The sequence below is a fragment of the Adiantum capillus-veneris genome, chromosome 6 (assembly GCF_014529385.1).
Source record: "Adiantum capillus-veneris isolate H3 chromosome 6, ASM1452938v2, whole genome shotgun sequence".
NCBI classification, from domain to species: Eukaryota; Viridiplantae; Streptophyta; class Polypodiopsida; order Polypodiales; family Pteridaceae; genus Adiantum; species Adiantum capillus-veneris.
This window is the reverse complement of record NC_140936.1, coordinates 148,322,273-148,394,361: the sequence shown is the minus strand read 5'-3', so window position 1 is coordinate 148,394,361 and position 72,089 is coordinate 148,322,273. Positions and strand designations below refer to the sequence as shown.

The window sequence follows — 72,089 nt, the reverse complement described above, 5'->3', positions numbered from 1 at the left end:
CAGTGGAGCGAGAGTTGCTATTGCCACCAAGGAAATCTTGAAAAAATGGGGAAAACCAGCTTTGAGGGCTACCAAAATGAAACTGCAATTGGCAGATGGGTTCATGGAGAAGCCTCTAGGACTCTTAGAGAAAGTGATTGTCACTTCGTGCGGAATCGAGTATGAGCATACATTTGCAATAGTCGATTTCGACAAAAAGAACAATTATGAGATCATCTTGGGATGACCATTCATGCGACAATTGAAGGGTCCAAGATCGGCGTTATGACCACATATACCTCCGACATGGCGAGACAACAACTAAAATATACCTAAAAGACCATAGTTACAAAGATGTGAACCAAACACCTGTGGAAGAGTTTGATTCAGCTATAGTAGCAGGATCAAAACTCCCAGCATGGTTAGGGCAACCAAAAGAGCTATGGATGTGCAGAGCTTCACATTGTGGAAGCTTAAGAAGAGAGGAACGCGTCTTAGAAAGAGAAATTGAGGACAAAGAGTATATTCCTGAACCTTTCCCTGAAGATGCCTTGGAACCTCTCAAATGGGAACACATACTAGCAACATTGGATGTCTGTACCATTACAGATAGTCCAACAACAATTTTTTTTGATAAGGATGGCTATGATGTGCTACCCTATTACATGGTAAGCGTTATACCAGGAGAAAAAGAGACGGTAGAACCACCAAAACAAGAACAGTTTTACAACTCCTCTGAACATTTGGAAGTAAATGATGATGCAGATAATGAGTGTTCAGACACCTCAAGTGAGCGTGGAAATGAAACCGATAATATCAAGTTTTATGATTTTGCTAATCAACACTCTAGACGCCAAGAACACTATAGGAGGAGACGGGCAGGAAACAAAGCGAGAGAGAACCTGATGCCCAAGATAAAAGGTAAAACTCACTATTTGATGCTTGTAAAAGCAGAGGATTGTGTAAAAGATCAAATATCAGGAAGATTCTCAAAAGATCGAAAAGAAAGAACGTGAGAGGAAATAAAATAGGTACGAAAAGCTAAAACCAAAACAAAATCACAAAATTCTCAAAAATAAAAAAAAGAAACAACAAAAGACCAAGAGTGGACCAAACTGGAGCGTAAACAGAAATACCAAGAACTGAAACGATCTTTGAGAGATATATGGACTACTGAAGAAGATAGTGATGGTAAAGGGGAGTCTGAAAAGGAAAATATGAATGTACCATCACACTATCAAAAATTTACTATCCAAGACAAAAAAATCATCATGACACCACCAGTCAGGGAAAGAACCAACCAAGAATCTTACGATGGGCCAGAAAATGCAAAAAGGATGGACCTTGCAGAACAAGGTGAAAAGCCTCAGCCGGTCTATATAGCTAACGATTTAGAGCCTGAAGAGGAAGAACGGCTAACACAACTTCTCAAGAAGTATAAAGATGTATTTGCTTGGTCCTAAAAAGACCTCAAAGGAATTGATCCATCGATATGCCAACATACAATTCTTTTGAAATCGGATGCAAAACCTAGCAAACAACGTCCTTATACATATAATGACACATTTGCTAAACGAATCAAAGAGGAGATTGATAAAATGATAGAAGTTGAATTCATCTATGAAATTGAACATACAGATTGGGTGTCACCCATTGTGGTAGTTCCCAAAAATAACGGAAAACTACGAGTGTGTGTAAACCTTAAAAAGGTAAATGCAGCCACCATAAGGGATAATTATCCCTTACCAATCACAGAACATGTGCTTGAGCGAGTGGCCGAGAAACGGGCTTATTCCTTTCTAGATGGGTTTTCAGGATACAACCAACTGGCAATAGCAAGGGAGGATCAACACAAAACAACGTTTGCCACAGAATGGGGGATTTATGCGTATCAAGTTATGCCATTTGGCTTAACTAACGCCCCAGCCACTTTCCAGAGGTTAATGACTCAAGCATTCAAGGAATATTCTTAGAAATTTACATGGATGATCTTTGTGTACACTCTCTTCTACGAGAGGAGCATATCGACCATTTGCAAAAGGTCTTTGAAAAATGCAGGACATATTGAATCTGTCTTAACCTGGAAAAGTGTGTATTCATGGTTAAGCAAGGCCGCATCTTAGGACACATTGTCTCAAGAAATGGCATAACCACAAACCTAGACAAAGTCAAAGTCATTGTAGACCTACCCAGGCCTAGTAATGCGAAACAAGTGCAATCCTTCATGGGACACTGCGGATATTATCGAAGATTCATATACATGTATGCGGTTATCGCACAACCTCTATATCGTTTGCTACTCAATTTCGAGTGGACCAAGGAGTGTGAAACTTCATTCCAAAAGCTGAAGGAAAACCTTATATCAACACCTGTACTGAAGGCACCAGATTGGGAAAAGATATTCCATGTTCACATTGATGCTTCTGTATATGCCATTCGAAGTATTTTGGCTCAACCTGGAGACGGAACAATGAATTTTCCGGTTTGCTATGCGAGCCGACAGTTAAACAGTGTAGAAAAAAACTACACAACCACCGAGCGGAAAGGGTTAGGAATGATTTATGCTGTAAAGAAATTTGGGCATTGTTTGCTCCCAAATAAATTTGTGTTTTTCACAGATCATCAAGCTCTTTTGTATCTGGTAAATAAACCGTGCAATACAGGGAGAATTGTACGCTGGTTTATTATATTGCTAGAATTTGACTTCACAGTGGTGGTCAAAAAGGGTAAAACCCATCTACGAGCGGATCATCTTTCAAGGATACACAATGGGGAAGCTCCAGAAGGAGTAGATGATCACATACCAGATGCTTATCTTTTCAATATTGAAATCGTACCCGAATGGTCTCAGGAAATTGTTAGCATTCTTTCCTTTGGATGTGAGTTTGATAATACGGAATACAGATCCAAACAACAAACAATTCGACGAACAAAAAAATTTCAGTTGATAATAGGACGGCTATATCATCTTGGATCAGACCTAATCCTATGATTATGTATAGATCCGAAAGAATTCGAGTGCTACCTTGAAGAGGCACATGTCCAGGATTGTGCATTTCATTGTTCAACAGTGAAAACACACCAGAGACTGAAACAGTTAGGGGTTTATTGGCCAAATATGTATGCGGACACACATTCTCATGTTACCAATTGTACTATATGTAGTGTCAAACGACCAGTGGATCACGCAACTTTGTTTCAGGTAAACATAGCACCTGCATGGAGTCAATATATCATTGACTTCTTAACCACCAGGATTTTCCCCGAGAACACCACAAGAGCAAGGAAAAAAGCTATAGAGCTGGAGCTTGTGACTTTCAGTTAATTGGGAACTACCTCTGCTGATTCTAGAACACACACATAGCGAAATAAGTGGAGGCCATTTTTCGGGCTATAAGATGACAAAAATTGTCTTAACCGTAGGAATTTGGTGGCCTACATTGCACATGGATGCTGAAGAGTTTGTAAAGCGTTGTGACGCATGTCAACGCACCAAGGTGCCAATAAAAAGAGATGAGATTCCGTTAAGGCCAATGATGGGAGCAAGAGCATTTGCAAAATGGGGCATTGATTTTGTGGGACCTATATCACCCCCTGCATATCACACCCATACCCAATATATCATAGTGGCTACAGACTATCTCACAAAATGGGCCGAAGCCAAGGCAACACAAAAAGCTGATGCACGCACCACTGCACAATTTTTGTATGAGAATGTTTTTGTACGTTACGGGTTACCAATAGAAATTTTCAGTGATCGTGGGACAAATTTTCTCAATGAAGTCATTGAATATCTGCTAGAGGAATTCATGGTCATACATAGGAAATCTGCACCATACCATCCACCGGCCAATGGGCAAGCTGAGGCCACAAATAAAACACTATGCACGGTTCTCACTAAAATAGTGTTTTAATCAAGACCAGATTGGGATCAGCAGCTACACTCAACACTATGGGCATACAGGGTAGCTTACAAAACATCAATCGGAACAACACCATACAATATGGTGTTTGGCCTAAATGCTATACTACCCATAGAGTTTTTAATTCCAACTCTACGAGTAGCAAAAAGCTTAGAATGGACAGGGCATGAGCTCTCTTCAAGAATAGATGATCTTGAAAAGCTAGATGAACTCCGCTTATGAGCTGTGGCTTCAATCTATGCTAAAAAGAGAAGACAAAAAGAAAATTTTGACAAACATGTGCGCTCTAAAGAGTTCAAAACAGGTGATTACGTACTTGTTTATACCTTGAAGCAACATGCCAAGAAACTTAAAAAGCGAGGGATGGGACCATTTGTGATCAGTGATCTATCACAAAGTGGAGCTGTCCGGCTTGCTACATTAGCAGGTGAAGAAATGCCAAACTGGATTAGTGGATGTCGACTGAGGAGGTATCATCTACCACTCACATGGGAGACGCTTCAACAAATTCATCAAGGAAAACAAAGAATGAAGGAAAAACAGAGAGTACGAGAGGAAGCTCAAGCAGAAGCACAAGAACGCATTGCAAAAAAAAAGACTTCTGCGACAACAACAACAAAGTGGACCACCATTGCGAATAAATGCCATTCGACTAACAAAGTTGGATGAAGAAATAGTGGAGCCAATAATTGCGGTCAAATTGGGCAGCAATCAAGTTGAATCGACAGCATTGCTTGATTCGGGAGCTCAAGCAAATTTGATCTCTTACGGATTATACCAACAACTCAAATTCACAGGTCAACTTCATCCTACTCCTCAAGTGCTAGAAAGTAGCACATCACACCCGTTGAAAACATTGGGATGGACTATATTGCATGTACAGATACATCAATATATTTACCCACACAAATTCTATGTGGTGGAGAATGAAAGCACACAACACCCAATGATGTTGGGGCAACCTTGGCAAAAAGAGTACAATGTGCAGATAGATTGGAATGCAAAGGCAGTCAAAATTCAGCATGAACATGAAAAACAGGTGATAACCTTTGCTCAGCAATACCAGAATGATCAGCTGCAAGCCATGCAATCACTGGAAACAAAGCCAAAAGCACAAATTCCATCAAAGAACAACATGATACCTGAGACCAACAATCAGGTAAAAGCCAACCATGCTAATTACAGACATATGAAGTCACCGGACGCAATTCAAAGTTCTAGGTTACCAACACAAGGGAAACAAGTATGGATGCGAAAGGATAGAAATGCCATGGCAGACAAACAACAATGCAACAACAGAATTCCAACAAAGCAGATGGTTCAACCACAAACCAAGGGCATACAACAGATATGGATCCCAAATAAAATGCTTTTCCATAACCCAAATGTCACTCGCATTTGGATACCAAAGCAAAAGCAAAAGGAACTCCCTTCAGTATAAGCAACAACGGAAGGCAGACAGCTGCATTTCAAAAAGGAAAACCGACTTATGTGGATGCCAATCAACAACAAACCAGTGGCAAACAAGAAAGTGCCAAACCATCTACAAAAACCGGCAGCAACAAAATACCAATGGAAAGCAAAGGCAATGCGTCCCATAGCCATTCCGGCCCAGCCAATTCTCTCCTTAGAAACAGCTACAGCTCTAGCAACAGTTTCAGCAAAGCAATTGCCTTTTGCAAAAAAGACAATTAAACAAAGAGCAGTAGAGTTACAATTGTTACTTGCAAAGAAAACAAGAAACCTCGTCGACGAAGGCCAATAAGCATCTTGCTTATTCCCTTCTCTTGCACAGCATTAATTTTTCCATCCATTAACCGAGTATGCATAAAATAGGGCCACATCAATCGGCCAAGCATTAGCATAATTTTCTCAACCTATGCACGGCACATACTCCAAGGCGATACCTTGTCGTCTGCGAGGACTCCGGCTAGGAGGAGGGGAGGCATTCTCAAATGCGGAACAGCAAAAAAGGGCATGAGTTTTGACTATTTTAAGGGTTGTTGTTTGATTGCGAAATTTTCTAGAGTAACCCAAGTATAGATGCCCTTATACATCATGTATCTATAGGTATATGGGGCCAAACGCCAAATCAAGCCCCTAGGTGTGTGTATATAAGTAGAAATAGCCATTTTTCGGAAAAAATATTGGTAAAACGGAGAAATTCAGCCATAAAAATTGCAGGTGAGTGTATATAATGTTTTGCGGTGATGTTTGTGATTTATTATGATTTTTGAGAATTTTCTGGTTTGATTTGCTATTTTTCTTTTAATTTTGCTAATTTTTGGCCGAAAAACTTCAAAAATACAAAAAGCAGGTGAAAAACAATCGTAATGAAAAATAAAAATATGGGGATGACCAGTGACTATAGGGCAACCTATGGTACAGTGGGGGTGCAATTATGAGACTGGAGTGAAAAGCGTGTTTTGGCCAGGTTTTGACCGAAATGCCAAATTTCTGGTAAACAGAGCAAATGGAGTCCAAATCAAGAATTTTTTGAGCCTAAACCGCATCTCGCAAGAAGATAGGAGTACATGTCAAATTTCGTGAAAAGTGTTCCGGGGACCTCCATTATAAGAATTTTTCACCTCATTTTTAGCTCATTCTCACTATTGACTTTGTGGAGAGAGCTTCTGCCACCTAGAGCAGACCGACTTTCCAGCAGCTTCTACGACGCGCACGACTACGCGACGAGATCCAAACATGAGAGGTAGGCTCACCACCTTGAGCTTTTCGCGCATGTTTGTCATTATGTCGTGAAAACTAGCGTAGGGGTCACACACAAAGCGGGCGGTAGAGACCTAAAGTAGAGACGGTGACCTAACGGCTAACCCGAAAGCAAGAAGACTTCATTGGCAGCTTACCCTAGCTTAGGAGACCAGTCCTAGATGTCCAAAGGCAGTAGGAAACCATCGAAAAAAACCCTAATTCCCAGAAACCCGCAAGAAGCCACCAAATGGGAAATCGGCGAAAAGGCGACCAAATGCTACCAAAATTCATGGGTAGGAGCATCTCGACATGCTCGACAAGTCTATATGACCCTCATGACCAAAAAGTGACCCGAAGCGGCACTAAACTTCAGAAACGGCATCAGACACACAAAGCTTCAAATTGCTCTTGCGACCAAACCGCAAGCCCGTTTGCCACCAAACTTCACGAGCGGCTTTCCTAGACCATCAACAACCAAGTCCTATGGTGGTAGACCACCACAAATCATCGAGGGTATGTAAACGCAACCACGGGTGCTTCTAAAGCGACAAATTGCCAAATGAAGCTTCGGTGAAGCCAAAGATGACAAAAACCATACGGCAAGGATCCCCAAGGGATCGGGAAGCTATGGAGACCAACATCAAGAAATTTCATCGCCAAAAAGCACTCCAAAAGTCAGAAAACGGCTCGGAGGCTCTGAAGTCCACACAGCGAGTTATTCTCTATCCATTTGACTTTTTTGTTGAAATTAGGCTCAAAACGGACTTAGGGGGGCCAAGGGCAAGCACTGGGAGCACCATCCATGAAAAAATCACCAGTAGACATCCTACACATAGGATGTCTCAAGGGCAATTTTGGGCACAGACTCCAACAGTTTTCATCATGCACATTCTCTGAATGAAATTTACAAGCTATCCACCAAGTCTCATCACATTTGGACCAAAATTGACCTCATATGCATAAAAAATGCAAAGTTAGGGCATAGAGGTAGTAATGGACCATAGACCTACCAAATCTTGTCCAAATCCAATGAAACTTGCACAACACATTCACCAACACATCAACAACCAATCTGTGTGATCAGAAGCAAAAAATGATGAAATAGACCTCCTACGCGTAGGATGTCTATTTGAATTTTTTGACATGCAAGGGATGTTTGATCATTCCAGATCTAATCACCTCATCATCAGGAGCTCATATATCAAGTTTAAAGCAGTTCTAATCATTTTTGACCCCCAACACCTTCTAGATACACTTTTTGAGCCCAAAAACACCACGCAGGCCCTTACAAGCATCAAATCTTGTCCAAATCCAAATCCAAGAACATGGCCAAGTTCCATAGGCCAAGGATAACCCAGAAGACAAGTTTCATGTCATTTTGATGAAAAAGACGTCCTGCGCGTAGGATGTCTCCAGCATAAATTTAGCCTTCTGTGGAGAGATTGTCATCATGGGAGCCAATACCATGGTGCAATAAGCCCATATACCAATTTTCAACCCATTTGGACATCAATTGCTACCTATGATAGACTTTCTACCCAAATTGTGACCTAAATCCTGGATCAGCCCAAAAATCCACTTTTTGATATCCCAAATTCAAATCCAAGAATAGAGCCATGTTCCATGAACCATACACTACTAGCATGGCAAGTATGAACCAATTCTGATGAAAAAGACATCCTACGCGTAGGATGTCTAGATGAAAATTTTTGGCCAGATTTGCACTATGAGAACATGCACAACTTCACAAGTTCCTTTTAAGATATATTTTCAATTTTCAAGTCATTTGGATAGTTAAAACTCAGTTTCGCAGCTAATGTGGAAAAAACGCTAACTTCGGACTACTGAGTGCAACAGGATCTATGGCAGCCTCGAATTCACCGGCAAAGAAGAAAAGAATGACCATCAAGGATTATCTGGAAGCAGTGGAATCCTTCGTCATTCCAGAAGGAACACTAAAGCCCACCAGCACATGGATACAAGAGGATCTGTTAGAGTCCTATGACCTAAAGATCTACCAAGGAGTGTTCAAAGACACTGAAGGCAATGTTATAGAGCTACCAATGGTGCCGCAAGAACTCAATGAGTTCTTATGAAGCAAGATGGCCGGATACTTGGAGAAGATTGATCTCCATAATTACTTTGAAGCAATATCGGCAAGGGTGGACATCAAAAGAGTCTGGGAGTTTGTGACAACCATCAAAGAGGATGGAATGGACAAAGTAACAGATTTACAAGGCAGGCCAGAAACGGAGATAAAAATCACTGAGCAGGTTGTAGCAGATGCACTAGACCTCTCCAATGAGGGGGATAGTGTAACAAAAAGAAGGGATGAGGTAAAGGTGTACCATGAGAAAAAGGGGAATTACACCTTTGAAGACATTGCCAACCCAAGAGTGCAATCATGATCCAGTTATACAACCAGTACTTCCACATGTGCACGAAGAGGCCACAGAAGTACAGGATGTCGCCAGATGCAATTTCCACTACATTCACTTGGGCAATGAAGAAAGGCACCCCAAAGATAATCAACTATGCGGCATATATACATGACAGCCTAATAAAGATGGGTAACAACAAGCCCACCTATATAGTGTCAGGGGAACTAATTACCAAGGTGATTTATGGGGCACTAGACGCAAAAGGAAGGTGGCCTGACCCCCCGTCTCAGAATGATTGGCTGAGGCTAAAAGAAGACAAGGAAGATGAGCTGCAAAGAGCACCAAGGGTGGCAACAAGATTGAAAGACGGCTAGAGCCAATTCAAGAGGAGCAACGCGAGCAAAAGAAAGGGAAGAAGGAATTTGCTCAAGTGCCGGCCAAAGAAACAAGGTCACAGAAAGCGGCAAGACTAGAGAGGCTGATGGAGAGCTTCCGAGCAGAGAGAGCCCTCAAGGGTGATTTAAGTGAACTCTGGAAGCCTTCTCTAGAATCTATGTCAGGATCGTCCAGAAGAGTGCAAAGGGACCGATTTGAAGACTATATCAAGAATTTTGAGATTCTTGATGCTGCATCAGAGAACATTCCACATGTCCCTTTCACAGAGGAGGAAGTACAGCAAATACGGCAAAAACTCCTCAATGATCAAGAGAGCCGAGATAGAGAAAGAAAAACTAAAGCAGACAGGGATTTAAAGGGCAAGCCAACATCTCTACCGGCCAGCCCTAAACCTAGCCCACAGCCATCACCACCGTCCTCCCCACCTCCTAGCAGCCCTCCAGCAGAAGATAAGGAGGCTGAGGACAAACAAGAAGAATAGCAAGCAGGTGAGCAAGAGCAGAGACAAGAGCCAGAGCCAAAAGAAGAGGCTAAGCCTCAAAGTGAGAAAAAAGAATTAGAAGATTCTTATTATGCATTTTTGGACCTGCTAGCTGCAGGATATATGAAGGAAGAATCCTCCACATTCGCATTCGACTTGGCGAGGACAGGGCCTAAAGAATAGATGCAAGGCATCAGGCTAGTAGAGTTGAAGGAAATCGCTACATTTACAGTGGACCTGCACCCGCCCTCCAACGATTGGGACATGGTGATGACAAAGCTAACAGGGTTGAGAGCACAATCCATGGCTTCAGAGAAAGAGATGACAGCTCTCAAGGCCACTGAAGTAAAGATTAAAATGGAAGTAGATGCTCTGCAAGGACAAAGCCAAAGGCAAAAGGAGAGGGAAGCAGAGCTACCGGCCAGCCTAGCAAGGGCACTACAAAACTACCAGGCAATGGAAGAAGCAAATCAGGCAGCCGCAAAAAGAATGCAAGCAATTGAAGAAGAGTGTCAGCAGCTCAGCAAGTCACTGCTAGATGCCGAGAAGGAAAGAGATAACTTGACACTACAGCTGGAAGAAGAATCTAAAGAAGTAGAAGCCATGAGAAACGCCAAGGAAAGAGAAGAGATAGATCAAGAAGCAAGCCAGGATGAGGTCCTTGAGCTCAAAGACCAACTCAAAGTCAAAGATCAGACCATCCAAAGGCTGCGAGCATCACCTGCTAGAGTCAGAGCTACTAGCTCGACTCAAATCACAACTGAGAGTCAACTCTATGAAGAGAAAATGCAAGAACTTCAGAAAGAGCTGACTCTAGAGAAAAAGCAGAGATTGATGATGGCAGAAGGATCTATAGTCATGCAAAAGAGAATGGAAGAGGGCCAAAAAACCTTGCAAGAGGAAGTGGAAAGCATGAAGAGAAAGCTCGAGGAGGCAGAAAGAATAAACGCCTCACTTAATGACCTCCTCGTGAATATGGGTGAAGAAGCTGAAACGAAAAAGTAAAAACTCCTCAGGAAAATTGAGGAGTTGAAAGGATAGCAAGGAGGAGAGCTAGAGAGCACGGGACCAGCAGCCAATGAGGGCATTGACCTAGAAAATGTGGTAGATCCTGTGGACACGACTATGCAAGAGGAAATCCTAGAAGGATCCTCTCAAGAGCCACAGGATCTAACACAAGAAGAGGAAGAAAAATTGCGTAAAGCAATAGAGGTGGAGCTCAGAGAAACCACAAGGGAAGCCTTGGAGTGGGAGAAGAGGTTCTTCAAGTCTATGACTATTCAGAAGATCGACGCCAGCAACCTTAGGCGCGAGTGGCTTCAACCCTCTCTCCCATATCCATTGCCGAAATATGAAGCAGCTACCATAAACAAGCGGATCAGAGAAGAGCCATCCGTACCCCTTTACAATGCAGATACCTCAAAATCAGAAGGGGTCAAGCTCATTGTGGATTCTCAGCCAAAGTGGAGGAAAACCTGGCTTACAAAGTACCCACAATACCTAATCCACTTGGTAGAGGCACCGAAAAATATCAGAGACAACCTCAGCTTTTGTCCTCTACCAAGGATTAGGACATGGAAGGCGCAGGAAATATTGCAAAGAAGCCAACCCACTTGGCTGAACTACCCTAAGCTGCCAGGCTTGAAGGCAGGTGAGAGAATAAGTGTCCAATATATGGTGCAAACCCTAACGGGCACCATAAAGTTGTTCACTGGCTCACTTGACCTTACATGCATTATGATGAGGAAAATCTGCAGAACCCTCTTAGCAGTGTTCGAGACTTTCAAGCCAAGCCAGGTGACCGACACCATCTTCTTCTTCCAGGATACATACATATGCGCTTATGATCTGTCTGTTCAGCCTTCCAAGGAGGTGATACATGCGTTGAATCAAAGGATAATGTTTCTACCATCCTATCACCTCCAGGCTTTTGAAGAAGCGTTCAACACAGGCTTCTTTACCATAAACACTGACATTTCTGGCCTGACAATGATAAACCTCCATGCTAGATACAAATCTCTGCTAAAGATGCGAGAAACGATACGATAAAGAAGCAGATCAACGGCCATGTTGGGGACGACATGAGCAAGGAGGGAGGGAGTGTTAGAAGCTGGACACACCCCACGGCATCTAACTATTCGGAAGACTATTATTTTTTGTAATTATTCATTCATTAAGGAAAACCTGATTTTTCACCTTGTAAATATTGGGACTTACAGCAGTTTCCAGATTATATCCCAGTTTGATAGTTAGATTGAGTAGATGGTTGACTTTGGAACTTTAGGGTTTGAGAAATTGTAAGGTATATATACCACTTTTTGACCTTAATGAAAAACCTTTTGTCATTTTAAAAACAAGTTTTGAAGTTTGTGAGTGAGCGTACTGTGTACGAGAGAGAGACTGTGAGCTTCATCTTGACGCTACGTGTGCTTCGGTGGTTGGAATCGAGTGTGGAGAAGTGCAGCGTGTTTCCCCCGACGAGAGCTACGCGCCGATACCTACATTGTACGCGTACGGTCTGGTTTTGCGAGCTCCTTCTACGAGCTTCATCGGGTGTTTGGGTGAGCATACGTTGTCCGATTTTGCATTGCAACATATCCACGCGTTCACATTGAGTAGAAGTACACATTAGGCACTTTAGATTTCAAAAATGAAGACCTGCAAATTTCGGCCAGACATCCTACGTGTTTCTGCACCGGGTGTTTTGGGTTGGGATTTTGGTTCATAGACCTTAGGGAGAGCGACCTAGTGGTATTAGTAGGGTCTCCTTCAAGTTCTATGGTGTTTCGAGATTGTTTGATGGGTGTTCGGCTCTAGAAAGTATTGTAGGAAGTTTCCTCTTATGCACTCTTGAAGGCTGTGACTTAGAAAATTGGTAAAGACCTCTGTTGGAATTAGTTAGGAGACAGTCGAGTGTAGGTTGACACCTTATGCTTGCTTCCACACGCCTGCGGGTCGAGCTCCGTCCTTAGCTGACATTATATGTTAGGTGAGTTCTCGCTGTGCTGATGTCCGTCGCGGCGTATCCGTCCAACATTGTATATAGATACTAAGGAAATGGGTAACACTATCCCCATTGTACATACACCATCTTTCAACAAGTCAATAAAGAGCTCTATTTCCGTGTACATGATTTTTGTTAAAGATTCTCAAAATGAACCTAATGATTTAACAAAAGAAAATAAAAGCAACCAAAAGGAATTAGAGTTATCCAATTTTTTTAAGGGGTTTCAAGATGTCTTTATTGACGACATCCCTTGTGAGCTACCTCCTAAACGAGGTAATGATGACCATGCAATTGAAATTCTTCCAGTAAGTTCAGCGCCTAACAAACCTCCTTATAGATTTTGTCAAGCTCAACAAGAGGAGATTATGTGCAAGAGCATGAGTTAGTTGAGAAGGGCATGGTTAGGCCTAGCTTATCTCCATTTTGCTCACCTGTGCTATTAGTGCAAAAGAAAGACGGTACATATCATATGTGTGTCGACTATAGATCACTAAATAGGATCACTATCAAGAATAGGTCTCCCGTTCCATGGGTAGAAGACCTATTTGATAAGCTACAAGGATCGACCTACTTCAGTAGGATTAACCTAAAAAGTTTCTATCACCAAATAAGGATAGCTGATCAAGACATTGTAAAGACCGTATTTCATTCCACATTTGGTCTTTACGAATACATTGTCATGCCTTTTGGCTTGACCAATGAACCAGCAACATTTCAACCGCTTGATGGAGAAGCTGTTCAGGCCTCATCGAACCTTCACTGGAGTGTTCTTTGATGATATTATCATCTACTCTAATTCATTAGATGAACACAAACAACACCTCCAAGTAATATTTCAAGTTTTAAGAGAGAATGAACTTTATGTTAATAAAAAGAAAAGTGATTTTTTCTCGCAAGAGATTTAGTATTTAGCTCCCATTATCTCTCAAGATGGCATCCAAATGGATCCATCAAAGTTGGAGGTAACAAAAGGATGGCCTAAACCAAAGAGTCTTTATGAACTAAGAAGCTTTATAGGTATGTGTGCATACTATAGACGCTTCATAGAAAAGTTCTCACAAATTGCGGGACCATTACATGACCTAACAAAGAAAAGCGTTAGGTATACATGGACTGCTAAGGAGAACAATGCTTTTGAAAAGCTTAAAGAAAAGCTTATCTTTTAACCTGTGCTTATACTACTGAATCTCTCAAAACCATTTGAGGTCCAATGTGATGCTTGTGGGGATTGCCTTGGAGCTGTTTGGCTTCGAGAAGGGCACGCCATAGGCTATGAAAGTCGAAGGCTCGACCCTGTTGAGCAAGCTCTATGCATATATGAAAAGGAGCTCCTGTAGGAAATCTGCATGCCTTAGACTCATGTAAGCACTATTTATTGGGGACTCCTTTCATTCTGCGAATGGATCACCAAAGTCTTAAGTACTTCATGACGCAGACCAAACTCTCCGACAAACAAATGAGGTGGGAAAATTTCCTTTCGCAATTTCATTTTCATATTGCTCACATTGCTGGCAAGAATAATCAAGTAGCTGATCCACTCTCAAGACGGCCGAGAGTGAATGCAGTTTCCATAGCAACTCACAATGATCTATCTTCAATGATAGATGAGTATGCTATTGATCCCGATTTTAGAGATGTGATTTCATCCCTTGAATCAGGGAAGAAAGAAGAACCATTTACTTTACAAGATGTTTATCTTCTCTATGGCAATAGACTATGCGTTACTAACTCACTACGTGAGAAAGTAATGTATGAATCTCATGATCCTCCTTATGCGGGGCATAGAGGGATTCAGTCTACCTTAAAGGGAATTGAAACATATTTCTATTGGCCTACCATGAAAGTGAACATACAAGAGTATGTTTCTAAATGTGTGGTATGCCAAAAGACAAAATTTGATAGAGGGAAGCAACCTGGATTGCTTCAACCCTTGCCAATCCCTAATTCACCATGGGAGAGCATATCCATGGATTTTATCTTTGGATTGCCCAAGTCTATCCATGGGAATATGGGAATATGGACGATAGTTGACAGGTTCAGTAAACAAGCTCATTTTATACCTCTCAAAAAGACTATAAAAGCCCATCAAATGGCAACCCTTGTCATTTCACAAATTTTCAAGTACCATGGCTTGCCAATGTCCATAGTGTCGAATAGAGATCCTAGAATGACCAGTAAGTTTTGGAAGGATCTCTTTGAGAATTTAGGGACAAGGCTAAACTTCTCTTCGGCCTATCATCCACAAACGAATGGCCAAAGTGAAATAGCTAACCTAGCAATTCTCGATCTACTAAAAGCCTATGTAACGGAAGTAGATCAAAGATCTCAATGGGAGAAGTACTTACCCTTAGTGGAGTATGCTTACAATAACACTGTACATACTTCCACGGGAAAAGCACCTTTCGAAGTAATTGAGGGAAGATCAAAAAGTCCCTTGCTACTCAAGGTACATGGGAAGATCTTTGTTGCAGATGAGTATAGCCGAGACCTACAAGAATCTTTTCAAAAGATTAAGGATGCTATCTTTATCTCACAACAAAGGAAAAAGGTTGTTGTTGACAAGCACAAAAGAGCCCAAGCCTTTAAAGAAAATGATTGGGTCTTATTAAAATTTCCCAAGACTCGATTAAGGCACACGACGGGCAAGAATCCTACGGGACACCAAAAGTACTATGCTAAACTAGCAAAAAGGTACTATGGTCCCTTCCAGATTCTTAGGCCAATCAATGAGATGGCCTATCAACTCAAGTTGCCCAATCATTGGCTCATACACAATGCTTTCCATGTGAGCCTATTAAAACCTTACAAAGGAGATCCACCTCAAGAACCAACTACTGAAGACCCACCGGAGATCGAGGACCAAGAAGAGGTGCTATAGCCCGAGTCCATTCTCTGACATGAAGACAAGGTACGAAGAGGCGGTAAGACTATCCGATGATATCTTATTAAGTTTAAGAATTATCTTTTTGAAGATGCTAGATGGATGCAAGGCATACAATTAAAGGATAAACTAAACCTTGTCAATGCTTACAATGCTTCCCAAGAGTAAGCAAATGTACAAAATGTTAAAAATGAACAAAATTTTTGTCTTATAAGACTCTCTTTTTCTTTATTGTGCACAAAAATGAACTAGTATGCATGCTTAGATCAAGTTTGTGGAGACGACGTCTCCCAAACACCAAGTAGAGCTTGTCACTCTACTATGGAAGATTGATAGGACTAATGTGCAGACATGCTTTCGGCAGTCTCAGGCTCTCAAGTTCCAAATGGACTAGTCATCCATTGTGGAATGATGTCGTAGGGTAACATAGGGATCCTCTACCCGCTAAGCAAAGGACTAATGATTATGCTTTATCTTCTCTACCCCATACTCGAGGTTTCTAGTCCGCGCCAGTGCGGACTGGTTCTAGCAGGTTTCACAAGGCATGCTAAAACAGCAATGAAGTCCAGCATACCAAAACAACGATGAGTCGGGAGCATAGCGAGCAGGAGAAACATAACGATGACCATGAAGATGATTATCATGATGACGACGCTCTTGAACTAGAGGAGGCCCGTGAGATGGCTAAAGGAAACCCTACATATGGCAAGTCAAATCAAAGTCGAGCAGAAAAGTAATTCAAAAGCTAGGACACCGAAGGTGCCGCGGGGAGAGAGAGATCACGTGGGTGATGACAGAAGCAGGGGAGAAATCCGGGGAGAGATGGCCTCTGCAAGGGTGGAGAGAGAGATAGAGAGAGAGAGAGAGAGAGAGAGAGAGATTCCCAGACACCTAGCCTACTAACATGAAATGATGGATAGAGCTACACAACGTACGCTGCCTCTTCAAACTATAGTCAACTCTCCTCTCCCTCGCTTCCGTGCTCGATCGAACTTGTACTAGCAGGTAGGAGGTGGCGATTTATTTTATTACCTCCATGAAGAATGAATGGGTGTATAGAGTGCACGTGTGTGTGTGCGTGTGTCAGACACACACACACACAGAAAGATTCCCCTCCCTCCAACATGTGCTGGCTGCCCACATAACTGCATATGTGTATTTAAGTTTGGGGTCTTCTTCTTCTTTGCAGGATGCACTGGCTACTGCCTAAGAAACCCCGCAGGATTCAACATAAGCTTGAGTTTCGCAAGTACGATCCTATTGTGAAGAAGCAGGTTCTCTTCACTGAACAGAAGATGAAATAAGGGCAATGAGCCCTTCAAAATACGCTTGATTGGAGAACCATAGAAGAATGTTTGATTGGAGAGCCTAAGGGCTTCTTAGTAACGGACTACATGGTCACAAGCTAGAGATCTTGCATGCATTTGTAGTCGAGTTTCATGGTCAAATGGAGATATTTAATGATTTTGCCATTTATAGTTTCTTTCTGCTGAGAGTTCCCAGATTCTTGACTCTATAAAGGGTGTTATGTTCAACTTGATGAATTCTGCATGTTGAAGTTACGGATTTGGATTCCATTGGTCTTCTGCTATAAAATTTAGAGAGAGAGAGAGAGTGAGAGAGAGAGACTTCCTCGGAACGATGTGAGTCCAGGTTGTGTCAATAGCTGAGAGAGAGAGAGAGAGACATGATCTGCAGTTTAGGGGAGCATTTTTGACATACATCCCTCTGTCCTTTCTCGTGGATCTTGCTAATCCACCCTCGCATCCTCTTCCATCTAACAAAACCACACAGACTTGTAAGTTTTGTTTACCCTTAAGAGAACAAGTAATTGATCACTTATCACAGTTATCACACTTATGTCTGTATTCCCTTATCACAATTGAAAATCTCTCTAATTAACAAATAACTTTATTGAGGGACTCGCTCGTTTTTTTGGTCGCTAGAGAAAACTCACTCGCCATCTTGTAAAACCCCATTTTTTTAAGTAGCTCCAAAAATTGATGGTTTTTTTAGTTTTTTGACAACTTTTGGCCAAATTAAAGGTGAGATGTAGTTTTTGCGATGACCAAGTGTTAGAGCATGGCAGCTTTTGTGAGAAGTGTGAATGCACGAATGCGGTGCGCATGCGGAGAGTGATAAGAAGAGAGAAAGAGAGAGTGAGAACATAGGATGTTGGTGGAGAAACCTCTGGAAGAGACCTAGTGTATGAGTGAGGTGCTCCTTATTCTTATGTATTAAAAGAATAAGAAAGTGTGTATACACAGTGGGCGGATGACGGACATTGGACATCCCGCCCGAGCAAAGGCACAACGCCTTTACCCCAACAAAATCCCACTTAAAGGTGATGTGCCAATAAGTGAGGCCTACTAGCTAAACTACTAATATGTACAAGAAACTAGGTGAGAGACTCTCTCAATATATGCCCACTGCTTCACTCTGTCGATCTACATGCAGTCGTATCGGCTCTGGTGGTAGGCGAGTGTGCGTACCCACACTAGAGTCTGCATGTAAATCCTGCAGATAACTTTATATGGTATGCATCATATGCTAATGAAATTTTCACAAACCTGGCTACTCGCATCCCGTGTGCTATCTGCAAACATTACATCATCAGGACTACCCATCACATTTGGATGTGTCACTGCCGACACTAGGAAACCTACATCCCTGTCACCCTTAGGCAAAACTCTGTGTCCTAGAACCAACTCATCGGCTTCTAACATGATCATATCAAAGAAATCCTTGTTTGTCATCTATGTCTGTTTCTCTAGGGAGAAGACCTGCTCTACCTTTGCCTGTACAAGGTCTAACAACACCTATTGTGTCTCACTAGAGCATTGTTGCTCTATCTCTATCTCTACAGAGTCCACTGGTATGTCCTGCACAACTAAATTCTATGTCTCATGAGCATGGTGGAGCTCACCTACGAAAGAGACACGTCTCATCTCTCGCTCAAGCATGCCAGCAACAAAATCAAGACTATGCCATCTTGAACCTCAGACACATGCATAGGATATATCAGGTCATGAGGAATCCCAATCCTCGAGCGAGTACTCCCAAGTGGACAAGAAATTGAGCGAGCATAAGCAATGAAAAATATTACATCAACATCTCAATAGTTACTCTATAGAGTATAGTGTAGCAAAATAATCTTGTTGCATCTCAAATAGTCTCAAAAAAAAAGAGCCATACTCTTCCTTTGATGTGTTCACACACATTAAAATAGTATCAAACAAAAGATCCATACTCTTTCTTTAATGTGTTCACACACATTGATACACAGTCATATCCTTGCTTCTGAGCCATCTTGTTGAGCATATTCCAAAAATCTATTTGTGCAAACTTATTCTCCATGATAAGTTCACATGTTGCAATTGTCATAAGTTCATGCACAAATAGATCAAAAGATGGTAACTCAAATGCCACATGTCCATCATAATGTGTAGGTAGCTCTTGAACTTGAATGATATCCTAATTTCCTTGCTTGAGTGCCATGTGTAGGCTGATTTGTGAAGGCATTGCAAGTAGTACACCAACTACTCTGGAGGGACCATCGGACTATTACTAGTGTATCCTTCATTCCAATGCCTTGTATGTTTCAATAGCAATGCGAATCTTCTAGAGTTGACATTGGCTATGGTTGAGAAGGAAGATTTGTTCACCCTAGCAAGTTCAATAGCTTTTATCTTCACCTTCTCTCCCATTAGAGTTAATGGATGCAAATTGAATGTATTAGTTATTTCATAACGTCGTATCACAAAAGAGATAGAAAGAGCATAGACTCTATCGTCAAACATAAGAACAATCTTGTGGCCACATTGTCGTCCATAAATGGTCATGTGCCCTAGCAAGATGAGGAATTTTAAACTCCAAGCAGACCTTTCTGAGCAATCATTAAAAAGAACAAAACCCACAAGATACAAGAACTTAAATCATAATGGAAATATTTAGCATCAAATTACATACTACAATCTATCTATCATTGTCTCTAAATGTCTAGAGGATTCCTTATGGAGACTTTAACCATCCACCCTTATATTAACTCCTTGATTATCTAAGGTTATGCTCCCTCATGTGAATCACGGCTTTTGGTCATCAATATTCAAGCCATGGTAGATGCTTGGACAAGTAAGAGAGAGTGTGTGTGTGTGTGTGTGTGCGCACGTGCAATTGCAAGATGTCTCAACGTGTAATCATGACACTTGAGAAACAAAGAGGAAGAGGAAAATATCCTTCACATCACATACTTGAAAATAAAAGTTTTCATGGACTACGGACTCTTTTAGAGTTTTCATGGTGAGTTGCAAAAGAGGAGGCCCCAGTCACGAGAAATTTTGTGGCCAAGGGCAGGAGAGGTGATGAAGATCACAAGGTATCCTCGACATGAACGATAATCACCACTTGCATGCAACAACTTGGCAATAAACTCTATGCAATGCCTTCGCAATCACCTCAAACCCATCTTTTGGTGAGAACAAAGATGAAGAGTTTGTGTGTGTGTGTGTGTGTGAGAGAGAGAGACAGAGAGAGAGGTTTGTCTTCCACAATTGCCGGATCACACTCGAGGAATATTTTCTTAAAAACCAACCTTTCTGGTCGTGCGTCAAAAATAACTTTGATGCACGGATTCCCTTGTTCAGCAATCCCTACCTCCACCTTCTTCTAGAGTTCCACAAAAGTGGGCTTGACTCCGCCACTAGGCAGCGAGCTCTGCATGGAAGGGGTGTGGCCTCTTCCGTGCTTGTTATGTCCACCATTGTGGCGCTTGACCGTCATGAATGCTTATGCCGCAATTGCTTCTGCTCTCTCTCTCTCTCTCTCTCTCTCTCTCTCTCCTCTCTCTCTCTCTCTATTTTTGAAACATAGCTCTTTGAAAGCACAATAGTTACAAAAGGAAGCAATTTCAAACAACTCCTATCACCACAAAATCTTGAGGTTAGTCAGGAGATTTCTTGCCGACAAGGTCTGCAAGATGGTCAAGTAGATTCTTGAAGGGATCCTTACAAGTGACCAAAGCTTGAATAAAGTAGCCTAGGATAGCAAGCATTGCAAGCCTGCCATTCTTGATCTCTTTCACCTTCAACTCTTTCATCGACTTCTCATCCTTCCCAAAGCAAGACCCTTCTTGAAACCTAAGAAATACTGCTTCCCATCGATCCAGGCTTATAATAATCATGTTCTCTAAAGTGCACCTCAGTAAAGCCATGAGGGCCATCTCAAGGACAAATAGCGTTTAGGGATCTGCCCCGTAGTTGTAGGTTCCTAAAGGTGGGATCACTCTAGTCCTTAACCATACAACAATGGTTTCTTGAGGGATGAGACCAGCCTTGCCCAGGATCTCTGGCACGAGAGCTCCAACGGCACCCAACATTGCATATCTTCCATTGATGATTTCTCCATAAATCAGGTTCAATGAAGCCTCCAGGCCCCTCTAGGTCCATCGAATGCAAACCATAACTGCCTGTCAGACTTCAAGGGCTTGTCGGTGGTTGCGCAAACGGTGAAGGAGGATGCACGCTTGGAGGAAGCAGAGGGGCCCGCAGCCCTGAGAGCCCTCCCGCCTAAGAATTGCTGGCGGGAACAGTCGAGTGAGGTAGTCGTTGGCATGGTAGCTGTTGAGAGAGACGACGACAAAAGAGCTTTTGATGCCATGGCAACCATGGTGACCTTCCGTTCACGGCAGATTGTTCCTTGCTTCACAAAATGTTACACAGAGGAGGAATCTCTCTCTTAGACTCTCTCTCAAAAAACTCAACTCTCTCAAAGGCCCGTGCTCTTTGTGAGTGTTGAGTTTTTTGAGAGAGAGTTTGAGAGAGAGATATATCTTGCACACATGCACCTAGGCAACCAATTGTAAGGGGGATGGTATCTTGGCCTCCATCATCCGTAGGAAGACACACATGCATAGCTTGAACCTCCGACAGGCTTCGATTGAAGATGGCGGGACTGCACGCCCAAAATTACGAACATTCTATGGCTAAGATGCAAGCTCCCATTGCAAATGGTAGGCTACCGGTGTCAAATGGTTAGTATGGTGTTGTGACGTTCCGATAGCAACGGTGGGGAAAACGGTGGAGTACAGGGTGTGCAAATGTGTTGGTGGGCCTGCAACATTTTTTGATCGGGAGTAGACCTTAATGTTGTGCATGTGTGCACCCTGAGAGAGAGAGAGAGAGAGAGAGAGAGGGAGGGAGAGAGAGAGAGAGAGAGAGAGAGAGAGAGAGTGAGGGAAACGCAGGGTTACAAGAGCAAAAGTAGAAACAGCAGAAAGAAAGAAGAGGAAACCAGCAGAGATTCCGCGCAAATTGGATCTCTCGCAGATAGTGAAAGCGATGACAACGACCTTGGCTTCACGATTTTGGATAGTGATCTTGACGATAATGCATAGGCCCTTTACCTTCTTGGGTGATAGACCCAGAGGCCCGATCTTGATGAAGAGGCAGCTCGAACCTCCCCTCCTGTTAAACGAACAAAAAACACCTCCTCCATATTCTGGCCGCCCTTTCTTTATCAACATTGCATCTTTATTGTGGGTTCAAAACATACATCACTCAGCTTCATATATGTCTACCGTCTACTGGAGTTTACGAGTGGCTCCCTCAATGGTGACGCTAAACTGGAGCAGGACTAGAAGTAGGGGAGCAATTACCACAGCTACCCTTGTGATCAAATCCCTCAATGAGCCCGAGCGCAATAGGAAGAAGATGAATGCATTGCTACAGCTGCAGCTTCTCCTTACAGGACTAAAATAGTAGCTAAACACGCTATAAACCTTGCTCAAGAACGAGTACTGATGTGGTTGGCGCCTGTGCTCTGGTGTGAACACGGCCTCTGAAGACAGTTGGAGTTGCTCATGATTAGTGCTAAGGACCTTGTTAATCCGCTCTAAGTTTCATCCAGCAATTATCTCCCTTGCTAATCTCGAAGAGGGCAAGCTCTAATAGTCAGATTCCTGCCAATTTAATGCATAATTAAATACCACAATGATGAAGCCCACTCACAGAAACAATAGAGATGCTATCATTTTCATTTTTGACATTGTCATACTGTAGGTGCTCCTCATGATTACTGGCTACTCTCATAATTGCATTGGCAGAATTCATCCTATTAATCTGACCATGCAAGCCAACACTCGATTTCCTTTTTCTTCTTCTTCTGCTTGTCACTCAGTACTAGCATTGCCAACAAGGCTTTGCTCCATGCTAGTGTGCCCCATGAGCTCTTAGCTGGTTATGACCTAAAGATTCCTCTTCCTTCTCCTTATACATTTAAGAACATCAAGCACAATGGAAACATTTCTCTCAATGATGTGATCAAGATTGCCCGTGTCATGCGTCCTCGTTTAATGGCAAAGGAGCTTGCTGGCACAGTAAAGGAAATTCTCGGTACTGCATTTATGTGGGTTTCTCTGTGGATGGCAAGAATCCCAAGGATTTGCAACAGATATTGACAATGGGGACGTTGAGATTCTAGAGAATTAGCTTAATTAATATTAGGTAGGTGCCTCTCTGGAATATAGCGTTGCTAAAGTAGGTTTTACTTTGTGGTACGGCTGCTGGGTTTTTTTCGCAAATCATTTTTGGACAAATGTCAGCTTGTTATACTTCTAATGAGTGTATGTTCAACGTGTTAGAGAGAGAGAGAGAGAGAGAGAGAGAGAGAGAGAGAGAGAGAGAGAGAGAGAGAGAGAGAGAGCACCGGTTCACATGCTTCAGAAAGTGCTCAAGAAAAATCAATTTCACAAACATCCATAGAGGAAATTTCTCAAAATAATGGCATCTTTTACAATTAAACTCTATTTTCTTTAATTTTCAAACCGAATTTTATTCTTCTTTCCGTCCCTTCAATTGGTTGTTTTGAGTTTTCAATTGGCTCTTAGCACTATATTTTAGCGAACTTGAAATCTAAAAATTGAAAGAGACGCAGACGTTTTTAGAGAGTTTTGTGTGTGTGTGTGTGTGTGTGTGTGTGTGTGTGTGAGAGAGAGAGAGAGAGAGAGAGAGAGAGAGAGAGAGAAGAAGGTAGTTTGGTTGTGCTCACACAATGGCTTGGTTTTCATGAGGACTAAAACTTTAAGTGGGAGAATGCACAAGGTGAAGTGAAAGAGAAGAAAGATAAGTCAAAGGTCAAAGTAGATCTAGTCATCTTTGGTCCCTGAAAGTGAAAAGGCTTTTTCTTGGATATTGTCCAAGCTCAGTATTTTGTTGTATAGATGTTTTGTATATGGTGAATTGGTGATAGTGATATTGTTTCTTTTTTTTCTTTTGTTCTTTTTTTTTAGAGAGAGAGAGAGATCTAAGCATCTTCTCTCACTTATTAGCGTTCTTCCTAGTGGACATACATGGTAGCTCTTGGTTTGGCAAGTCTCTATCATCTCAAAAAAATGCGATGTCAATACGATGCAACCCTTTCCCTCATCCAACTAGCAAGATTTCCTTACCACCTTGTCTTGAGCAGACACAAGCTCAAAAGAGATTGAAATTTGCCACAAACAAATTATGACCTTCTAGACATTTGCTAGATTTTTCCAAACAATGATCCAAAATGGAAAGGAGTCGCATCTTCCATCTTTGAAAAAATTGGCAAAATCTCCCATGTAAACTGAGCAAAACCTCGAGTACAATCTCAACCATAAAACATGCCAAAAATTGACAACAAAGTGAAGGTAACTCAACCACTACACAATGCTCAAAAGCACGATCAATCACATCAAAATTGATGATCACATATGCATAAAACAACTCCACAACCGGCTATCTACAAGCATAAACTAGGATAAACTGCTCAACCGTGCATAAAGCGCATAACCATATACGCAAGTAGAGAGCAAACTAGCTCAAAATGCATCCCACAAGAGAAACTACCTACAAATATCTGCAAAAACCTTTGACTACGTGTCTGTAGCCACACAAGCATACGCCAATCCTCACTCGTGTGAGAGTGGGTACAAGAACATCAAACCGTGTCCAAATTGACAAACCTGTCAAAATCTATCAAAGTGAGAGTAAACACTCGATCACTGCCAAAGTGGGAGTTTTTCTTGACCACTAAACCATCAGAGAGAAAACTACGGATACGCATAAACCATGGTGAGAATCTCGAAAAATTCTCGCAGAGTTTTCTCTAAAAATTGAGCAAAAAGTCAAGTACAATCTCTATCGTAAACCATAACACTACTCAATGCCAATGAGTAAAAATGCCAAAATGGCTCCACATTTTCACATACAATGGAAATCCGTACTCAATGTACATCAATGGAGTGACCATACATAAGCAAGCACGAAAAGAGTTGCAATCTAGAAACTTCATCAATGCAAAAACAATGCTCTCAAGAGAGGTCACCGGCACTTGAAAGTGCTCGCCAAAATGCATGTACAATGGGCATCAACCTTGTGTCATCACCATATGCAAACTATCCGCAAAGACCATGAATCCAAGCACAAAATCACTACCAAAGTATCCTTTGAAAACCTGTGAAAGAAGCTCCACCAGTGTGCTCCAAACACCGTGTCTCTCAAGAGACTTCAATCGTGTGTAAACGCCCCCGTACTTCATTGCCCAAATCTACCAAAAAACCCTCAAACCACAAGCTCTGCACAAGCTTAAATTGCATCTTCAGCTCATAATTTATACACCCACTTGGAGCATCTGTCGTGCTTCCAAAAGTGCATCAAACTCGCATACTATGCAAAAACAAAAAACCTGTAATATTTGCATCCATGAGTCTGAGCTGAATATCAACAAAACCGTGAGGAATTTGTAAAATGTTTCTTCTGCAAAGTTGTAGAACATGTTGAAACAAGTGGGTTACCGGGCAGAATTCTCATATGTGCATTCTATAAAGAGAAAAAATGAATTTGAAAATAGTACTGCTGCGCACACAATTTTTAGGACAGCACCTTCACTTACACACAATCTTCCACACTCCTTCCTGATCTTCCACAAGAGAATACATCACTCTCAATTGAGCTCACAAGCTCCCATTCCATTCTCACAAAGATTCCAAGCTTTGTTGATCTCTCCACCATCGAGAGCGAGCGAGCTATTGCCTCGAAGCTCTCAAAGTCATCATGCTCTCCATGATCACCATGCACTCTGATACCAATTGTGAGTGCGCAAATGCGGTGCGTGTGTGAAGAGTAAGGAAAGGGGGGGGGGGGAGAGAGAGAGAGAGAGAGAGAGAGAGAGAGAGAGAGAGAGAGAACATAGGATGTGCATGGAGCAGCCTCTGGAAGAGACAATGTGTATGAGTGAGGTGCTCCTTATTCTTATGTAGAGACAGAATAAGAAAGTGTGTATACACAGTGGGTGGTCGGACACTGGACGTTCGCCGGCCCAGGGAAGGCGCCGGTGCCTTTACCCCAGCAAGAAGGGTGGGGAAAAGGAAAGCAGTTTAGCTTTGAGCATAGGTGTCAAGAGAGTCCACATCAATTCTTAATGAGGTTTCTGGAAAACAAGGACCCCACGCCATGCCATGATTACCCGCATGCAGATACACCTAGGTTTTGCATGCTTTTCAAAAAATATCCTTGCATGGAACATGATAGCTCCCTCTATTTCCCTTTCCCACATTTGAAAACCAATAAAGTTTCCTCCTTCTAGGGGCTATTGGTGGTACCACCAAAAGGTGAAAAAAGCAGTGCATTTTCTCGATGTTTAGCTATTAGCACCACTTGCATATATCCTTGCATAATCCACCCCCACCCGCAGTGTTTCACATGCTAGCTTCCCATGCAACCTAACTTTGTTGTTGAGGAGGGGGGGGGTGGCTCCTATTGAACAAACAAGCATAGAGATACAGAGAGTTATGGCCAACGTGTGAAAAATCTTGGCTAGAAAACAGATGAAATTTTACAAGATTGAGTAAAAATGACATACTTCATATTATGTCCTAAAAACTCGAAGACTTTTTTGGCTAGGACAAATGTTCTTTGGATGCTTTGGTTGCAACTACACCAGCTTTTGCAGCACCTCAATGTAGAGAGAGAGAGAGAGAGAGAGAGAGAGAGAGAGAGAAGAAGAAAGACGAAGAAGAAGAAGAAGGAGAAGAACTCTCTCTTACGGAACTACTTAGGCACTCCGCATAGGCCTATAAAGGGAATTTAATATGGAGGGCCTTTAATAAGAAGAACTCTCTCTTATGGAACTGCTTAGTGAGGACTCTGCATAGGCCTATAAAGGGCATTTTATATGGAGGTCTCTGAGGTCTCTTGAACCAATTGCCCACAAGTTAGAGCCACAACAGGGTGCTTTGGTGCAAGCAAAGAAGCACATGCCAATCGAGCATCTTACTTGAAGAAGCCAGTTTAAAAGGAGTATCAAGATTGTGGAGGGTGGTTGGAGCACCCTCTAAGAAAATAGAAAGAGTCGCCAAACTCGGTGTCATTATGCATGCTTGCTACACATCAAGAAAATCAAAACCATATGGGCCCCACTTCAGGCAAGCGCCCAAAAATGGTGCCTTTAGAGGGCCTATGGGGGATCCCTCTATTTGCTCCACCTTGTTACAATGAAATTGCTTGTTGAGAGAGAGAGAGAGAGAGAGAGAGAGAGAGAGACATTAGGGAATTTGGGAGGTCATTTGGAGGTCCTTCTAAGAAAATATAAATTTTTGCCTTCTTTCTCTAGAAAATTGGTGTGGTAAAAGAAAAGGTATCCTCATCAAGCGTTCAAAAAGTGTAATTCAAGTGGATTCTTTTGACAAAGTCATAATGGCCGTAGTGATTGATGAAATGTCCCTTTTCAGCTATATTGAATGCACCTAGTCATATAGGAGGGAATTTCTTTTCCATATGATGTATGCAATACTCTTTCGTTTCTTGATTTTCTTGACTGTGTATTCATAGCTTTTTCATCCAACCCCTCAAATCTTCTCACTAAAAGACATAAATATCATCTACACGTTGATTTGAATCCTAAAAATGAGCCTTTATGCAAGCGAACTAAAACAAACACAATAGTAACACACAGGAAGAAAGAAAGACTCAGAGTAGAGGGAGCAAAACACATAGACTTATGGACAAATGGCCCCACTCTATCCTTTGAATCCTATGACCAATGCCTCCCCTACATTTGGAAATTCCACTACTTTATTGACTTTTGCAAGCAATGGACAGAATGGTTTACTTGGTTACTACAAAGCTCTAATTAAGCAAATGAGACTATACGACTTTCTAATTTGCATTATGAGACCAAAAATCCTTTTTGCAGTGCACACAAGAAATACAGGTATTGCAAGAAAAAGTGTGGAACTTACATTAAAGGAAAGATACAAGCTCAGGTGTTTGTGTGCAAAATAATAAACTACGGAATCTTGAAACCTTGAAGGTTGGATTTGGAGTCTCAAGAAAAGAATCCAAGCATTGAGGTCAAGATTGTTAACCTTTTAGTTTATTTCAACTATACATTTTTTTTCTTATGTCTATTATATTTTCTATGTAGACATGCTATATATCTAGACAAAGAAAAAAACATAGATCCAAAGGCCAATGTAGGAAAGCAGCTGAAGCCTTTGATAACAAGTGGTCTCGCAAAGGATATAATGCATGAAAAAAAGTATAAGGTTTTGCAGAGGAATGTTGTTGACCACTTTATTACAAAGAGTGAAATGCCTGCCAGTGAAATACAAGGCACACTTGGAGTGAGTAAGAGAGGGTACTCAGCTATTCAACAGTCTATCTCCTCCATTTTTGTGAAGAATGGAATAAATCTGAACTTCTACCAACAACAACAAGTGTTTGGAAAGAGAGACTTCAACTCAACCATGCACAGACAAATTTCATTGGCTTTCCATTTCATATTGATGGTATTTATAGATCTCAAGGAACAACGATACCTTACGATGAGTACAACAGTATCTTCATGGACCTCACTTTGTTGCAAACTAGAATAATTAAGTTCTACAATGTAACATTTGGAGAGACACGTGACGTTCTACATTTTGTTTTGAACCTAGATGAGTGTGAGATTCTCAAAGACAACAAGCTAGAATGAGTCACAATAACATTGATGAATAGGTCCCTCAAAATGCCCCACTGATGATCCTTTATACTTCAATGTTCGATAAAAAACAAACATATGGTGGCTTGGTGCTTTTCAAGTATTCCATTTCCATATTCTCTTTAGCTTTGGTGAGCCCACGTGAGATTTAATTTTAGATTTAGTTTCACTCTCATGCGGATTTAATCTTGAAAATAAAGAAAGAAGACCATGACATTATATTCGGTGTTCCATCAAACCCCTATCCCTGATATCATTGATAAACAAATGAATCAAGGAAAGGTGTTGGTTGTCAATGGGAGGGGAGACTTTCAGGTCCAACGGCATCTTGTAGGTGACCTTAAAACACTGAAGTGTATGTATAATTGTGGAGTGGGTGCTATGGTAAAGGCTCCATGCTTGTATTGCATGGAGCCTGCAAAGACGATGGACCCAAAATGGTGGAGAAAGGCTCCTACTCGCCACAATGAGGATCCTAATTTCCACCCAATTTTGGATATTCCACTTGTCAATGTCTACATTTGTTCAATGCATGCTCTTTGCATAATTCTGGAGAAGTTGGTGTATTTGTATATTGGGTTTGTTTGGAAAATCAAGAACTCAAAATAACTGAAGGTTGCAATAGAGGCGCTTGAACTGGTTTTATCAGAGATGGGTCTCCATGGTGGCAATGTGAAAATCTAGCTGGACGAGAAAATATCAATAAATGATAAATATGTACCTTGCAAACATCTATTGGTGGGGTCAAGGCATGTTGTTTTTTATCAAAACCAACTGGCATCAAAGATGAGAAGCTAGCCAAGCGTGGAAGGATACATCAGTCCACTCATGTCAGCAAAATTGAGTTTCAACAATGGAAAATTTCCATATGGCAGTGAAGAACCAGAAACCCACAACTCTCAATGCCAAGGGTAAAGTGTGGCATTCCATCGATGTTCTATTTCAGATGTGTGACAAAGATGACTGGACACAAAATGATCTAAACAAGTTTAAGGAGAACCTTCAGCTACTAAAGAAAGCATTTAGGACAGCATGGACTGAAACTCAGATTACTCATTACATGGTATTGTTAAAGCACCCTTTTAAATGATAAGGACCAAAAGTTTGTCAAATTGTTTTATTTGCAGCACATCATTTTCAATCACTTACCATACTTCATTCAAAAGTATGGAAACCCAAACATATGGAACACCCAAGGCTTGGAAAAGTCTCATTTTATTACCAAGAATGCATATTTCAGACACACATAATATGGTGGCTCTTAAGAGAAGTCAAACAGTTTGAAAGAGTTGTTTCAGTGGTTTTATCACAGAATCCTTCACCGGCTGCAACAAAAACATGTATTGGACTATTCGGCAACAGGACAGTCAATTAGGCATAAGCAACAAAGGAAAAGGAAACAAGTAGAGGCGTTCAACGACTTCAATGCTCATAAAGGCTAGAGAAAGTGGAGAGAGACAATGCAATATGTTAACCATAGGTGGATCAAGAGATTTTGATTTTAGGTCACAACATGTACAATAGATGCCTAATGATATAATAGATACAATACAATCCCAAGTCTCTCAACTTGATGACAGATAGTGGATATCTCTTGGCACATTACCCTTTTATTGGATCATAAAATGTTTGCCATAATCTAAGAGTTCATTTGGGTTTAGTTTCCCCAAAGTGAGTGCCATTGTTGTGTAGGTGTAATAATAAGTTGCACGACCACCAATGTACCCCGGACAATATCCAAAACATTCTGTAGTAAACAATTTGTCGACGAGGATAACTTCGTCTACATTTTCTGGTAGAATTTGTCCAACTAGGAATTGTGAGAGCATCTTGAGGGTGAATGTTGCAGAACTTCCCGCTTGTGACATTCCATTGTGAAAGACTAGTGTGGGTGCCTCACCGATTCTGGAAATTGTCCTAGTGTTGCATCCCTTCCACGATATTCTCTTGTCCGAGGACAAAGGAAGTCATCATTTTTAGTAATCCATGACTATAAACAAAAGGATGAGTTAGAGAAAGACAGTGACAACTAGTTTTTTTTTTTTTGGGGGGGGGGGGGGGGGGCTACCATGTAGCTCTCATCTTGCATATATAATTCATCCTTCCATAGGTCCATTGACCTCCTGGACCCATCTGCAGGACGCGTAAACTAGTTCTCCACTTCTCGAGTACTGGTTGATGGCCTGAGGTTGTTTCTGATAGCTTGGAAAGTATCCTCATCCGGGAGTGTCTCTCTATACTTTTCTACCTTGTCAAAGCAGAGTATGAGGCACTCCATTGGGTTACTAGAGGTTTCCATCACCTTGTCATCACTTATGTCATCAAATACAAATCCACTCCTCCCCTCTTCAAATTTGGAGATGGTGGCAAGTGCAAAGTCCTCCCTTAAGAAAATACACTTTGAATGTCATGGAGGAAAATGTATGATCCTCTCACCAAATTTGAACTCTAGCAGTCCAGGAAGCATCAATGTGGCTTGCTTCTTATTAAATCCAGAGACACCTAAAGGTAGTTGGATGTCAGATGTTTTAGCTGTAAGTATTTTTCTTTGTTGCACCTCTTTAGCCTCTACCTCAAGATTAATATCCTCCTCAATCGCGATAACCTCATTGGACACCATGTCCTCATCATCTTGCTCATTGGGTGGTATATCCTCCTCATCCGTTACCTCTGAAGGATCTTTCAATAGACTAGCAAATAGAGAATTTAAGAATAGAAGGAACGCAAAGGATTATTTAATTAGCTTGCAATCTCGTTCGTGTATAGGACACCATGAGGGTCTATAGATGATATTCAGCTGATGGTACTTCTTGTATGACCGTCTTGTGGAATCACAATCTTTTAAGTGCACCACCACCATGTCAGCAAGAACCACCCTGCCCCTGTGGACCTCAAGCTCAAACTTGTCTCTTTAGACTTGAGGAAATTGTTGTGCTGAGCTATAAGGTCATCCGGAATGAATGGGGCATTGAATATAGAAGATACCTTGTCGAACATTTTAGTAGCTCTTGCAGATACTGCAAAATCAAACAGTCTTTTATCCACACATGCAGGATTTTCAACCTCATCCACCCCCTCCTTACATTTTGCAGCTAGCTCGCATGTAGAAGAAAGATCAATGTTTCTCTTTTTGGTGCTAGTCACTTGAAGATTTTGGCTTAGAAGCACTTCTTCTTGTTCTGATGCTTCTGAGTCATTGGGGGGTTCCTCTGTCCCCATAACATCATCTCCAAGAGATGTATCTTTTTTTTTATCAAAGTCCACATCTCTCTTTAAAGAGCCTCTCAGCAACTAAGGTGGTCCCTCTTCTGCTTCATGTTCACCTAAGACAATTTCTAGATCGACCCTCTGCCTCTTCATTTTGTAAGATCTTAATCCTAAGAAAAACATAATACATGAAATAATAGGTAAGTATTGGGACACAGCCCGGGGCAGTCACTCATCAAAAGACCCCTATATCACGTGCGTTCAAGAGGTAATTAATAATACCGTAATATACATACTATACTTACACTGTGAGCCTATTTAAAAAAACCCCACCCCCCTCTGTATTTTGGTCTTTTAATAATCCTCTCCAGTTAACTCACATGATATCATACACATTCTAAAAAGTGACCGCCCCTGGGGGACACAACAGCATTTAACATTTTTTATTAAATATTATAGCACATTTCTCCTAAATTGCAAGCTCTCGATCTCTCTCTCTCTCTCTCTCTCTCTCTCTCTCTTTGTGACAGATTGGTCTCATAGGTCATGTTGGCATTTTACAGAGGTTGCTTAGAGCAACTCATTTTATTTGAGTTCCAAATCCTCTCTCTCCCTGTTTTTCTACCCATTATATGCTCCTCAGCATGCAGAGAACAATCGGCACACCGATACCCGTATATGCATGCCATAGGACATCAATAAAGCTTCTTTTTTGTGTGTGTGTGTGACAAATTGGTCTCTTAGGTCATGTTGGCATTTTAAAGTCACTACAACAAAAACAAGTGTTATCGACGCATATATCGACGCTGCCCGTCGCTATGCGCGTCACTATGAAACTAGTCGCTATTAGCGACGCGGATAGCGACGCTCATAGCGACAGGCATAGCGACGCATATAGCAACGACCATAGCAGAAAAAAAATTTCTTGGGCAAAGGGCAGGTAGCCTGGCCTGTGCCTAGTTAAAAGATGGACACAGCCACAGCCAGACTTCCTGCCCTCTGCCGAAGAAAGCGAGCAGCACCAAAATATCAACCATGCTCCCACACGCAAAAATTTCGGCAGAGTTCCCTTTGTTTTTACATAAACTTTTCAAAAAAAACCATATCATGTATACGCCTCCTACATGCTATCCATGTAGGATCTTACAGGAGATTTAAGGCCAATGAAAGACAACCGTACCAACTGAAAAGCATAGCCATAACTTAAAAGCATAACCATAACGAACCATAACCATAACTTAAAAGCATAACCGGCTATAACCACTTTGATCAAAACCATAATGCAGATAACCATAACCATAAACAAAATTAACAATAACCATAAGCATAACCAAAAAGAGAAACAATAACTGTCTATACAATGACAATGACAATAATCATAACCATAAGGGAAACAATAACTGTCTGAACACTAACTGTTTGTACAGAAAAGAGACACAGAAGCGTGTCTGTGTCTCACAAAGCATATAGATGAAATCTGGTCCACTAATGACTAGGCGTCGCAACCTGCACATAAGACAACTCACAAAAGTAGTATTGATATTACTTCACATATACTGACTAATTAAATCAACTCACACATATTAACGTCTCACCTCAAGCGATCAGCGAGACTGTAAGGCCTCCTAGTCTACAGGCTCTCCTGAAGCTTCAAGATCATTAAGTACTTCATAGATACCTCTGCAATATCCATGTGACTCCTCCTCGCGGGATGGAGCTCGATGCATCGCAAGATTCTACGTTTATACAAAAATCAAAGTAATAAGAATACATGATTCATCGCGTTTTAAAAAATGCCATAGTTAAGATTGGATTAGAAACTCACAAACTCATAGCGAAAGGTGTCGAAGCCTCCGCTGCCAAGATGAGATGTCCCCCTAGTCATCTGTCGTACCTGCGCGGCCTCACGCTGCTGTCTGAACCGCGTGGCCGCTGTCCGCTCATCCTCCCTGATCTGCAGCCACGTCTCATGTGGGATGCCGAAGGCTTCGGCGAGCGAGTCCTGAAAGCCTACCGAGCTGCATCTCGTCGATTTTTGATGGTGTCCCGTGCAACACCCTTGATCCACCGCACCGAAACAACGGTAGAACCCGGAGCAGGCTCGTACTCTCTCAGGATGGTCTCCACTATGTAAGTGACTTTTTCCTTGTCTTGCTGATCCCAAGACGTCAGAATGATGGTCGAAAACTGCAGCTCCACGAGCTGGCAAATCCGCTGTCGTATCTCAGTCCCGACTCTATCCATGTCAACAGAACCATCTCCCCATACAGTATAGAGCTTGTAGGCACTAGGATCGTGTGCCCCCCAAGATGTCCGAGGTGTGCCAAGAGGTGTGTCGAGAGGTGTGCCTGGGTAAGACGGGGGTCGTGAGCGAGGAGGGGTCGAAGCATCTGTGGACCCTCCTCCACAGCAACCACCACCTCCACCTGACAATCGCCGAGATCGGCGAGTGCGCCTGTGCTGCGGAGATGAGGACGTACCGGCCTCTGCCCCACCCCTAGGTGTCGAAGTGACCGTGATGGGAGAAGAAGGCATCGTACCCATAGGCATCCTGAACCCCGTAGGCTTCCCCCCCCTAGGCGTCGGTCCCTCAGGTGTGAAGCCCAGAGGCGTAGTACCTGTGCCTCTGGCTATCCAGTACTGAGAAGCCTCTGCCATCTGAGCAGGCGTCATCCGTGTAACGAAGCCCATGAATGCATCTGCATTCATGGAAGCGGGATCTAGAATCTCGTCTTCCATACTAAAGTCCTTCACAAAGAAAGTAAAATAAAGCATCAGAACACACTTGTTTAAATTAACTTTAAGCTTAATTTTAAATCAAAGTCTTCACACAAACACTTACAGGCCTAGGCCTCGACGAGTGAGGCATCATCGATAAGGTCTTGCACCGTATCATCGTCTATCTCTAATTGCAAACATAACTCTGCCCCAACTCGTTCTGGCAGATTGTCTTCATCCATTGCATCTTCATCTACAAGTGTCAATTCTGGCTCGTCTGCGTCATCCCTCATATATTTTTCAGCTTCCTCTGCCATACCTTCGTCCATCTCATCTAATGTCATAGTAGTATGGACGTCGTCTGACTGACTTTCCTCCAGGAGATCTTGCCCTTCAAATAATTGTTTATTTCTTGGAGCAACCTGAACCACAAACCACCATTGTCGCTCTCGAGGGTCCGGTACAAATACCACTTGCTCGTAATGTTCGGGGAGAGAAAATGTGTCGCTCGCATCTGTCCAAGTCTTTGTAGAATCTATTTGCACAAGCTTGTTTCCATCTCTACGTACCATTGCATTGCGACCAGAAGTAATCACCTTGAACCACTTCACATCCAACAAAAACGTCTCAAACCGCCTGTAGCTTACTTTCAGGATATCTGACACCAGACCACAGTAAACCAGGTTGCTAGTGCTCTCATTCGTGTCTCTAGCACTGGCCCTGCTCTTTTGCATGAAACTAACAATTACCCCACTATCAAACGTGTTTCTTCTGCTGTCAATTTGTTGTGTTCTGAAATGCTTTCCATGCGACCACAGTGCCATGTATGTATGATACTTCCAGTCACATCCAATAGCCATCTCTTCCTCTTCTAGAGATATGGGTTCTCCGATCTGTCGAGCTGCTCTCACTGTCTTGTCCAACCATGCCATTGTAGGGAATTTAGGTAGAGGAGCGAGATAGTCTGGCAAGGGTAAGCCTCTAGTCGTTCAACTTCTCCTGAAATCCTGTCGCTCTAGATTGCGTCTCTCTTTCTGTTCTTCGTACCTTTCAAGCCATTTTTGCATCGGCGGTGAATTTAGTATACAGAACTTCATGATCTTTTTTCTCATGGCCAGGTTCATTTTCTTCGGCACCCCTTGCCCTTGCGGCTCCTCTTCCACCAATCTTGCATCCTCCTCATCGCTCCACAGTCGAGGCATTTCTGGGTCAGAAACAGATAGAAATTCGGTCGTCAACACAAGAGACTCTTGCACTAGCCATCCTTCTGCCATGCTCCCCTCTGGACGTGCTTTTTGGCAAACAAAACCCTTAAGTGTTTTCATGAACCGCTCTAGAAAGAACATCCAACGGCTGTGGACTGTACCTGCCACTGCAACCTCATCTACTACATGGACGAGCAAGTGCATTTGGATAGTTAGGCAGCTTGTGGGTAGATACTTCTCAATCATGCAAACTGCCTCAATGGAGTTAGTCTTTGCGACTGCAATAGATTCCTCCCGTATCTCCTTGGAAGAGATCCACCGCACTAGCTCTGAAATCTTGTATATGCAGGTCCGCACTTCCTCCATTAAACACTCCTTGATCGCAATTGGAAGAATGAATTGCAAGAACTTATGCCAGTCGTGCGATTTCAAACCTGACAGTTGATCGTCACGGGTGAATGCTGTCTTGATACATCGCATATATCCTGTTGGCGTCCTGAACTCTGAAATAACCCTTTTCACTTGTCGCTCTTCATTTTTTAGCAATACCCATGGCGCTCTTGAAAGTTTTGTTTGACCAGCTTCATTGGTGAAAGGACACAGCTCTGGCATCTTTCCAACCGACTGCAAATCATCTCGTGAAGCTCGATTGTCTTTCATTCCCATGATTGTCTTCCAGAGGAGCTCTCCCACATTCTTGAATATATGCATTGGATCTAGCAAATGGTTAATTAGTAGATCACCCCAGTACGGCAACGTATGGAGAATGGACAAACGTTTCATTCCTGGAACAGGTTGCCCCTCATGTTGCTCCCATCGACGACGCCACTCTTGTACATGCATAGGACGACATTCGACGCGACCAAGCTAGCCTTCGGGCAAGTGATGGCCACCTAGAAGATAACGGTGTTGGCCTTGATAAATTGTCTTTCGAAGAGAGGTAGAATAGCGCACATCCAAAGACTGTCCGCAAATTGGACATGCATTGTATCGCGAAGTTGTTAGTCCTGCATATATCAAAGCATGAATTAGGCCAAGGCAAAGGGCTTGCGAATAGAGAGAATTTTGTAAATCAATAACCATTACCAGAAGCTTCTCCGTATCCTGGCCAATCATGCATAGTCCACATAAGAAGTCCATGGGTCCTTGCATGCTGTTGTCCTACTGGTTCAACCGCATCTGCTATGTCGATCCCATGCCATAACTCCTGGAGCTCGTCAACTAGTGGAGCTAGATAAACATCCATGTTTTTTGCCTTGAACTTACCAGGTACAATCAAGATTAAAATCAAATGACCCTTCTTGATAGCAAGCCACGACGAGAGGTTGTAATTGATAAGGCACACAGGCCAAGTGCTCCATGACGAGCTTCTCAAGCCAAATGGATTGACTCCATCCATTGCCATGCCCAAACGCAAATTGCCTAGTTCACTCTTAAAATGTGGCCAGGTATCTTCAATGTGCCTCCAAGCCTTTGAATCAGCGGGCACCCTAAATGTTGCGTCAGTGGATCTATTCGTAGAATGCCACCGCATCAACTTTGCAATGGAACCACAAAAAAACATGCTTTTTATCCTAGGAATAATAGGAAAATGCCGCAACACTTTAGCTAGCAGTGTCTCGCCAACCGCATCTTGTTTGTAGCGCATTGCTCCTCCTTAGGACACGACAGACAATCTGCGAATTCATTGCGAAAAGGAATGCAATCATTTGGACATGCATGAATCTTGTTGTAGTCCAAGCCAACTGAGGTCTGGCCTAGAGGGGGGCATTTCATTGCCAGCCGGGAGAAGTTGCTCCGACAATAACCTGTTTAAGCCACATTAAATTAAAAAGCTCTCCGAGCACATCACCGTTGCAATCGGAAAATCTCTTTTGTAAATTACGTACCTAAACAAAGCAGTGACGCTTGCATCTGACCACCCGTACACTGACTGAAGATTCAAAAACGCCAGACAAGTATGAAGCACAGATATTTTGGCGCCTTCATAGATTGGTTGATGTGCCAACTTCCTCAACATGTCTTCAGGAGATAGGCGCACGGTTTCTGGTGCTTCTTCGTTCGCGTTCTCCTCGCTTGTCTAGAAGAAGGCATCTAGCATCTCCTCCATGCCGTCGTCTTCTGTCTGTAAGCCCTTTTCTGCTTCCATACGTGGCTCTATATTGGTCGGACCTTCACGCATAATCTTTTTTCTCTCTCTCTCAGATGTAGGTGCTATGTCGTGAAAATCAATGCCCGTTCTGTAGGAGTCGTATCGCAAATTCTGTACGGTTTCTCTAGCAAACTCTCCGTACTTGTGCACATGCTCATTACATATCCTACGCTTGCGCAAGATTTGATACTTGCAGAGTGTGCACGAGCATGCAATCTTTTCCTCCATGTTAGTTGATCACGTTGCTATCTACAATGATTATGAATGGTGTTTTAATATATATATATATATATATATATATATATATATATATATATATATATATATACTCCTCACAATGTAAACTACCTCGCATTCTCTAGTCTTGCCCAATCTCCGTACACTCGGTCCAGAGGTGTACGGAGATCAGGACCACCGGGTCAAAATCTCGTCTTTATCTCACTCTCGCTATCTCTCTTTCTCTCTCTATTTCCTTATTTTCCTATCTCTCTCTCTGTCTCGCTCTTCACTTCCCTACCTCTCTCTCTCTCTCTCTCCTCTCTCTCTCTCTCTCTCTCTCTCTCTATATATATATATATATATATATATATATATATCTATATATATATTATATATACTCTCTTTCTCTATCTCTCTATTTCCTATCTCTCTCTCTCTCTCTCTCTCTCTCTCTCTCTCTCTCTCTACTTACCTCTCTCTCTACTTCCCTATCTCTCTACTGATCGAGCGAGCGACTGAGCTAGGGAGATCTAGACGTCCACGACTGCGGAGGACTACACAACATCGATAGAGGCTTCATCAGAGGATCTAGCTAGGTCACTTTGGCTCGACATGCATAACGCCCGGTCAGACTACTGACCATGGAGGAGATTGATGAGATCCGCCAGCGACAGCTGCTGGATCTCCTATGATCTACCTATCCCAGCTAGCTGGTTTAACCGTTTAGTCCATACCCAGTAGTTTAGGATTCCATAATATTTTATTTTGTCATCTTCTTACTCTGACTTTGTATCAGATCCATCACATTGTAACTTTCTTGTCTCATGTCTCATAGGTCACTTTGGCCTTTCGAAGACGTTAATATAACATTTCATTTCATTTCTCCCTCTAATTATTTTGCTTTAATTTTAATTTCTTAAGCATACATTAATTCTCTATCTCTCTCTCTCTCTCTCTCTCTCTCTCTCTCTCTCTTTGATTACCTACACACGCACACATCTCTCTCTCTCTCTCTCTCTCTCTCTCTCTCTCTCTCTCCTACACACACACACACACACGATGTAGAGAGAGAGAGGGGTTGGTGGGGCATAATACCTGCGCAGCAGGTGGAGGCCAAGATTTGAGCAGAGCGCAGGCGAAAATGGCCCTTGCTGCTCGAGGGTTTCACTTTTTTTCCCCAATTTTTTTTGCATCGATATACACGTCGCTATAGGCGTCGATATATGCGTGGTAAGTAAAGCCTTTCGACACGTATATCGATGTACATTGAGACGCGTATAGCGATGCCCGCTAATTTCATCGATATACGCGCGTCGATATCTCCATGTTGTGTTGTAGTGAGTTGTTAGTAGAGCATCTCCTTTAATTTGAGTGCCTACCCCCCTACATACCCATTTTGTGCTCTATGACCCGCGAACGACAATCGACGGACCAACAACCCCCGGCCGCACGCCATAAAACAAGTAAAAGTGTCGTCTCTATCTCTCTGTCTCAAAATGTACATTAAACCGCGCCTATAAGAAATAAAAAATAGTAGGTGTTACCTTTTCCTGGGCTTGGCATGGAAACCTTCCGAAGATGAAAACCTCACTGGAACCTTGGGCACACTTCAAGACTTCACTCTCTACTCTCTATTTATGTGTACATCTCTCTCTCTCTCCCTCTCTCTCTCTCTCTATCTATCTATCTATCTATCTCAGCCACCCTCTCTCTCTCTCTCTCTCTCTCTCTCTCTCTCTCTCTCTCTCTCATAATATAGTCATTCATAGCACCATTGTCGACATGCATAAAAAATAACTACATGCTTTACATATGTCAAACGGCTAATATTAACTAGTGGGCATTGCACCATAGAATTTTGATGAGAGGTCACTTTCACACTTGACGGTTTGTACAATATTCATTGGCATGCTTATTGTAGCACCTTAGAGAGATAAAGAGAGAAGCTCGGGGGGTTCACTTTGTGTAAAACTACTATATCACGTGCGTTCAAGACATGTTTGTAAAACCCCTTATCTGTGAATTTTGTTAAGAATATAATGTACTCTTTTCTTTTAAAATCTGTAAGTTTTTTTAAAAATTTTAAAAAATAATACCCTTTTGTATATATATTTCTTTGAGTTTCAAGAACTTTAAATACCCTTCTGTTGAACTCATGTGATAAGTTACATTTTTATTAGGTCACCTCCCCGGGGAGAGAAGAAGAAGAAGATACAGGCCACATACGAGAGAGAGAGAGAGAGAGAGAGAGAGAGAGAGAGAGAGAGAATGAGATAGCACTTAGAGGGTGCTATAGCGCAGAACGTGAAGTTAAGCAGAAAATGACAGGGTTTACAGAGCTAGGAAACCTGCCAAATGATCATAATCCCTTTTAATTCAAGGGTTATGTACCATTAAGGTAGGTACCACCCTCTAATATCATTTAGTGAATTCAAGCCGTTATTTACTCAAGGTTTTCAAACCTGTCAATTATACCAAGGATATAGCAAGGCAATGCGTCCACCCCACTTAAACCGATTATCAACCAAGGGTTAGATACCATTAAGGTACCACCTACTAAAAAAAAAAACCTATTGAATTCAAGCCAGTTATACACCAAGGGCATCCCTAGCCAAGAGTCCTAGCAAATTATACAAAGAAAATAGCTACATGCCAGAACTAGCCATGTGTGTGTGTGTGTGTGTGTGTGTGTGTGTGTGTGTGAGAGAGAGAGAGAGAGAGAGAGAGAGAGAGGAGGAGGAGGAGGAGAAGAAAAGATATTTCAACATAGTTGAAATAATCCCAAAATATTTCAAAGATCCTTTCAATAAATCTTGATCTCAAGTTTTAGAGAGAGAGAGAGAGAGAGAGAGAGAGAGAGAGAGAGAGGACAAGGAGATATGATAAAATTGGATTGACGCAAGAGATGATATACACAAGTTGAGCACAACTTTTGTGTGGTGTGTTGTGTTGTGTGTGTGTGTGTGTGTGTGTGTGAGAGAGAGAGAGAGAGAGAGAGAGAGAGAGAGAGAGTTTCATTGAAAAGTCCTCAATCATGGGCTTGTGTATTATCTGAGGAGTAGTTAAATTAAGAGCTATTACAAGTGACCTCAATGGTCTAGCCAAGAACTAAATTTATATGAACATTTCCAAGAGACCTCAAGCCCTATGTAAGGAGTCTTCAACTCAAGGGCATGTGGGTGGAGAGAGAGAGAGAGAGAGAGAGAGAGAGAGAGAGAGAGAGAGATAGTCTTCTATGATCATCAAAGGTTACCCTATAATGTACTTGAGTGCATGAAATGGTGCATACGTCCACCTTAATTTATTTGTCGTGTCGATGTGTTATCGTAGTCACTAAGTAGATTAAAAAATGTATTACTATATATGATAAAAAGTTTATTAATTGCCAGCAAAAAATGACCTGTGAGACCAAACTAGATGGGTTATAAAATGCCATTAGCAAATATTAACTTGACAAACAACGAATGAAGAGAACAAAGTGATTAGGCCTTCTTCTAAAATATGTATCAGATGCTGGTCGTTTAAGCATAGGTAGGCAAAAAGTCAAAAGGTTATTAGAAAGTCGAAAGTCACTTTAGAAATATAAACGAATCATCTACAGGCTCAGGCTCTATGTGTAGCTAGAATCGAGGTTGAATGCTCAGTAAGTCTCTCTCTCTCTCTCTCTCTCTCTCTCTCTCTCTCTCTCTCTCTCTCTCTCTCTCTCTCTCTCTCTCTGTGTGTGTGTGTGTCTGAGTTGTATCGCTCAGTCTCTCTCTCTATGTCGCTGCTTCTCTCTTCCCCCCTGAGTCCTGCAGGGACACTATATGCTCTGCGGATTGTGTCGGCAATAGAAGCACTACAATGCGAGAAATAAATTGTACACACTGCGCAAGAAATAAACTGTAGACACTGTCTCATATGCGTGCACTGCTGCTCCTCTGTGGAGTGTGCGAGCGAAAGGGACAGAGAGGAAGGCGGTTACGAGGCGAGGGGCATTGCCCCCATATGGCCTCGAGTGGAGAGAGGGATAAGGGGATTAGACCACCTCACAGGGCCACATGGCCCCGTCCGGCCTTGCCACCTGTAGCACGTCCCCGCTAAAACTGTCGTAAGATTCCGCCTTTCCACTGTTTTTTGAAAATGGGGCACACATAAAATTTTCATTAAATTCAAATCCCTGGTGCATGCTCGTCATATCCACTCTTACATGATGAGCGAGGGCCTGAGGCTAAGCTTATTCTTAAACACAAGACTAGTTGATATGTATTCAAAGACTGGGAGTATTAACAACGCACTAGAATTTTTGATCAATCAAATGTTGAAACGGGATGTAGTGGTTTGGAATGCCTTAATATCACAAACATTGAACAAAATTTGCAATCTAAAACTTATGAAAAAAAAAAACGTCGTGGGATATCCTTTAGACAAGCTCTTGCTTCATCCTCTGGCAGAATATATAGTGAGCTTATATCAAGTAACATAGCTTCATGTGGTCCTTTTGCATCGATTGAGGTGGAATAGAGGCTTAAGGATAAGAATTTTTATTTTCATATGTTTATTTTTACATAAATTTATTTTTAAAAAATTAAAATTATTTGATTTTATTTTGTAGAATAGGGATGGCAAACTTAAAGAAAAGAGCTCGTGAAGCAAACACTAATGTGGAAATGGAAATGAAACGAAGAGGAAGACCAAATTAACAGAAGAAGAAAAATTAAGTAGAGAGGCAAAGAAAGCAACTAGATTGTTTGAGCTGAGCTGTACCATATCAATTGGAGGTACCGACGTAGATATAGGATTGTTGCCGAAGCTAGACGAATTTTTGAAAAAAGAAACTTTAGTTGGAATGTGCTCTGTGGAGAGAGGTGGAACAGTCTTCCACTTACATTTTCAAATGATAATACACATTGTAGCTACATCAATAATTGCAGTAAATCATAAAATAAAAAGATACTTGGGATGGGAAGTCGGAAATCCAATTGGTTCCAACACATTATGTAGAGCATTGCAGCAGAAGAATATGCATACATTTCAGGGTATAATTGGCTATTGTATAAAGGATATTACAAGCCTCATTTTCAAAGCATCTTTCACAATATGAGTGCGGAGGATATTAATCAAGGAGTGGAACTTTACGTACAATATGGGGCTGATGATTTAAAAAGTAGGGTTTGCCTAACTCATGCAAATATATTTGATCGAGCCTTAATGTACTGGAGATTCAATTTGCCATATCCTATCGGCAATGATTTCTTATCCACTCTTCATAAAATGATAAAGAGCGGTAAGTACTATCCATCCTCATCGTGGATAACACCATTCCAAGGTCAAGGGATGCGAGTGAATAAAATCAAGGCATTATGGAGATGCATGATTTTTCCTATGGATGCCACCTTCAAAGATATCATGGATATTTTTGTCATGGATGAACAATTTATAAATGTTGAACCTCGCAATGATTGGTTTAGAAGGAGATGGCAAGAATCTGAATTGAAAAAGTGAGTCAACTTCTTTTATTTATGGTTTTAAATATGTATATATGTTAAGTTTCCTTACAGTTTTTTCTACATGCAGTGAACCTGTTGCAGCAGCAAAGAGAAAGCAAAATGATATTTTGAAAGATTGGAAAAAAATAACACCGATAAAGAAAAAAATTGGAACACTGTAACATTAAGTGATGAAAGCATTCATGATAATGTTATCATGATATCCGATAGTGATAGTGATGAAACAACACAAATTGGAGATGACTTCATACCAATATTTTCTAAGAAAAACTTAAACATTGTTGCATTGTAAATCATTGTCACTAATTGTAAAGTTCGTCTCTTATGACTTATCAAATTATTTTTGTTTACATCCCAAATTAACAATATACTCATGTTTAGACCTCAAGAGTACTTTAAATCTCAAGTCTTTGAATTTGATTGTAAATAGTATCTCTTATCATATCGATTCTTTTTTTCTAGATCCCAAAGAAAAAATGGAAAGTCAAGAGATCTTTGAATCTCAAGTATCATTAGTACCGTTGGACGATCCAACCATGCAAAAGCTTCATGAATGTTTAGTAGAGATTTGGAAACACCTTCGTGGATAAAATCTTGAAGATTCGACATCTTTGAGAGAATTTGTCACTAAATCATTTGAATCATTGAAGTCTTCAATCGATAATTTTCAAGCAGACATTTCAGATGTTCAAAGTTCTAGATTAGAAGAAGAGATAAATCGACTCTCGAAGGAGGTTTCATTATTAAGAATACAAAATAGGTTAAATGCTATCTTTGTAAGAACTAACAATGTAATGGACAAAAGTAAATTTCTACACAATATATATTGATTGTTATTTACTTTTTATTGTACAATAGAGTTTAAAGGAATCTTTGAGTTAGGAACACTTTTTAAATTTTTTGAAGCCTTTAGGAACACCTTTTTAATTCAAAGTGGCAAGTCTTATACAAAGTGATATAAGACTTGCCACTTTGAATAAACATATTGTGCTTAGCATATACTTGCATATGATTTTTGATTGTCATGCCTAGGCTGAACACTTTGTCAAGCACCAATGTTGGCATTGGCTATGCTCACTTAAGCGTTGGATAATAAAAATTGCATGGATAAAGAGGTTGAATAGAGCAATAATTAAACTAGTGCAATACCAATAAAATAACAATGGTTTGTAACGATTCATAACGGTGATGCATTCGATCAGCATTGGGCTTGTAAAAGCTGTAAGAATTGTTGGCGTGTAAGCAAATGAGATGCGAACAAAATGCTATAAGCTTGGCATTGCAGTTTATTGCACCCGTCTACTAGCTTTTGAGCAAAGGGACAAGTAAATTTTAGGGAAAATTACCAAAATACCCTTGAAGTTCGTAGAAGTTCCCAAACTACTCCTAGATTTTCAAAATTCCCAATATACCCTTGCGTCATTTTGAGATGTATTTGCCCCAATTTTTGCATAGTCCAATGTTTATGACAATGGAGATCTATCTTTGAGCATCTTAGATAAAATTACTCACCAATGAGCTCACAAATAGAGCCATTTGTGTTCAAAAATGATGGACATTTTTTTGTGAAGAGGCCTCAAATACCATCTAAAATTCTAGGTCTATCACCTTGTACTGAGGAGAACCGATCTCCCTATGAAGGGTTGCAAAAAGAAGATGTTTGCAAGGTTAATTAGAGGTATTATCGGAATTTTTGTTGAAGGGAGTTTTGGAAATTTTTTGCCAAATATGAAGGGTACATTGGGAATTTGAGGGGTATTTTGATAATTTTCACAAATTATAGGGGTATTTTGGTAAATTTCCCTAGTTTTTAATAGGGGAAGTTGCAACCTCGCATGGATTAGCTTAACACTCAAGAGGGCAGCATGAGAATTGAGGTTCTTCTTTTGGATACAAATAACTTTAAGTCAAGATTTTCTATAGAAAATGAACAATATAACTAAGCCGCACGATCCTCGGTTGTGAAAATAGACCTGCTAAAATTTGGGTGACTATGTCGATGTATTTCAAGACCTCGAATGCTCAACTATAGTGTATATTTCACTATCTTCTTGGCAAGATTTCAACCTTGTCGCTAAGAAAGCCGAAAAATAGTGCACATTTGGGTGTAAAAAGCTTACAAATCCTCCACTTTTGGGCACAAAAGCTGTGAGAAACACTAGTTGAGGTGGGTAGTAAGTATATGTTGACTTGGGGATTTATTTTGGAGCTCTTTAAAAAACAAAAGAAGCTAGGTGGTCAAGAGCGAATGTCATGATCGTGCAAGTCACTCTGCCTTCAAATTAGATGAAAGCAGAGCTGCAGAAGGCACCTGCCCTTATGGGATTATCCTGCATATGGGCGCTTCCTCATCCACGTTCTTTCATGTCTCTCCCTACTCACTCCATCTTCTCAATCATAGGCCAGCTCTACCACCCACTGGCGCATACACACATATGCATGCTTAATCAGAGGTGGATGATCGCCCCTCTCATTGCCACAGGGCCCCCTTAGGTGTGGCTCCTGCTACATCTATGGCTTCCTTCTCCTTCCTCACCAGCCTCCTTGCCGCCCTCCTCTTGTACTCCCTCAATGCCGCAATCCTCCCCACTTCACAAGGCTTGCTCGCGGCCGCCGCCACCGCCCGGCGTCCCCACACTGTCCCTCCTCCTCCTCCTCCTCCTCCTCGCAGATGCATCACCCGCGTCATCCATGGAAAACCACGCACACTGTGTGCTCCGATCAATCCACCACCCAGAAAACGCCGAGTGGTCGTCCCGCCACCAAAGAAAAAAGTAGCTGTGCCACCAAAGAAGCGAGCAGTCCCAGTGAAGAAGCGAGTAGTCGCAAGGCCGCCGGCGCCTCCGACTAAAATACGACGTGTTGCACCCCGCAAAGCTCCAGTTATTCCGCGGCCATCCCCTGCACCGCTGCGCTCCAATGGGGAGACCCTCACTAATGACTACTACGCTCACTCCTGCCCGCAGGTGGAGTCGATCATCCGCAACAAGGTCACAGCATGGGTCAAGAAGGACCGTTCACTTGCCGCAAGCCTCCTACGTCTGCACTTCCATGACTGCATGGCTACGGTACTGCCCTCCACTCTCTTAACATGGTGTAAACAAGGAGAATACATAATGCTGCCTTATGAAGAAGCAAATCTTGATGCCACAAGAAGATTTAGAAATTTTCTCATGTAGGAAAATGGAGTCTTTTTCAGTGTTTTTCATACAATGCATAACATCATGAGCTTCTGCTCGAGAGGCACCACATACCTAGCTTGGTACGATTGGGGGCAGGGGACCCCCGGCCCTCCCACCGGGCCGGCGGTCCCCTGCCCCCAATCGTACCTAGCTAGGTATGCGGTGCCTCCCTCACAGAAGCTCGTGATGTTGAGGTAAGTCACAATGTGAGAATTATTGTGAGAATTTGTCCAAAACTTCTTGTGTGCAAAGAGTAATGACAATTATAAAGGACTTATGTGCATAAGGAAATTACTCAAATGTGGGTGATCAACTAGGAGAGTGTAGAAAGCAAACTAAGGCTAATCATCATGAGTGAATAGTCATATGGAGGATACAATGAAGGCTAATCATGTGTGCATAAATATAGTGCTCACTATCCTTCCAATTTGCATGAGGGCACCCGTGCTGACCATCGTCCAATGTGCAAACAAATGCGACGGATAATTTCCCATTGTGAACACTCAATTGTGGATGCAAAAAAAGACTTGCTCAATGGCAAAAGGCTGTTGCATCATGAGCATATACACAGCAATCTTGCTACAGATGGGGAGGATCAATTAGGGCTACCCATTGTGCATCTTCAAATCTAGGTGCTATTTTGTATGCACAACCAAAATAAGGCAAATCATATGGTTGCAAAATTTAATGCAGACATTTGTGCATATTCTGTGTAGGAGAACAGTTAAGGCTAATCATGTGTGTGTGTGCTCGTACTAAGCAACCGGTTTGCATTACAAGCATATATCTTACTGATGAATCAAAGCCACCTTACAATGTTGCAAAATGAACCTGATCATATCGGCACAACTATGTCTTATGATCGTCGACGTTGCATCTCTACTAACAAGTCATCAACCCAATCAATGCCCAAAACTGTGATCTTGCTTCATACCATCAATGCCTAGGTCTGCTAATTAGCAGCATTGATTTTCATGATTCTTACTTGAGTGTTTCAGCTTGCAAGCATGCTTCTCTTGACCTTCAGATCGAAAGGACCACAATGACTAACACTGCTTGATTCATAACCAGGGCAATGATGCTTCCATCTTGTTGAAGGACCCCAAAGGAAAATCTACGGAGATGTACTCAGTCTTTAGCAAAGGTTTGCGTGGCTTTGAGGTTGTGGACGACATCAAGCTAGCCGTGGAGAACGCTTGCCCTGGTGTTGTCTCATGTGCTGATGTTCTTACCGTCATTGCTCGCGATGTAACACTCGAGGTGAGTTTTAGCAGCATGAAAAGTGCAGGAACCATAGAAAGCTCGATACTTTGTGTGGGTGTGTGCTCACATGCATGTGTGGGCATGCTTGCAACTCAATGAGCTGAATGTTATTATCTCATGGTCCTTATCATTTTGAACTGCAGTTGCACGGGCCGTTTTGGTTTGTGCCCTTCGGACGCAAGGATAGCCTCACATCTCACATCAACGATGCTGCCCAGGTGCCGCACCAAGAATCCGATGCTAACACTTTGCTCAAACAGTTTACTGCTTTTGGGCTCAGCTTCTCAGATCTAGCAACACTCACAGGTAAAGAAAATTCGTCTCTCTCACGCATCGTCCTTTACAATACTATAGCTTAAAATCATACTCCTGAAGGATTTCTGTCCATCTGGACTTTCTACCCTTCAGAAGCAAGTTCAAGATCAAAACTCTCTGCCGGCCATCTGAAACAATATCCACTCGACCGCACCCGCACAATATGCACTTACATTTCATTGTCAATCTGCTTTTTGAATAACATGTGTAGAAATTGATCCGTTGCAGGAGCCCACTCCGTAGGGAAGTCACATTGCTTCTCATTCACAAGGGGAGGTGCAGCAGGGGCAAATCCCAGAATGAACGCGACTTACGCACAGGCGTTGCACGAGAAGTGCAAGCGGGGGCCATGGGAGGAAGTGTTCAATGATGAAGACACACCATTCTTACTGGATTTAGAGTTCTACAAGAACTTGAAGAGGGGAAATGTTCTGTTAAAGTCGGACAACAGCATATATGTAGACAACAACATGACAAGCTCTCTGGTGGATGCTTTCCTTACCCAACCGGGCATGTGGGATGCGCAATTTGCGGTGTCAATGGTGAAGCTGGGTAATGTGCAAGTGCTGACGGGCCGCCAGGGTGAGGTCCGCCGCGTCTGCAGCGTCCCAAATTCTGCCCGCCACCAATAACAAAATCATTTAACGCAATCGCATGCAATAACTCCTATCTAACAAAAATTGCTAACACACAGGCCCTTCTCCTTTCTGGCATGTGGTGCATTCAAATTCACTATGTACTCCTTGAGCCAGTTACTATAACAAGTAGGATCGACATGAGAATATTTGACCCTAAGCAAGCAAATTGTAATCTCTCTTCTGCAGAGTGGTTGCCGCCCATGCCACGCCGCAGCCAGATGACTTGCAGTGATCCCATATGGATCACATACTAACCATATTCATACATGATTTCAACCTTGAAAATAAGCATGGATATCTCAATTGAACCCTCTGCAAAAAGAGCTCGGAATGTCGGCTCTACCATGCATTCAGGCTCGAAATCCGCCTCCACAAATGCAGCATCTTGAGATTGCCAAAATCATTCCTAACTCAAGCACACTGATATACCATCCCATGGTACAAGTGTGGGGAAATTGAATTTATTTATTTATTTATTTATGACTTGAAATGATTCAATATTGTCCGATCTCTATTAGATGGAGGTTTGGTTCTTTTTGCTGTCTAGTTTTGTGACACTTTGAGGAAGTTCATAGATTTATTTTTCCCCACTCTTCGAAAAAAGAGCTCGTGCACACAGGCACATGCACGCACACGCGCGGACACACAAGCATACATCAATACAACAATCTGCATACTGAGTTTCTGTTAGTAAAGATGCACGACAGACTCAACAATATGCGCTGCAAGCTCTCTTGTTTTAGATCTAGGTGTGCTTTGCACGCATCCCAGCAATGACACCCAAGAGCAAGCTACTAATTGCATACATCACAAGAAGTTTTGGACAAATTCTCACAATAATTCCCACATTGTGACTTACTTCAACATCATGAGCTTTTATGAGGGAGGCACCGCATACCTAGCTAGGCACTATTGGGGGCAGGGGACCCCCGGCCCGACCCCCGGCCACGGGGCTGGGGGTCCCCTGCCCCCAATCGTACCTAGCGAGGTATGCGGTGCCACTCGAGCAAGAGCTCATGATGTTATGCATTGTAGAAAAAACACTAGAAGAGACTTTGTTTTCCTACATGAGAAAACTTATAAATCTTCCTGTGCAATGGAACGAATTAGAGATGCCTCCTGTAGTTACATTTTGTATGTAACCTTCGCAAATTCATCAAAGAAACGGCACTAAGGAAACCTGAATTGGGCAACTTTGGGAAGCGAGTTTCTGATCTGAAAGATCTGGGAATGGAGTTTTCTTGTGACTATGGTTGCATCACCATGCCTCACATTAAAGCTTTTCCATTCTTAACAGGCCAAGTCAGCCTGAAAGCCCAACAAGACAATTGTAATGCCCTATTGTGGGCTCAATACCAGATCCTTGCTGCAAATTTAATACGTAGCAGAACCCTTCCTCGACCAAGCCAGCATGAGCACGCGCACAAAGAATGCTAGAAAACGCGGCACGTCATCCTGTTTTATTCTTCTGAAATAATCAAATGTCTTGTTTACCTCCCCTTCTATTGCAGAATCAAGGTGAAGCACAGAACACTCAACTTGTAGATGAACTTTTGTTTCCTCAACTAACGTAACATCTGCAACACATGTATGCACAATGCTGATAATGGTCACTGTGTTGGGAAGAAATCCCTCCAGCTTCATTTTCTCAAAATGCTGCCCAACAGTTTGACAAGATCCTCTAACAAAAGAGAACACTGGGAAAGGCTCTCCATGCTGATAGCCCCGATAGACAACTCCAAGAATATAGATGTGACATGCCCTCGATGGAAAGACCCTTGGGCTACTGCTACTTGCATTTTCTCCTGCACAAAAGGCCTTCGACTTGGCTTTATCGCCAGCCTGATCTGAGAGTGCAGAGGTCATCAGATCACTCCTCTCCATGGTCTGTACCTCGTAAGAAATACTCCGCCAATATTGCAAGGTCACAAATTCACAAGAAGTTATGGACAAATTCTCACAATATTTCCCACATTGTGACTTATCTCAACATCATGAGCTTCTATGAGGGAGGCACCTCCCCATACCTACCTAGGTACGATTGGGGGCAGGGGACCGCCGGCCCGGTGGGGGGGGCGGTGGTCCCCTGCTCCCAATCGTACCTACCTAGGTATGCGGCGCCTCCCTCACAGAAGCTCATGATGTTATGCATTATATGAAAAACACTGAGAAAGACTCCGTTTTCCTACATGAGAAAATTTCTATATCTTCTTGTGAAATCCTGAGGAAGGCTGCCTTGAAAGAAATATGCAAGGGTAGAAGCTGAATCTATTTAACATAATATGGTGGAAGAGGGAGCCCTTTACACATGTCGCAATCTGCGACCTGAAGGCCAAAGTCCAAATCTAAAAAATACCCCTTTGCGCGCGATAAAGAGGGGAGAGTGAGAGAGAGAGAGAGAGAGAGAGAGAGAGAGGCGGCCGGCCGTACTAGTATGTGAAAAGTCACTAAGGCCTACTAAAGATAAGACCGTGCTTACAATCACATGTTATTTTTCTGTATCTTAATATAAAATTTTATCATCCATTATACACACACAATCACGAATGGTTTATATGTTTCGAAGAGCTCCACTTAAACAACAAACTGAAAGGCTCACATTGGCATTTCTAAAACAAAATTGAGCACAGGTGCTCTGCGGCGGCAGGGCGGGGCATTTGCATGGTTGGTTGGTTTTCTACCTAGGCGGAGAAGCGGATGCAGTTTCCTCTAGGGTGAGGGGTTGGGCGGTCCCAGCCCCTTCGTCGGTGGTTTTCCCTTGTTGTGTCCTACATTTTTGGCTACCGGGGAGAGGCTTCTCCTCCCGCCTCCTCTCAAGGAGGGCAAGCGATGGCCAGACACATTGGAGTCTTCATCTGCGAGCTACCATTCGAGGCGCAGACAAAGGTGGCCCTGCCTCGCCACTATATGGCACGGTTGTGGCCAGGGGAGGATCTAGGGCCCAAATTTGGGGGCGCAAGGTGGCTTTGATCTCGGCTGTCGGATCACGCAGTGAACCGGGGGTGAACTAGGGGTGAACTCGGGGCAAAAATGGTGCCCCGAGTTCACTCCTAGTTCACCACTAGTTCACCCGCCTAGCGAGGTGTGGGTCGAACATGAGACGTTTCGGTTGCCAAACGAATGCCCTACCACCATGCTAGCGCGTGTCACTGTCCATGTTGGCATGGCACATGATCATACTCTAGTTTAAGCGCCCCTAGTTCACCCTTAGTTCACCCCCCGTTCACCCACCTCAAGCTTACCCGCCCCTAGTTCATCGTTAGTTCACCCTTAGTTCACCCCCAATTCACCCACCCCTAGTTCACTGCATGATCCGACGGCGGAGATTAAAGCCGCCTCGCGCCCCCAAATTTGCCCTAGATCCCCTCTGACCCAAAGCCGTGCCATATAGTGACGAGGGTGGCCCTGTGGCAGCACGTGGAGGGTCTTGAAAAGGCATGGCTCCTTCATAAAGCCTGGTGTTTGGGTGTTTGCTTCGGCATCTTTTTCAGGTGGCATGGTTTCTGCAGGTGCCTTGTGTGTACTGGACTTCTAGTGGTAGCCACATAGGTTGTTGCTACTTCTATCGAGGGTGGCTCCCTTTTTAGCCACCTTTGTGTGGGAACATGGTCCGTTTGGGGGGTGGCTCTCTGTTAGCTAATGTATATGGAATATGGTCTTGGTATTTGGTGATTTGGTTGATGCCATGGCTCGGTGCAAAGCATGGCTACATATGTAAATTTTTTGGCCTTAATCCATATAACACTCACAATTTGTGAGTTTTGCACAAAAATTAAAATAAAATGAAAAGGAATTAGAATAAATAAAGGGACCCATTGCCAAATTAAAACAAAACAAAAAAAATTCGTGTTTTCATAGGAAAAGGAAGGTCTAATTTGCATAAAATATGATAAATCAAAAATTGGTAATTCTCACATTTTGTGAAATTTTATATGTAATAAGAACATTATAGGGGCCCATTGCCACATTAAAATAAAAGAAAATTTAAATGTGTTCATAGGAAAATATAGATCTAAAAGGCATAGCATATGATAAATTAATTTTTTTGATAATTCTCACGTTTTGTGAAAATTATATATGTAATAAAAACAATAAAATTAAAAGATACATTAAAAGTTAAAACACAAGAATATTTTGATGCTCTTTTATAAGAAAAGATAGATTCAATAAGCATAGAAAATAATAAAACAATTTAGTTTGATGAATTTTTTTGAAGTCCTATGCCCTTAAGATGAGAGCATAGATGATCACATTTTCACAAACACATTTGCTTCAATCACTACCCCCACTGTGAATCTTTTGTGGTTCTATGAACAAAACACAATTTGTCATAATAATCAATATCTAATTCTCCTAAATGATTTTCTCATGTTAAACTGATCATTTAATATGGGGAAGTGCCAAGGGAGAGAAAGCTAGAATATTGGTAAAGCTAGCAAACCGGCCACAATAGGGATCCAAAGGGGGCACCGTCTGCAAAAGAGAAATGTGCAACAATGGGCTTAAAAGACCCTAACGTTTAGCCCATTAAGACTTCCAAAATGCTAAGGTTCCAAAATTCAAAGGTTGTGTTTAAAGGTCAAACATTAGGGAAATTGGATGCTTGGTGTGTGTCCCAAAAGTCTTCATGCATCCCTACATAGGAGGGGGCGATCCCTAGTTGTAAGAGATGACAGAGAAACTCATACACACACACACACACACACACACACACACACACACACACACACAAACTCCCTTTACACAAAGGGAATGAGGGACACATGTCAGCTCCCTAGCCCACATTAAGGTGTAGTCAAATCCTATTCGATGACCTTGGAGGTGGACAAATGAGAATTAGGCTAGAGTAAATCTAGTTTAATCAATCTAAAAAACACTTAATAAAAGAACCAATAAGAATTAAGCTCTCTAGAAGACTATTGGCCAGTCTCTTAAGGGGTCCATTGAGCATTCAACAGCCCAATGTCTTGCTTGATTCCTATTGACCAAGAGGCAAAGGGGTCCAATGAGAGTTTAGTTGTATTTATTATTTATCTAAAGCTCTCACAAAAGGGAAAAGGGGGACACATGTCAAAAGGCTACCACTTATGCTGCTTAATTTCCATTGGTTGAGGCTAGGGAGGTTGAATAAGATGTAAGCATGAGCAAATAGCAAGAGGGGTCGACCAAGAGAGAGAGAGGGATTTTTCAAAGGCATTATTGACTTACACACACACACACAATCTATATGTGAATCAGGAAGACTCTCTCTCTCCTTCTCAAGCTTTAATGGAAAGCTTATCACCTACTCCAAGCTTGTGAGAAGGGAGGCCTACAACAACATCTCTTGGCTTTGTGATGCAAATCCAACCAAGAGCCAAGCTTCAATGCATACTCATATCCTCTACCATGTTGATTACTAAGCTAAGCTATGCTAATATGAGTGATTATGTGAGGAGATGTAAATCTTTCTCATAAGAATACTCCTTCCTCCTCTCAATCTACTCTCATATCCCGCTAGCTCTCACCATCTTCGAAGGTGTGTGAGGTCTTGGTTTGAGACCGTGAGGGAATTGATGTTGTGTTTATTAAGTGTTGTGCTTAGTACTTGAAGTTTCCATCTTCATCGCACTATCTAGTATTGAAGGAACACAAAGAATTGTATTGTAAAATGTCTCTCTTGATGGGAGCAACCATAATATAAAGCCTTTTGGAGGGGGGACCGGCTCCATAGAGATCCGGTCCTCAAATGTTGTCAATTGATTAATTTCTCTCTCTTTTGAAAGTATTGTTCATGCTATCTAACTAGGTGTTATGCTTTTTCTTGCTCTCTTCACCCAAGCACTCTTGTAATTCTCATTAGGAATCTATTCTAATGAAATGCTCACTATGTTCATGCTATTTTCCGCTACACACAAGCTACTACGCCATTAAATGTTACATTCGTATCAGAGCACAAGGTTTCTCTTTTCTTGCTCAAGAAGGGAGGTCCTCAAGCTAGCTATAAATGGTTGGTATTATTAATTGCATGTGAGTAAGTAGAATAGGGATTTTTCAGCCTTGCAGTGCGCCTGCCTTTGTGCAATTAATAGGGCATCACCGTCGAGAGCTATGGTTTTAATAGTGGAGTCCTACGGGGCTTGCCTACGGCTTAACCACTATTGAGCTATTTGAAGCTTGAAAGGAGCCGGTGTTTTTTTGGTACTGAACGACCCTCTCTTCTATTCCTTTCAATTAATGGTATTCGAGCCACGGGTACAATAGCTTGAGTGCTTTTTCTAAAGGGGTAAAGAGGAGTAGCAACGAGGGCTTGAAGTGCCAAAGTACACCTAAAAAGTTTACACCTAATAATTGTTATAATGGCTGACAATAGTAAAGAGAGTGAAATTAATGTTGATAACTTTGATTTTGCTAATGAGCAAGCTACTAACGATGCCCCGATGCTTGTTAACTATCGTGTTTCTAAGCTTCAATAAGCCATGGGAAATCCATCCCTCCAAAGTGAAGTGCAACGACAGCTTTTTGCTCATGGGATTCTCCAAGCTCCCCACCATGACAAGAGAGCACCCACGAAGCCTCCTTGTGAGACTTCCAAAAGAGGTCTCTCTCTGATTCAGGAAGAAGAAGAGGATCCATATGAAGGGCTCATAAATTTTCTCCTTGATGACGCATCTCCTTCTCAAAGGAGAATTCAAGAGCCTCCACTGAAGGAATGAGAAAGAAATGAGTCTCCTACCACCTCGGTGGAGATGGTTCCATGAAGACGGTGGGCTAAACACTCTCCATCACCTCCAAAACGGAGAAGACCGTCGCATACTTTTCCACACCATACTTCAAAGACAGATGACAAAAAGCAAGAGAAGAAAAAGGCAAGAAAGAGGACACCCTCTTCTCCATCTTTTTCATCCTCTTCCTCTTATGAAAGTGATGGTGAAGACAACAAAGATCAAGGTAAGAAAAAGGTGAGAAGGAGGTCACCCTCTTCTCCATCTTCCTGAAATTCTTCACCTTCTGAAGAAAGTGATGGTGCAACCTTTGAACCATCAAAAAGAAGAGGCCATAGGAAATCCTATGCCGCATGGAAGAGGTCATCCAAGCTCAAGAAGTTTAAAGAGGGAGGGAAGAGCATCTCTTTCCTTACCTACAATGGCACCTTTGGTGCTATGGACAAAGTCTTGGCCTTTATCCAAGAATTGGATGCGGCGTTTGGAGATGAGGGCTTCACGGAGTCCTCTAAGCTATATCATGTAGCTATGCACTTCCAAAAGTCCACCTGACAATGGTGGTCTAGCCTATGAGCCAACGGTGAAGCTCCACGAATATGGAAATCTTTAAGAGATTCCATTATGAAGCAATTTTTGGCCACCGATGCCAAAGACAAAGTACTCACTGAATGGCAAAGCTTGAAGCTCTCTCCCTATGAATCCATTCACAAATATGTAGACAAGTTTTGGGACCTACAACTCAAAGCCACTTCTTCAAAAAGTTGGATTTTGGAGAGCAAAAGAAACAATTTTGTGCACGATTAACTGAAGAAATGGCGGAGTATGTCAACTCCCAAAGGCCACGCACCATATCGGCGGTTATACATCATACTATGGTGGCTTCTTGAATCAATTTCCAAACGGGGGCTAAAAGAAATTCTAAGCCCACGGAAAACAAGGGTTCCAATGAGCCTAAGGGGAAGGACAATGTCCAAAAATCTCCTAAAGGCAACTCCAACAAAGCTAAAGAGAAGGGAGTTTACAAAGGCAAAAACAAACTTTCTCCTGAAGAGCCTTGAGCGTTATCGCAAGGATAACCGATGTTTCAAGTGCGGCAATCAAGGGCATGCGTACCGCTCTTGTCCCCAAAAAAACACCCGCCATGAGCCTCCTAGGGCTACCTTGGTCGAAATCCAAGAGGAGGAAACTCACCACAAAGGATGTCCTCTATGCCATGCTTGGGGAAAGGTAAGAGAACATGATGCTTTTATTCTCTTTGAACCTAGTTCTACTCGCAATTTCATATCCACAGAGTTGGCCACCAAGCTAGGCATACAAGCTTACGATATGGGAGATGTCCTACCCGCAGACAGTGCTTTCCAAGGGCAAGAAGCTTCAGTCACTCCCTTAATTGGGAAATTGAGGCTCCATGTCCAAATCTATGTGGACAAAGAGGACTTTTTTATCTCTCCTCTCAAGCATGAGGATGTAATCCTAGGGGCACCATGGTTTGATCGCATGGCTACCAATGTTAAATTCTCTGAAAGGAGAATCTCCTTTAGGTTCAGGGAAAAAGATATGTACATAGATGCTAAGGAAATGGGTAACACCATACCCATTGTACATATGCAAGCTTTCAATAAGTTAATAAAGAGCTCTATTTCCTGTTGGAATTAGGGTTGCAGAGAAACGCACAGAGCTTGGAAAAGACGAAGGAAGCTCAAGGCACACAATAGAGAGTGTGTTACTTAGTGTGCAATGAAAAGATAGATAGTCCTAGAGTGATGGGCCTATATACAATGCACCAGGGAAAAACCTCCTAAAGAGCGAAAAAATGTCTCGGCGGTCCTAGTGTTTTCACACACATCACTACCACATGTATATGGTAACAAATTCCCCCCTGGAGTTATGCGGTGAACGAGAGCTGGCACATGAGTAAAGGGAAGTGCCATGCCCTAAGGACATGATCAGTCCACAAAGGGGAGTAAGCCCAAAGCTTTGCGAAAAGCTTCAAGCTTCTCACGACACAAGGCCTTTGTGAAAAGATCTGCAAGGTGGTCCTATGTTGGCACATAAGCCAAGTTGATCTCTCCTACTGAGAGCCTCTCCCTGACATAGTGGTAATGCACCTCAATGTGCTTTGTGCGAGCATGAAAAACTGGGTTTCTCGCAACTTCCAATGCGCTCTGACTGTCAGTGTAGATAGTGTTGGCAGTGTCCTGTCCAGTACTCAAATCATCCATAAGGCGTCTGAGCCATACACACGCAACCGTAGCTGTGGAGACTGCCCTGTACTCAGCCTCACAACTCAAAGTGGCCACAGTAGGTTGCTTCTTGCTCAACCATGATATACATGAACTGCCAAGCATGAAACAAAAACCACTTGTGGACATTTGCGTGTCAAAACAACCAGCCCAATCTGAGTCCGAAAAAGCAATTAAGTCTGGCGGCAATGATCCCCCCCTTGGGATAAAACAAGCCAAGATGTAAAGCGCCACTAAGGTAGCGGAAAATCATCTTGACAGTCTGCCAATGCTTAGACCCTGGGCTATGCATAAATCTGCTGACCTGTGAGACTGCAAACTGAATATCCGGCCTCGTGTTGCATACATAAATGAGGCAACCAACAGCAGTTTGATAAAGAGTGACATCAGCACGATCGCCAGCATCATGTAGACTCAACTTCAAACCTGTTTCCATGGGAGTGGCAATAGGTTTGCAATCCTCAAGTCCAAACTTACATAGCAATGTCTCTATGTAGCTTTTCTGACACAAGGCAATACCACCATCACATTGGTTAAAATGTATACCCAAGTAATGATGCAACAGCCCCAAATCTTTCATCTTGAAAGTAGCATTCAAATCAGCCTTAAATTCAGCAATATGTCTCTCATTTGGTCCAGTGATTAGCAAATCATCGACATAAAGAACCACAATGAGAAGTACATCACCCTCACGCTTTACATACAATGTGCTTTCGGTTGGACTGTTACGAAAGCCTCGTTTAACCAAATGAGTGTCAGTTTTCTCATACCAAGCACGAGGAGATTGCTTCAACCCATACAAAGCATTCTTACATCTGCACACTTTGTCCTCTTGTCCTTTTATGACAAAACCGTGAGGCTGCATTACATAAACTTCCTCAAATATGTCACCATTCAAGAAAGAACTAACAATGTTTGATTGATGTACATCCCTACCAAAATGAGCTGCCAATGCACATAGAAAATGCACAGTAGTCATACGACAAGTGGGAGCAAAAGTCTCTTCATAATCTATGCCTTTTTGCTGTGCATAACCCTTTGCAACAAGTCGAGCCTTATGGCGATCGATCTCACCATCCGGCTTGTGTTTCAACTTGTAAACCCACTTCGTACCAATGGCCTTTTTCCAGGAGGCAAATCACATAAAGTCCATGTGTCATTTTCTATAAGTTCATCATATTCTGATTGCATGGCAGCCATCCAATTTTTTGAATTCTGTGCTTCATCAAAAGACATAGGCTCCTCAACATCATGTAAACTAGACACAGCCAAAGCATAACAATCTGATGCATAAGATGCATTGCGAGAGCCTGAACGAGTATGACTAGACAAATATGCATCTAATTTACTATCACGCAAAGTGTGCACTAGCCATTTTGGCATACCTCTACCCTGCTCATCAGTAAGAGGCTGATCGGTAACAGTTCTAGAAACCCCCCTACGCTGTACATTTGCCTCATTGGAAATTACATTCGTATTTCCATCACTAAAAAGAGGCAACAAAGTGTCATAAATGTCCTGTGAGCTTACATTTCTCTCTCTAGTACATGACAGCAAGGGCTGAACAGAATCTTCCACAAACACTACATCCCGTGAAACCAGAATACGTTTTGTTTGTGGATGATAACCTTTACTTTGAGCACTATAACCAACAAAAATACATTTGACAGCCTTATCATCCAATTTTCTGCGTTGTGTTTGTGGCACCAAAGCATATGCCAAACATCCAAAAACACACATGTGCTCAATAGAAGGCTTTCTGTCATGCCATGCTTCATATGGAGTAATAGACTGTGAAGCTTTCGTAGGACACCTGTTAAGTACATAAGTGGCACACATGATGGCCTCAAGCCAAAAAGAATGCGGCAAAGCTTGACTTTTGACCATACATTGTGCCATTTCCATAAGTGACATGTTTTTCCTCTCAACAAAACCATTTTGTTGAGGTGTATAAGGCATTGTAAATTGGTGTTTTATCCCATGACTAGCTAGAAATGCATTAAATTCATGAGACATATACTCCCCCCCCTCGATCAGAACGGAGGGTGCCCATAGTACATTTCGAGACATTTTCAGCCATGGCCAGAAATTGTTTGAAGCACATAAAAACTTCGTACTTCGCTTTAAGCGGAAATACACATGCATGCCTAGAGTAATCATCAATCAAAGTCACGAAGTACAGATAATTACCCAAGGACGGAGTTTGCATGGGCCCACAAACATCACTATGCACAACGTGCAACCTGCATGTGGCCTGAACTGAACCATCCTTTGGAAACTTAGAACGCTGCATCTTACCCAAAATAAAGCCTTTACAAACATGTTTGACAGGTGCTTCAAGAGGTGGGAAAGAAGCAAGCATATCAGATTTCTGCAAACGCAGCAAAATGGCAAAATTCAGATGACCAAAATGTGCATGCAAAAGTTTTGCATCTGAAATAGCCCTTGAATCTGCAACAGCATTTGCAAAATTTTGTCCACACTTGTGATACAAAGTGAGCTTATACAGCCCACGGCACAAAATGCTAGATACAACAATTTCGTCACCAAAACTGAGATCATGAACTGTACATCTGTCATCCACAAATTTGACTACAAGTCCAAGTCTAGCAAGTGTGGATATAGACAAGAGATTCTTCTTGATACTAGGTACATAAAGTGCATCAACAAGTGTGAAAGAACTGCCATTAGCAGTAGTAAGCACAGTCTTTCCAACTCCCTGAACTGGATAAGAGGCATTGTTGGCACAAGTGACTGAATTCCATGAGGGACAGACTCGAGAGAGGTAAACAATTCACGATGTGAGGTAATGTGATTTTTAGCATCCCTATCGAGATACCACACATGTGAATCTGCAGCAACTGAGAAGCATGCATCATGGACAGCAGGATTGTAAGTGCACTCTGCGCTAAACTCCCATTCTACATCAACATTAGATTACAGTCTCCTTTCACAGAAGACTCAACAATGGTTGTATTTGTAGTGGAACCAGCATTTGCAGTGGAACCACCCTCTTTCTTCTTAGCCTCTTTGGCCTTCAGCTTAGGACACGACTTGATCAATTGATCATTAGCTTTACAATAATGGCAACGAATATTCTTTTTGCCCTTATCACCAGAATTTCTAGACGAATTGCTGCCAGCAAAAGCATTAGGAACATAAATTTTTGCCACTCGCAGCAGAACCATAAGAAGTGGCTGTATTGCTGTTACCACCCTTTCTTTGAGAAGCAATAAAAGCCTGTTCAAATGCACGCTGCCTAGTCCTGTTTTTTCTGGAAAGTGACTCTTGCAACAACAATGTGCATAATGCATCAAACTTGACAACTTCTAGATTTCCTTGGGTCATAAGTCTCCAAGTACTAGCAAAAGTTTGGTAAGAATCTGGTAAGGCATCAAGAACAGTCTGCACAAGGGAATTGTCTGAGATGACTTGTCCTGCAGAAATAAGTTTCTCATTGATATCCTTGACACTAGCAAGGAAAGTATCCATATCATCCTCTTCATGCATAAACTTTGACTCCAACTCTTTACGCAGCAAAGCAATTTTAGCCTCATTGCGACTTGCATAATGACCAGCCAAAATATCCCAAGCCTATTTTGCAAATTTTGCTGAATGGATGTGAGGAACAATGGTGCACTTCATAGAAAACGCAATCAATGCATGAGCCTACGCATCCTTAACATCCAAACGAGCTTGTTCTACCGTAGGCAAAACAACCCTAGCAGCAGCAAGACCTGCAACATCCTCAACATCGCCTACATCCTCAGAACCAGGACGTACATCAATGCCCTGCACAATGTTCCAAACGCCCTTTCACACAAGAACATGTTGCATCATATAAGCACACATAGGGTAATTGTCCCCATCCAACCTATCCTCAGCAGCAAACATCTTGAACACATCTGTGTTGTTGTTGTCAGCCATGGTAAATGCTGCACCTAATATGAAAACTGCTCAAAAATAGGAGAAACGGAGTGGGAACAACACGTGCTATATAGCACAAACCGTAGAAGACTGTAAGGCACCTGTTATGCATAAAACGGCACTGATAGATTTTTGCACAAAATGATGAAATACCTTGTGCAGTACTGCCTTTAGTGAAAACAGAGGCCAAAATGAGCCCGAATCAAAAATCTGAGCAGACCGAGCTCTATGAGCCCACCCAAAATATTTGTTGACCTGTGAACGCTCGCCAAAGCTCACTGAAATCGGAGAAAGTGAGCAGGCGTGTACTGGAGCTGCTGGCGACTAAGCCCGGGAGGACGCAACCTGCTCTGATACCAATTGTTGGAATTAGTGTTGCAGAGAAAAGCACACATCTTGGAGAAGATGAAGGAAGCTCAAGGCACACAATAGAGAGTGTGTTACTTAGTGTGCAATGAAAAGATAGATAGTCCTAGAGTGATGGGCATATATACAATGCACGGGGGGAAAAACCTCCTAAAGAGGGAAAAAATGCCCCGACGGTCCTAGTGTGTTCACACACATCACTACCACATGTATATGGTAACATTTTTGTGTACATGATTTTTGTTAAAGACTCTCAAAATGAACCTAATGTTTTAGCAAAAGAAAATATACACAATCAAAAGGAATTAGAGTTATCCAATTTTCTCAAGGGGTTTCAAGATGTCTTTATCGACGACATCCCTTGTGATCTACCTCCTAAACATTTTCGTGTACATTATTTTTGTTAAAGACTCTCAAAATGAACCTAATGTTTTAGCAAAAGAAAATATACACAATCAAAAGGAATTAGAGTTATCCAATTTTCTCAAGGGGTTTCAAGATGTCTTTATCGACGACATCCCTTGTGATCTACCTCCTAAATGAGGCAATGATGACCATGCAATTGAACTTCTTTTAGGAATTTCACCGCCAACCAAACCTCCTTATAGGGTTTCTCAAGCTCAACAACAGGAGATTATGCGGCAAGTGCATGAGTTAGTTGAGAAGGGCATGGTTAGGCCTAGCTCATCTCCATTTTGTTCTCCTATGCTACTATTTCAAAAGAAAGATGTCACATATCGTATGTGTGTCGACTATAGAGCACTAAATAGGATCACTATCAAAAATAGGTTTCCCATTCCACGGGTAGAAGACCTATTTGATAAGCTACAAGGGTCCACCTACTTCAGTAGGATTGACCTAAAAAGTGGCTATCATCAAATAAGGATAGTTGATCAAGACATTGTAAAGACAACATTTTGCACTACGTTTTGTCTTAACGAATACATTGTCATGCCTTTTGGCTTGACTAATGCACTAGCCACATTCAACTGCTTGATGGAGAAGCTATTCAGACCTCACCAAACCTTTATTGGAGTGTTCTTTGATGATATCATCATCTACTCTAATTCGTTAGACAAACACAAGAAACACCTCCAGGTAATATTTCAATTTTTAAGAGAGGATAAAATTTATGTTAATCAATAGAAAAGTGATTTTTTCTTACAAGAGATTCAGTATTTAGGTCACATTATCTCTCAAGATGGCATCCAAATGGATCCATCAAAGTTAGAGGTAATAAAAGGATGGCCTAAACCAAGGAATCTTCATGAACTAAGAGGCTTTATAGGTATGTGTACATACTATAGACGCTTCATAGAAAAGTTCTCACTAATAGCAGGACCATTATAGGACCTAACAAAGAAAAACATTAGGTACACATGGTCTGCCAAGGAGAACAATGCTTTCGAAAAGCTTAAAGAAAAACTTATCTCTCAACCTGTGCTTACACTACCGGATCTCTCAAAGCCATTTGAGGTCCAATGTGATGCTTATGGTGATTGCCTTGAGCTCTTTTGCTCTAAGAAGGGCACGCCATAGGCTATGAAAGTCGAAGTCTCGACCCTGTTGAGCAAGCTCTAGGCATATATAAAAAGGAACTCCTCGTAGTTCTACATGCCTTAGACTCATGGAAGCACTACTTATTGGGTACTCCTTTCATTCTGTGAATGGATCACCAAAGTCTTAAGTACTTCATGACGCAAACCAAGCTCTCCGGAAAACAAATGAGGTGGGAAAATTTTCTTTCACAGTTTCATTTTCATATTGCTCACATGCTGGTAAGCATAATCAAGTAGCCGATGCACTCTCAAGACGGTCGAGAGCGAATGCAGTTTCCATAGCAACTCACAATGATCTATCTTCTATGATAGATGAGTATGCTATTGATCCCAATTTTAGAGATGTGATTTCAGCCCTTGCACTAAGGAAGAAAGAGGAACCATTTACCTTACAAGATGGTTATCTTCTCTATGGAAATAGACTATGCATTACTAACTCACTCCATGAGAAGTAATGTATGAATCTCATCTCCTTATGCGGGGCATAGAGGGATTCAGTCTACCCTAAAGGGGATTGAAACATATTTCTATTGGCCTACCATGAAAGAAAACATACCAAAAGATGAAGTTTGATAGAGGCAAGCAACCTGGATTGCTTCAACCTTTGCCAATCCCTAGTTCACCATGGGAGAGCATATCATGGATTTTATCTTTGGATTGCCTAAGTCTATCCATGGGAATATGGGAATATGGACGATAGTAGATAGGTTCAGTAAAAAAGCTCATTTTATACCTGTCAAAAAGACTATCAAAGCCCATCAAATGGCAACCCTCTTCATTTCACAAATCTTCAAGTACCATGGCTTGCCAATTTCCATAGTGTCGGATAGAGATCCTAGAATGGCCAGTAATTTTTGGAAGGGTCTCTTTGAGAATTTAGAAACAAGGCTAAATTTCTCTTCGGCCTATCATGCGCAAACGGATGGCCAAAGTAAAATAGCTAACCTAACAATTCTCGATCTACTAAAAGCCTATGTAACAAAAGTAGATCAAACATCCCAATGGGAGAAGTACTTACCCTTAGGGGAGTATGCCTACAATAACACTGTACATACTTCCACGGGAAAAGCACCTTTTGAGATAATTCATGGAAGATCAAAAAGTCCCCTGCTACTTAAGGTACACGGGAAGATCTTCGTTGCAGATGAGTATAGCCAAAACCTACAAGAATATTTCCAAAAGATTAAGGATGCTATCTCTATCTCACAACAAAGGCAAAAGGTTGTTGCTGACAAGCATATAAGAGCCCAAGCCTTTAAAGAAAATTATTGGGTCTTACTCAAATTTCCCAGGGCTCGATTAAGGCACACGACGGGCAAGAATCCTACGGGACACCAAAAGTACTATGCTAAGTTAGCAAAAAGGTACTATGGTCCCTTCTAGATTCTTAGGCCAATCAATGAGATGGCCTATCAACTCAAGTTGCCCAACCATTGGCTCATACACAATGCTTTTCATGTGAGCCTATTAAAGCCTTACAAAGGAGAGCCACCTCAAGAACCTACTATTGAAGATCCACCGGAGGTGAGGACCAAGAATAGGTGCTGCAACCGGAGTCCACTCTCCGGCATGAAGACAAGGTACTAAGAGGCGGTAAGACTATCCGGTGATATCTTATTTAGTTTAAGAATTATCCTTTTGAAGATGCCAGATGGATGAAAGGCATAAAATTAAAGGATAAGCTAAACCTTGTCAATGCTTACAATACTTCCCAAGAGTAAGGAAACGTACAAATGTTAAAAATGAACAAATTTTTGGCTTGTAAGACTCTCTTTTTCTTTATTGTGCACAAATATGAAGTAGTATGCATGCTTAGATCAAGTTTGAGGAGACGACGTCTCCCGAACACCAAGTATAGCTTGTCACTCTACTATGGAAGATTGATAGGACTAATGTGCAGACATGCTTGCGGCAGCTTAGGCTCTCAAGTGCCAAATGGACTAGTCATCCATTCTGGAACGATGACGTAGGGTAACATAGGGATCCTCTACCCGCTAGGAAAAAGGTCTACCCCATAGCCGAGGAAGAATATGATTTCAAGAGAGAGGTAATGTCATAATAATCAATATCTAATTCTCCTAAATGATTTTCTCATGTTAAACTGATCATTTAATATGGGGAAGTGCCAGGGGAGAAAAAGTTGGAATATTGGTTAAGCTAACAGACCGGCCACAGTAGGGATCCAAAAGAGGGAAAATAGGGATCCAAAGGGGGGTCCATCTGCAAAAGCAATGTGCAATAATGGGCTTAAAAGACCCTAAGTTTCAACCCATTAAGACTTCCAAAAATGGTAAGGTTCCAAAATTCAAAGGTTGTGCCCAAAGCTCAAACATGAGGAAAATTGGATGCTTGTTTTGTGTCCCAAAAGTCTGAATGCATCCCTACATAGGAGGGGGCGAGCTCTAGTTGTAGGAGATGAGAGAGAAACTCACACACACACACACACACACACAAACTCCCTTTACACAAAGGGAATGAGGGACATATGTCAGCTCCCTAGCTCAGATGCCCACAAGGTGTACTCAAATCCTATTGGATGACCTTGGAGGTGGACCAATGAGAATTAGGCTAGAGTAAATTGAGTTTAATCAATTTAACAAACACTTAATAAAAGAGCCAATAAGAATTAATCTCTCTAGAAGACTATTGGCCAGTCTCTCAAGAGGTCCAATGAGCATTCAGCAGCTGAATGGCTTGCCTGATTCCTATTGTCGAGGAGGCAAAGGGGTCCAATGAGAGTTCAGTTGGATTTATTAATTATCTAAAGCTCTCACAAAATGGGAAAGGGGGACACATGTCAGAAGGCTACCACTTATGCTGCCTAATTTCCATTGGTTGTGGCTGGGGAGGTCCAATAGGAAGTGAGCATGAGCAAATAGCAAGAGGGGTCGACCAAGAGAGAGAGGGGGCTGATTTTTCAAAGGCATTATTGACTTACACACACACACACACACACACACACAATCTATATGTGAAGCAAGAAGACTCTCTCTCTCCTTCTCAAGCTTTAATGGAAAGCTTATCACCTACTCCAAGCTTGTGAGAAGGGAGGCCTACAACAACATCTCTTGGCTTTTTGATGCAAATACAACCAAGAGACAAGCTTTAATGCATGCTCATCTCCTCTACCATGCTAATTACTAAGCTAAGGTATGCTAATACGAGTGATTATGTGAGGAGATTTACATCTTTCTCGTAAGAATACTCCTTCTTCCTCTCAATCTACTCTCATACCCCTCTAGCTCTCACCATCTTCGAAGGTGTGTGAGGTCTTGGGTCTGAGACCGTGAGGGAATTGATGTTGTGTTTGATAAGTGTTGTGCTTAGTGCTTGAAGTTTCCATCTTCATTGCACTAGCTAGTATTGAAGGAACACAAAGAATTGTATTATAAAATGTCTCTCTTGATGGGAGAAACCATAATACAAAGCCTTTTGGAGGGGGGACCGGCTCCATGCAAATCGGGTCCTCAACTATTGTCAATTTCTTAATTTCTCTCTCTTTTGAAGTATTGTTCATGCTATCTAACTAGGTGTTATGATTTTAGTTGCTCTCTCCACCCAAGCACTCTTGTAATTATCATTAGGAATCTATTCTAATGAAATGCTCACTATGTTCATGCTATTTTTCACTACACACAAGTTACTAGGCCATTAAATGTTACACAATTTGGCTTATTCTATGTTCCTTCCAATGACTACTACTCTCAAAAATTCATTTTTTGCATATATTTTCATTTATGTGTGCCATATGCATGTATCCTCTCATGACATAAGTTGGTTTGGTCACTTTCAACATGCAAGAATAATCATCATGTAGCTCTACATAATCCACTTTGCGTTGTCGAGAAATTTGCGGTCTTGCCGGAAAAGCACCGGGCTTATGGCTGTGAGAGTTTGTGAGAGAACTCAAAAAAACTATATGAAGGAGTTAAATCATAGATGCCATGAAGACTAGGATTTGGAAAGCAGTGCAATCAAAGAAGCCCCACTCTTTCTCTCTTGCACTCACACACACATAGAAAGAACACAAAAGAGAAGGTCAAAATAACACAAACATAAAAACATCAAGGCTATGGCCATATCGTATCATGGGTAGTATGAAAGGGTTAATAGATGAGTTAATGGCATTCAATCTTGGCTAACCAAATAGGCTACGAATTGTTCTTTGGAATTGTAGGTTTGTGCTTACCATAATATATATATTTTGTCTAGTGATTGGGATTAATTGTGTGTACAAAACCTCTTGGTTCATAGCAAGATAACTACGCTTACATCAAAAGAAAAGTTATAGTCTATGAGAGGTAGTAAATGGGGTCCGGTGATAGAAGTATTTCATTGAGCCTTTCTGGGCCAAAGAGAAACATTATACGTTGTTGAAAGTGTATTTTACGGCTAATCCATACGTTAATTCTAATAGATTGTACAGAGTGAAAGCGATAGAAATGATCATCATGTGGGTTATTCATCTAGGACATATGTGAGAAATGTAGATATGAGAGAAGTGAAGAGATGAGAATTTTCCCTCCGAAGCCCTATTCTTGTCCGTAGGCAATAAGGATACTGAGGGGAGAGATGTACCCGTAGCAAAGAGAACCTAAAATTTGTAGAGAGGATGAATTACTAAGAGTGAGAGAGATAGGTTTGGTTAAGGAGATGAGATTGGATATATATATATATATATATATATATATATATATATATATATATATATATATATATTGGATTAGAGATGAAAAAGAAAACAACAAGAAATCAAGAAAACATCAATGTAGAACACATCTTACTTGACAAACCCTTTGGCACCATTATTGATGGAGAGAGAAGAAGAGGGGAGAACTCCACTTTGATTGATACTCCAAGTGCAAGACCTTCTTTGATTAGAGTTGATCTTCCAAGGATAGCGTACAAGAATGGCTAGTCTTCCTCTAGGAGAAAGTGTAGGCTTGGGCTTTTGTTAATGGCTAAGTACAATTAGGCATTACTACTCACTCCCTCAAGAATTCCTCTCATCAATGGCTTGAATGCTTGAGTTTTTTTTCAAGAAAGAATAGGTCCCCTTTTATAGGTGAAGGGAACCCCCAAGGGTTTACACAAGAAGAGAGGAGCTAGTGTGAATAGGAATTGGAAAAGTTGGAAATGAGTTGTCCCTGCATGATGTGGGCAGACTGGGGTCCAGTATTTTGATCATATCTCCTCAATTGTGGCTCCAAATAAAAAAGTAAAAATATGGACAGAAACTTTAGCTCATTAGCTATGATTTTCATTTTAAAATCATTTTCCAATTCGGATTGGAACCTTGTGTAAAAAATTCATCAAAATAGGGTCCATTTTTTGCAACAAAAGTCTTCCCGTGGTCCCCTTAGCCTAGACTTTCATTTAATTCCAAAGGACACCTCATGCCATATGAAAGCATGACATTGCTCCTTGAAAAAGTTTTGTAATCATGCTTGCAATAATGCATTAAAATAAGTGTATCTTTGAAATCATGCCACCTAGTGTCCCACTAGGATTTGATTCCCTCCTAGTAGCTATTTAAAAAGAAATATAAGAAAAGTATAAAAAATACATAGAATATATATATATTGGACTTTACCCTAGATATAGGATCTAGCTAGGGTGTGAGATGATAATGAGATAGTAGAAATAAAGAATCAATGCTTTTTGCCCCAAGTTAAAGAGGCGGAGCTATTGATGTTTTTCCCATAGTATTTTCTGATGGTAAAGTAAGAATAGGTTACCCTTGAGAAAAATAATAGGATGAGATAGAAGGCTTATTATTATACTTAAATATGCATATGTACATTATAGGAAAGATAATTATGTATCTAAAACATTACAAGATAACTCTTGTAGCATGCGTTCCCACTATGTACGTGTCACAGCACGACAGCATACGGTGAAAATAGCCTAAAACTTCTTAGCTCTACACATATTGTGGATCTACCTTGCAATAAAGTAGAGTTGAGATACATACAAACTTCTTTGCTCTACACATGTTGTGGATCTACCTTGCAATAAAGTAGAGTTGAGATACATACCAAGACATAATATCCCACTTTAAACTCTTTCCAATCAATTTTCTATTTTCAAGTAATAGCAATTAGTATGTGCATGCTAACCATTGTGCTCTCTAAGTACGTTTCTTCTCCTATAACGAGCTATCACGATTATGAATGTGTATCCTACTACCTTGGATAAAGGGCTTGGTTGTCTTAAAAAGACATAGGTAACACCCCCGATCTAGCAAAGCCCCAGGTTCATCGACCGTTTTGTCTAAGGATAAGCAAGGTAGGTGATCCTAGTCTTGTAGCGACACTGCCATGGAAAACATAACATATGAGTCCAATCACAATAGTATCTTCTATATGCACAAACAATATTTTTCAAGCACTCAAAATGTACAGGGTCTCGATCCTTATACATCCACCATAAACCATCAAAACCACTTTATGTTCTAATCCAAACCATAAACCATAATCCAATCACATCACATGTATGAGCACTCTACCCAACTCAGAGTGATGCACATCCAATCCTACAAAACCACATTAGTATATAACATGAATGTAAAAATTTCTACAGCATTTTAGTAGCCCAACAAATAGATCCAAGAGCCACACCGGCTTCCACACTCAAAATCACAACCATAATCCATGAAGAATCTCAACCCTTGACCATAAACCATATTCCATATTATACCAACTCCCACACTTGGAGTTTGACATATTCTCTACAATCAAGCAGAGCCCACATTCATGGCCCTTAAGACATGCTCTTTTTATGCATAAAATAAGTATGAACAATAACTAATCATGATATCAAAATCCAATTTTGACAATATTCAATCATGCATAATGTTGGGATTAAAGCCCAAGTGGCCTCTTATGCGGATATGGCCGCCCGCCCGCCTAACTCACTTACCTCTAACTCTTTGTATATACTAACATATTCTTTGTGAATACTAAGGATTGGGAGATAACCCTTCTAACAGATCTCTGCGTACTGTACTGTGTAAGCTCACTGTGTGTGTGTGTGTGAGAGAGAGAGTCGACCCACGCTCCGCTCCGCGACTTCAATTGGTATCAGAGCCTTGGTTCAGTGCGGATTTGCGCAATCGCGCGCGCGCGCACTTTTCCGGCAGATTCTGGATCCGGAGTTCGAAAATTCACACTCGGCGTTCCGGGAGCGTTTCCAGCAGGCGACCTGGAGTTTTACCCCCCTTTCGAAGCCGTTTATGCCCTCAGAATTTCGTTCTGAGCACTACAGCAGAAGATAGATTTCAGCCGCAAAGAAATCCGTCTTGTGTAGATTGGCAAACAGGAGGTGGTCGACATCAATATCGACATCGACATACATCACTTATTCGTCTTCAGAGCATCATCTATAGACCAGGTACACATATATATCATCAGATATATATATTGCAGTCTGCATTGTTACTTCTTGTGCTTGCCAGGTTCCAGGGGAGGTGTGGCCATACGACGGCTTGACACCACTGGCATGTATTGCAGATTGATGTACTGTGATTGTGGGTCTGCTAGTTGTGAGTCACGCTAGCAGACAGACCGCCGGAGCGGTCATAGGACAGTGATTGGTCTATTATAGGATGTATGCTAGTTCTGGGCAGTTTGCTGAGCCATCTGAGAGGGTCGTGTGTGAGGTTTTTTGAAGCCAAGCACTGGGGGCTGGGTTACCCAGTGTGAGGTGGATTAGGTTGCTGGAGTTCCCCTCTACACGCATCCTCTTCGGCGACTTTTATCCCTTAGGATGTATGACTTTGTGTAGACACTGGATTGCATCTTATGCGTCAGGCCGTTGAGGCATTGTTCAGGGTTCAGTCTTGAGACAGATACAGGTTCTGTCATCGCCCAGAGAGGAGACAGTGTATGCTTACAGGATTTGTCACTGGTCAGCTATTTATGATTGTTTTTGAGCTATCTTTTGGTTCCCAGAGCTCAGTTTACAGGGGAGACTCTGTCAAAAATTTTCAAAATACTGACAGTTCCTGAGGAGAGGTGTTCAGCTTGTTGATTATAGCTTGTTTACTGTGTACAGAGGCCAGTTTACAGGGGAAACTCTGCCGGATTTTTCTCAGGAGTAAACAGTTTGGCAGATATGGCATCTTCTCAAAGTGAGACTCTTT

At 41.8% G+C, this 72,089-nt stretch overlaps 1 protein-coding gene and 2 pseudogenes across 1 annotated transcript; 1 reads left to right on the top strand and 2 right to left on the bottom strand.

Annotated features, from left to right (window-relative positions):
* Nucleotides 1-20,677: 20,677 nt before the first annotated feature.
* LOC147456448 (chlorophyll a-b binding protein 8, chloroplastic pseudogene) lies at nt 20,678-21,421 on the bottom strand (annotated as a pseudogene).
* A 913-nt stretch (nt 21,422-22,334) lies between these two features.
* On the bottom strand, nt 22,335-22,939 carry LOC147456447 (uncharacterized; annotated as a pseudogene).
* A 23,187-nt stretch (nt 22,940-46,126) lies between these two features.
* On the top strand, nt 46,127-49,640 carry LOC147456446 (peroxidase 49-like). The gene is made up of 4 exons (XM_086515481.1): nt 46,127-46,817; nt 48,003-48,191; nt 48,338-48,500; nt 48,738-49,640. Exons 1-4 carry the CDS (start codon nt 46,263-46,265, stop codon nt 49,139-49,141), a joined length of 1,311 nt encoding a protein of 436 aa, XP_086371607.1. The 5' UTR covers nt 46,127-46,262; the 3' UTR covers nt 49,142-49,640.
* The last annotated feature ends 22,449 nt before the right edge of the window (nt 49,641-72,089 follow it).

What these genes read in the sequence shown, in the direction of transcription:
- LOC147456446 (XM_086515481.1), top strand. Translation starts at nt 46,263, where the DNA reads ATGGCTTCCTTCTCCTTCCTCACCAGCCTCCTTGCCGCCCTCCTCTTG. An exon ending in TCCATGACTGCATGGCTACG is followed by an intron (nt 46,818 to 48,002) that starts GTACTGCCCTCC and finishes ATTCATAACCAG; the next exon opens with GGCAATGATGCTTCCATCTT. An exon ending in AGATCTAGCAACACTCACAG is followed by an intron (nt 48,501 to 48,737) that starts GTAAAGAAAATT and finishes GATCCGTTGCAG; the next exon opens with GAGCCCACTCCGTAGGGAAG.